This window comes from Trachypithecus francoisi, unplaced genomic scaffold (assembly GCF_009764315.1).
Source record: "Trachypithecus francoisi isolate TF-2019V2 unplaced genomic scaffold, Tfra_2.0 Lachesis_group16, whole genome shotgun sequence".
Lineage (NCBI taxonomy): Eukaryota > Metazoa > Chordata > Mammalia > Primates > Cercopithecidae > Trachypithecus > Trachypithecus francoisi.
Window position 1 is genome coordinate 95,817,408 of NW_022681461.1, and position 67,962 is coordinate 95,885,369.

At 59.3% G+C, this 67,962-nt stretch overlaps 2 protein-coding genes across 8 annotated transcripts; one reads left to right on the top strand and one right to left on the bottom strand.

Moving 5' to 3' along the window:
• Positions 1–3,550: 3,550 nt before the first annotated feature.
• AGPAT2 (1-acylglycerol-3-phosphate O-acyltransferase 2) lies at positions 3,551–19,014 on the top strand. The gene is made up of 6 exons (XM_033238523.1): positions 3,551–3,839; positions 14,082–14,215; positions 14,508–14,683; positions 15,543–15,638; positions 17,299–17,371; positions 18,230–19,014. The coding sequence occupies exons 1-6, from the start codon at positions 3,658–3,660 to the stop codon at positions 18,403–18,405; spliced, it is 837 nt and encodes a 278-aa protein (XP_033094414.1). The 5' UTR covers positions 3,551–3,657; the 3' UTR covers positions 18,406–19,014.
• Positions 19,015–19,469: 455 nt separating this feature from the next.
• EGFL7 (EGF like domain multiple 7) lies at positions 19,470–31,637 on the bottom strand. Of its 7 annotated transcripts, XM_033238518.1 has the most exons (10): positions 28,708–28,901; positions 27,044–27,134; positions 23,464–23,585; positions 23,176–23,292; positions 22,120–22,235; positions 21,828–21,923; positions 21,507–21,668; positions 20,830–20,894; positions 20,064–20,226; positions 19,470–19,891 (listed from the first exon to the last, which is right to left on the bottom strand). In XM_033238518.1, exons 3-10 carry the CDS (start codon positions 23,541–23,543, stop codon positions 19,869–19,871), a joined length of 822 nt encoding a protein of 273 aa, XP_033094409.1. In that variant the 5' UTR covers positions 23,544–23,585; positions 27,044–27,134; positions 28,708–28,901; the 3' UTR covers positions 19,470–19,868. The 7 variants fall into 7 exon arrangements, 4 of the variants coding, with proteins under 4 accessions (XP_033094409.1, XP_033094411.1, XP_033094410.1 ...); XR_004443717.1 differs by lacking the exon at positions 28,708–28,901 and adding an exon at positions 31,421–31,637 and having other exon boundaries at positions 20,830–21,668; XR_004443716.1 differs by having other exon boundaries at positions 20,830–21,668; positions 28,708–28,892.
• Positions 31,638–67,962: the final 36,325 nt, after the last annotated feature.

The following is a 67,962-nucleotide window of genomic DNA, read 5'->3' on the forward strand; positions in this document are numbered from 1 at the left end:
GAGGCCCAGCTGTGCTGTGGCTGCCCCCTGGCCACATGTCCCAGTGTCTCCAGCTGCTAAGAGCCTCTCCCCTTCCCTGGCTCTTGTCCCGGTGTCTCTCCAGAGCAAGTCTTTGGGGAGAGGCCTAGTCAGGGCCACGAGCCCTGGCGGCGCAGAAGCTGCCTCCGGTCACACACTGGGCACAGTGAGCATCGCGTCTCCACTTTACAGATGAGGAAACCGAGGCTCTGGTGCCTTGGCTAACTCAGGGTGTAAAGCCAGATGGACTGGTCTTCAAAGCCTGGCTGCCGTGCTCCGCCAGTCCTTCCTGGGCCACACAGCGCTGGCTTCATCTCCGCTCCCTGGAATTGGAGAGGCTTGGCTGCTCCTTCCGTCCTCACCCGCTCCTGGGCTATGGGCTCCCCAGGAGCCAGCTCAGCTCTCACTGTCACCTGGTGTCATGCGCTGTCTGGCTGGGTCCCAGCAAATGCCCAGGAGGACTCTCAGCTGTCCTTGGGCGGGTACAGCCGCATGGCCACCACCAGCCCAGCACCCCCTGCCCCTGGTAGCTGAGGGCATCTCAAGGGTCAGACAGGGCGCTGGCCATCCCTACACAACAGAACCAGGCTCCCAGTCCCTCACAACACCCTTGGGATAAACCCAGCAGAGCCCATGCCAGCCCTCCCTAGGAGAGAAGCACTCATTTTAGAGAAAATCTCTTTTCTAGGCCAGGCAAGGTGGCTCACATCTGTAATCCCAGCACTTTGGGAGGCCGAAGCTGGTGGATTACTTGAGGTCAGGAGTTTGAGACCAGTCTGCCCAACATGATAAAACCCCATCTCTGGGTGTGGTGTCGGGTGCTTGTAATCCCAGCTACTCAAGAGGTTGAGGTAGGAGAATTGCTTGAACCCAGGGGGTGGAGCTTGCAGTGAACTGAGATCACGCCACTGCACTCCAGCCAGGGTGACAGAGCAAGACTCCATCTGAAAAAAAAAAGAAAAGAAAAGAAAATCTCTTTTCTTGGCATCTTTGCCCGCCCATAAGATTCTCTGGAGCTTTACTTCTAGAAACAAAGACTGTGTTAGCTTCCCAAATGTGGCATTATATTAAAATACAAAATATTTCCTCATCACTCCCTGAGTCCCCAGCCCACCTCCTCTCAGATCTTGTCGGAGGAAAAGTGGACATTTCTCTCAACCCTTCTGCAAGGTGCAGAGAGGAGGGAGAAGGTGAAATTGGGTCACACCCTCTTCAGGAGAGCAGTGGGCAAAACCCCACTTGTCTGGGGAGGCAACAGGGTCACCGTGTGCTGCCCTGGCGCTGCTCCCGCCAGCCGTGGCAGGAGCCTTCGCTCTTTTCCTTTCCACCAGTCAGTCCCGGCTGTCTGGTGTTCACCCTTGAGAGCCTCAGTTTTCCCTCGTAAAATGGGGATGCATTTGCTGCTATGGAAAGTGTGTGCTGCGTACCTGCTATGTGCCAGGCATTGGCCTGAGTGCTGGTCATACATGGTGCACAAAACAGAGGAGGCCCCACGGGCTCCATGCCAGGGGGAGGAGAGGAGGGAGAGGCGTCCAACACACACACAGTCACCCGCGGGTGCGGGAAGATGGCGGCCACCCTGGAAAGGTCAGTGGGCTGGGAGGTAAAGGAGAAGAAGGGGGCTGGCACATAAAGCCCCTGGACAGGCCTGAGGGTTGTGAGGACTGGATTCCACAGCCAGGGTACAACCTGCTCGGGACCTGGGAGGCTCGGGACAGAGCCTCCAGCTGAAGGTGCTGTGAAGCTCCACCCCTCCAGGAAGTCCACTTGGGATCCCAGCCCCCATCCCCACATCGCCCAGCTTCCAGCAGTGGCACTCCTGGCTACAGGGTGCACCCACCACATCTGCCTGGGAGGTGAAAACCCCGCTGCCCTCAGCAGCCACCTCTCAACCTCCCAGGCACAGCAGTGGAGCTCTCAGACCTCCGGGCTGTGGGGTGCGCAGTTCCGGCTCCAAGAGTGGAAATAGGTCAAACCAGGCCCTCCAAGCTGATTCCAGATGAAGCCCAAATGAATCTGGAAGGAGATCGGGCTGGAGAATGCTCTCCTGGGTTTTGCTGTAAGATGCCCACAGGCCTGAGGCAAAAGGATGCATCTCCACTTTCAAGAAAAGCTGGGACCACCTGGGCACCGGCTGCTGAGCCCAGGCAGCGAGACCCCACGTCCTTCAGGACTGCAGTTCCCCATTTGAAGAGCAGTTTCTGTATTTGTCATTGTCTCAGCACAGTTTGGGGGGGGGGTGGTTACAATATTCAGGGAAATGTTTTAATAGCTCAACTCTGCATCTTAAAAAAGAGGGGCTGTAATCCCCTGCTGACCCCTTAGAGCCCGGGCAGCCAGCACTCCAGCAACTGCAGCAAACCCAAGAGTCCCTATGAGGAGCGACCCCAGGAAACTGCTTTTCTATTTTTTATTTATTTTTATTTATTTATTTTTTTGAGACTGAGTCTCACTCTGTCTCCCAGGCTGGCCTGCAGTGGTGCAATCTCCGCCTCCTGGGTTCCCGCCATTCTCTTGGCTCAGCCTCCGGAGTAGCTGGGACTACAGGCGCCGCCACCACGCCCGGCTAATTTTTTGTGGTTTTAGTAGAGACGGGGTTTCACTGTGTTAGCCAGGAGGGTCTCCATCTCCTGACCTCATGATCCGCCCTCCTCGGCTTCCCAAAGTGCTGGAATTACAGGCGTGAGCCACCGCGCCCGGTCAGGAAACTGCTTTTCAATCTCCATTTGCTCCCTGAGGTGGGACGACGGTTCGGGGCTGGGCCAGGTGACTGCTGCCCTTGTCGCAGCCGCACCTTGCCCCGCCACGCTGGCCGTGCTGCCAACCGGATGTGAACGCTGCCACCTGACACCCACCTTGCCTGCCCCGGGAGCGTCCCTGGTGACAAGGCTACTTCTGGTACCCAGTGTGGGGCATCCCAGCCCCGCGCGGAAACACGCCCCAGTTTGCCTGCCCGCCCCCAAGAGTCTCCCTACAGGGGCCCGAGGGCACCCTAAGAGCCAGGCCTTCGGCCAGGTGGCCACTGGTCACTCGGGGGCGGTTCGAGCGGCCCTCTGCGTGGCCACCGGCCTGGCACGGGCGGTCGCGTCCCCGCTGCCTTTCCGCCCTTGGGGAGCTGTGGTTCTGGGCGCAGGAGCCTGTGGCTGCCCCGGCAGCGGGGCGAGGGGGCACCGGGCGGGGCAGGAGGCCCAGACCGTGGGGGTCAGCTCCACAGACCGAGCGACCGGGAAGCCAGGATGGGGGTGGCCCTGGGACCGGGAGGGTGGGAGCAGAGCGCCAGAGCCTCGGTGACCTGGCAGTGGGCTGCAGGAGAGACTGTGGAGGGAGGGGCCGGGTGACCCACGGCGGGAAGGGGGGGCCGTGTCGGGGCGGGGTTGGCGACAGTGTCGGGCGGGGCTGGGGGGCCGTGTCTGGGCGGGGTCTGGTGAGGGGGCCGTGTCGGGGCGTGGTTGGGGACAGTGTCAGGGCGGGGCGCCTCACCTAGCCCTTCCCTGCCGCGCGCTCCTCGCCCCACCCCGCGCCCCGCCCCGCCCCGCCGCGCCGCCCTCGCAATAAGGGGCCTGAGCGCGCCGGGGAGGAGCCGGAGCGGGAGCAGGAGTGAGCAGGGCCGCGCCGTCGGGCGCCGGGCCGGGCCGGGCCATGGAGCTGTGGCCGTGTCTGGCCGCGGCGCTGCTGTTGCTGTTGCTGCTGGTGCAGCTGAGCCGCGCGGCCGAGTTCTACGCCAAGGTCGCCCTGTACTGCGCGCTGTGCTTCGCGATGTCCGTCATGGCCTCGCCCGTCTGCCTGCTGCGCCACGGCGGCCGGACGGTGGAGAACATGAGGCAAGGCCGGGGGCCGCCGGGAGGGGCCGGGGAACCGCCGCGCCGCTTCCGCTTCCCTAACTTTCTTCTGGGTTTCCCCCCTTCCTGCCCCGCCCGGCCCGCCCCGCTCCGCTCCGGGGCTCCGGGGAGAGCTCGCCTGGGCCGGTGGCGGGCACGGGAGGGGGTTCCGGAGGGAGGGGGTCCAGGAGCCAGGGGATCCCGGAGCCGGCGTCACAGTGCCCAGCACCCCACCCGCCGCCCTGGCCCCGGGCGTCTACACCAGTTTCGGCCTCCGCCGCGTCCCTGTAGCCCGGCGTGGGGTTCCGGGGGCGGAGCGGCTTTCGGAGAGAAAGGGGGCCGGGCCGCGCTGGGAGAGGCTCAGCCCTGCTTCCTGAGCGGGGAAACCGAGTCCGGGGCTGCGGGGACTTGCCCCAGGGCCATTCATTGGGGCGCACGGCGGCGTGGGGCGCCCCTCGGCCTCCCTCCGACGCCCTCCTGCCCGTCGGCCTGGTGATGGACGCACCTGTGAGGCGGGTTCCCCTCGCTCCCCTTCCTCTTCGCAGGGAGGTGGGGGACCCGGAGGGGACCTGCTTCAGTGCTGGGGAGCGCGACGCTGGCCTCCAGCTCTGGGGGTCCAGCTTCCACCCGAAGGGAAGGAAGAGTTAGGACTAGGGTGTGGCAGGGCTGAAATGTTCCCCTGGACGCCTTCCAGAAGGTGGGAGCTTGGTTTTGCCAGGCTGGGGTTGGGGGCCAGAGTTCAGACTGGGCTGCCAAGGACGGCGGGGGCTGGCTGCTCCTGGGCGGGGTGGCTGCTGGAGAAGGCTTTTGCCTGCCCCCTCTTCCTGTTAGCCATCCCCAGGCTGTTGCTACATTTCTCTCTGCCCTGTTTGGACTGCCCAGCCAGTGGCTTTTGCAATGGCCTGAGGTGGGGGCATTGTGGCCCCAGAGGCCCCCTTCCCCGTGGTTCCAGGGGCAGTGGGTGAAGGTTTGCTACCTCCCCACATCGCTGTCCTTGCCAGTCCTGGGAGGGCGCTGAGGCTCCTGGAACGGGCCTACATTCATGAACCGCCCCCGCCCCCACCATGGCTTCCCAGGGAGCCCCAGAAGCTCCAGGAATATGAAGAAGGACCCTGGGGCTGATGGTGAGCATGGAGAGTCCGAGAAGGGCCTGGCAGCTGCTCAGCCGGACATGTGTGTGACCGGTGGTGATGTGGGCCGGGTGGCCCAGGCCGGGGTCCCGGGGAGCGCACCCTCCAGGGCTGGCCCAGGTGGTGACTGGCGCGGACTTCCCCAGTGGAGCGCCCTTCAGGGAGGAAGGCAGTTTCCAGCAACAGGGAGTTCCTGGGGGCTGGGCTCTGGGCACCTGTGCTGGAATATCTGAAGGCCTCACCTGTGGTTCTGGCCCTGGGATCCCCTGTGGGCAGGGGTCTCTGTGAAGGGCCCCCCCTCAGCCCCTGGGGGGATTCAGAGTAGGAGCGAGGGTGCAGCTTTCCCAGCTGAGGAGGGGCCAGTCTGTGGGTTCCTTGGGGGGGCGTGTCCCCCACCCCGAGGAAATGGCATGTGTGGTTCTGACGCCAGCAGGGCATCCTGTGCCGGGTGTGTCCTGGGGTCCGGACAGGGGACAGGATCCTGTTCTTTCAGCAGAAGTGACGGTGCACCTGACTTAGGAGACCCTGGAGCAGACCCCACTACTGAGCTAGGCCCCAGGCCATGGGCGTCTTCATCGGCAGCCTCCTCGTGTGAGAGCCTGGCTTGCTCTGCAGGGTCCTCTGCCTGAACTTCATGGATGTTTCCCAGGGGCCAAATCGCAGTTCACCTGCTGCCCTTTCTATGGACCTGGCTGGCTGGGCTGGTTGGCACTGGCCCTGCTGCCCCACTCGCCCACTCGGCCCTGTCCCCATCTCAGCCTGGAGATTCTGACTAACCCGGGTGTCCTCGGGACCTGGGGCCTCTCATGGTGCTTGGATGGGACCCTCCTGCCACCCTTACCTCTTCAGGGCAGCACCCAGGCTCAGGCCTGTGGACTAGTGGCTTCCGGGACACTGGCTGCTAACAGCAGGTGCTTTGTTCTGGCTTTGGTCCCTGAAGAGAAGGGAGGGCCAGAGGGCGGGGCGGTCTGGAGGAGAGGCCTGGGACTCCATGGCTGCCTTCCCCACACCTCTGCAGGGCTCCCCAGGTCCCGGGGTCCCTGATGACTCCCAAGACTCCCAGCAATGGCTAAGAGTGGGGCTGTTGTGAACATGCATTCACTCCGTGGGGGCCGTCGGGAGGGGCGAGAAAGGCAGATGAAGAGGAGGCGCTTTGTCACTCCAGGGAAGGGACCCGGCGGGCTGGAAGGGAGGGAGGGGATACTTGGCCTCTGTTCCTGCTGTGCGCCAGGGGTGTCTCCAGCCTCGGGAACAGGGATTCGCATGTGCTCGGTGTTATAAATAAGGACACTGAGGCTGAGATAAGCAACTTGAAACTGGGGCAGGGTGCCCAAGCCAGGACGGGGTGGAACTGGGGTTCAAACCCACTGACAGTGACTCCAGAGTACCTGCTTTTCCCTTTCCCCGCCGTTCCCAGCCCAGCGCTTGGCGCCATCAGGGCAGCCCTGTGGCAGGCCTGAGCTCTGGGAGGGGCGCTCCGTCTTGCCCCTGAGCAATGGCTGCCCTGGCTGAGGCCCAGCCCCTCCCAACGTGGTTCCAGGCGGCGCCCGAGAGCCCCCTGCTGTCTACACTGTAGTTCTGAGCATGTGAGGGTCGGTGATGGGACTAGAACCGCTGAGGCAGCCTTTGCTCCCACCGGGCTTGGGGCTGAGACCATGGACCCCTTCCAGGCAGGGGTTGTCCCCGAGCCCTTCCCTGTGTGCACAGTTAGGGTGGAGCTGCAGGGCAGGTTTCCTCACCAGGGGCCGATGCCCTGGTACATCCATTCGACAGAGGAAAGCAAAGCCCAGAGCCCCTCTGTGTCCTATAGCTGGGTTCAGCTACAGGATCAGAAAACCCTAAAGACGGCAGCTTAATCCACAGAGAAGTTTACTTCTTTTTTTTTGAGATGGAGTCTCGCTCTGTTGCCCAGGCTGGAGTGCAGTGGCCGGATCTCAGCTCACTGCAAGCTCCGCCTCCCAGGTTCACGCCAGTCTCCTGCCTCAGCCTCCCGAGTAGCTGGGACTACAAGCGTCCGCCACCTTGCCCGGCTAGTTTTTTGTATTTTTTTTTTTTAGTAGAGACGGGGTTTCACTGTGTTAGCCAGGATGGTCTTGATCTCCTGACCTCATGATCCGCCCGTCTCGGCCTCCCAAAGTGCTGGGATTACAGGCTTGAGCCACCGTGCCCAGCCGAAGTTTACTTTTTCATGCAGAAAAGCAGAGCAGATGGGCAGCCTAGGGAAACAGCAGTTAGTTTCCGGCTCCTTTGACCTATGTTCCTACCATTTTCAGTGTCCTAGAGAGAAAAGGGGTACCCTTCCTCTTAAGGATGCTCCCCGAATTGAACCCCATGCTCTGCTGGTGTCCGGAGGCCAGGACCTAGTGGTCGTGACAGCTCCTGGCTGCAGGGCAGGCTCCTGTCCCGTGGAGCAGGTGCCCACGCCACACGCCCAGTGTGGGAAGAACGCACAGGGGACTTGGGATGTTGGGCAAGGTTTGATCCAGATTTGCTGGCCAGTGCACAGTCCTGGGTCCCCTGACAGATGTCCGGTGGGGACACAGTGCCATCGGGGAGACCTGTGTCACTGCAGCACTGGGGTCTTAGTCCCAAGGGAGACTGTGACCTTGGTTCTCCAGAGCTCTCCAGGTGTCTCTCTGCAGGCCCAGAAATTGGAGCTGTCCTGATTGAGGGATGGGAGGGCTTCTCTGGCCCCACCTCCTCCCAGCCCGCCGTACCTGCACTCCCACACATCCCCTTTGAGGAGTTATTGGGGACCCCCCACGTCCAGGTGTTTGTGTGGGCTGGACCCCCCACCCCTATGGACCCGTCCTGCCTTGTGCTGCAGCTCGGATGACACTTATCAGAAAACACCAGATTCCTCGCTGGGGCTCCTGTCCCCAGAGCATCCCTGATGGCTCTGCGTGGCCCCATCGAGCCCCGGGGGTTGGGGGGAGGCTGCCCTGAATGAGCTCACACAGCTGAGGATGGGCAAGTCCTGGCTCAGAGGGCTGCTGGGTCTCCTGGGAGTGTCCCAGCCCAGGGCCAGGGCAAGGGTCAGCGAGTGGCCTTCCATGAGGACAGCCTGGCCAATGGCCTGGGCCCTGACCTAGACCCACCTCCCAGCTGCCTGAACCTGCTGCTGGTGGGACCGGGGACTTAGGCACATTGAGGGGCCTTTCGCTTTGATTTACTTTGGATTTTTTTGTTTTTTTGTTTTTTTTTTGAGACAAGGTCTCGCTCTGTTGCCCAGGTTGGTCTCAAACCCCTGAGCTCAAGTGATCCATCTGCCTCAGCCTCCCAAAGTGCTGGGGTCATAGGCGTGAGCCACCACACCCAGGCCCGCCCATTTTGGATTCTTTCCCTCCTGTGTCATCCTCATCACAGCCACTGTTGGTAGAGGTCCTGTCCTGGCCTGAGGGTGCCCCAGGTGTCGGGCCTTATAGAGTGTAAGCCCGTACACCCTTCCGAATGAGCCTGGGAGGTCAAGTGAATTGCCCGAGGCCATAGCTGGGATGAAGGGGAATGGTATCCAAATCCCCGTCTGGCCCAGAGCCTGGGTGTGGGAGCAGCCCAGGTGTCCGGGGGCTGAGCTCAGATGGTCTGAGGAGGCTGGATTCCTACAGACCGCAGAGGGGTCTCATGGTGCTTCGCTCAAGGCCGGTGGGCTCCAGTCCGAGGGCTCCTGAAAGAGACTGGGGCAGGACCTGGCTTTCAGCAGGAGCCCGCTGCTCCAATGCCACCGGAAGGGCCCAGTCTGGGCTCAGCCTTGCTTGGTTTGGGCACTGGGCTGCTTCCTGGGCCTCCTGCCTTGCTGGGCAAAGCTGGCACAAGTCACCTGCCTGGCAGCGGCCAGCAGGGTTCCCCAAGCTCCAGGCTTCCGGCGACCTTGGCTTTGCCCCTGCTGGGGTACTCTGGGGAGGCAAGGAGTCCAGGACCTGGAGTTGGGGTCCGTGTGACTGTGTCCTGGACCAGCACAGCGACACCTGCCCCAGGCTTTGGGGAAAGGACAGGGCAGCCTCTCGTCCCCCTGTGGTGGGTGGGAGGAGAGTTTGGGTGAGGCGGGGTGTTTGGCACAGGACAGGACCTGGGCTGGGCAAGCTGGTCGGGGAAGCCTGCGGACAGTGGCTGCTCTGACCATTCTGAGCTTCCCGCTGGGGGAGGCCGGAGCAGGCTCCCAGCCTGCTGGGGGGTTGAGGGGGCTGCGGAGCCTGGGGGAGGGAGGGAGCCTCAGGATCAGCTCCTAGAGTCCTAATGGGGGCCCTCGCCACCCCAGCACAACTCTGCCAGCTCAGAAGCAGGGTTCCGAGGGGGCGCTCAGGCTTGTTCTGGCTTCCCTGCTGTGTGGCCTTGGGGAAGTCACTTAACTTTGCTGAACCTTGAACCTCGGCTTTCTCATCTGAAGAGGGGGGTTATGATCGTACCTACCCTAGGGGGTTACCCTCAGAACGAAAGGGTGACTCATGTTGAACCCTTGTCTCGGGGCTTTGCACACAGGAGGTACAGGGGGCCTCTGTGCTTAGAAGGCGATTTTTCTCTGCCTGGTTCCCTGGGGTGTCCTCGGCTGCAGGAGCTTCTGCAGGGCTTACAAGGTTCAGGCCCTTCCTCTCTGAGGAAACACTTTTTTTTTTTTGAGATGAAGTCTCGCTCTGTCACCCAGGCTGGAGTACAGTGGCACCATCTCGACTCACTACAACCTCCACCTCCCTGGTTCAGGTGATTCTCCCGCCTCAGCCTCCTGAGTAGCTGGGATTACAGGCACCTGCCACCAGGCCTGGCTCATTTTTGTTTTAATAGAGACGGGATCTCACCGCGTTGGCCAGACTGGTCTCGAACTCCTGACCTCTGGTGATACGCCTGCCTCGGCCTCCCACAGTCCTGGGATTACAGGCGTGAGCCACCTCGCCCAGCCAGGAACCGCTTTTAAAGTGAGAGTCTATACTTTCCCACCAGCTTTCAGAAAGCTCTGAACTATATATGAGACACTAGGGGAGGAAGTGCGGTGGCTCCACGTGGCTGGTGCAGGTGGCCCTTTGTCCCCTTGAGGACATCAACTTGGACTTTCTTCCGCCTCCAGGGTATACCTTTCTCCCCCAGCCACACCGTGGGCTGCAGAGTTCTGGAGAGCTACAGCCTCCTTCTGGCCTGGGGCAGACTCCATCCGCTCATCTTTCTGGCCTGAGGATCAGGGGCTGGTGATGGGCGTCAGGACAGAGCGTCCGCTCGGCGCTGCCTGCTGGGTGGGGATTTGTAACCTGTGTGTTTCACAGTTGAGAGAAGTATCAGTGCATGATCCATCCCCTGAGCAGCTTAGATATTAAAAAAAAAAAAAAAAAAGGAAAAGTTTTAGAGCTGGAGAGTGGTGCTGACCACACAGCAGGGGATGCGCTGAGTGCCATGGAACCATGCACTGAGAAACAGGTAAAATGATAATGTTTAAGTGATGCATGTTATACCACAATCAAAACAGATGAGGGCCGGGTGCCTGGCTCACTCCTGTCATCCCAGCATTTTGGGAGGCCAAGGCGGGCGGATCACAAGGTCAGGAGTTTGAGACCAGCCTGGCCAACATGGTGAAACCCCATCTCTGCCCAAAATACAGAAATTAGCCCAGCATGGTGGTGGACACCTGTAGTCCCAGCTACTTGCTAGGCTGAGGCAGGAGAATTGCTTGAACCCGGGAGGGGGAAATGGCAGTGAGATGACATCACGCCACTGCACTCCAGCCTGGGTGACAGCAAGACTCTGTCTCAGAAAAATAAAAAACAAATGCACATCTCATTTTTTAATAACTTTAGATTTACAGAGAAGTTGCAGAGATATTACAGGGGGACTCCATATGACCCTCACCAGTCCTCCCTTGTTAATGTCTTACATCGCCAAGATGCAGTTGTCAACACTAAGAAACCAGCTGACCTGCTGTGGTGGCTCATGCCGGTAATCCCAGCACTTTGGGAGGCCGAGGCGGGAGGATCACCTGAGGTCAGGAGTTCGAGACCAGCCTGGCCAACATGGTGAAACCCCGTCTCTACTAAACATACAAAAACTAGCCAGGCATGGTGGCATGTGCTTGTAATCCCAGCTACTCGGAGGCTGAGGCAGGAGAATTGCTTGAATCTGGGAGGCGGAGGTTGCAGTGAGCCGAGATGGTGCCACTGTACTCTAGCCTGGGTGACAGAACGAGACTCTTGTCTCAAAAAAACAAAAAAGAAAAAAAAAGGCTGGGTGTGGTGGCTCACGCTTATAATCTCAGCACTTTGGGAGGCCAAGGCGAGCAGATCACTTGAGGTCAGGAGTTCAAGACCAGCCTGGCCAACATGGTGAGACCCCCCCCCCATCTCTACTAAAAATACAAAAAATTAGCCAGGCGTGGTGGTGCACGCCTGTAATCCCAGCTACTCAGGAGGCTGAGGCATGAGAATTACTTGAGCCTGGGAGGTGGAGGTTGCAGTGAGCCGAGATCACACCACTGCACTTCAGTCTGGGTGACAGTGAGACCCTGTCTCAAAAATAAAAAAGTAGATAAAAGATGGAACTGGCCAGTGTCACTACCAGAGGGAACCACTGTCCCTTTCAGATGTGACCCGAGACTTCTGTAGGTAGCTAGCTTTGGAATTGCAGGTGCGTCTTGGCTGCTGCTAGAAATCTTACGCGTGTCCTTCACAAGATGTGAGTGTGGACCTGCCCTGTTCTTCCTCTCTGTCGCAGCTGGCTGTGAAACGGACCCTAATTTACTTTCGCTCTCCCTACTGGTGGACATTTAAGCATTTTCAGGTTTTCCTAATTCACCACACACTTGAGCACCACAAGCTTCTCCAGGCATTGGGCGAATTCCTGGAAGATTCTGAGAGGAGAGGGGCCAGGTTTCCTCAGGGCTCTGGCCGGGCCTGCCAACCTGCCCTCCGGAAGCATCTGTGTCTGTGCAACTCCCCACTCCTGCCAACTGCTGGGCCCGTTCCCAACGCCCTGGCTGGCGCCTCCTGTTATCAGGCGTTTTAATCTGTGCCGGGGGAAGGATAAGGACGGTCTCTTGTTTCCATTTGCATTTCTTTGATTGGTGACGCGACCGTCTTGCTAGCACAAGACAGTTCCGTGTTTTCTGTTGGTGAACTGCCACCTATTGCCTCCTCATCTTCTTGGAGCGTCACAGGGGTCCGGGAAGCTGGATCGTGCAGATGAGTGTGGAGGCAAAACAGCCCTGCAGTTCCCCTGAGCGTGTGGGTGCTGCCAGCCCAGGCACGCCTTCTGGGTGGGAGGGGGCGGTGGCCGGCGTGGCCTGGAGAGATGTCTCCGGAGCTGGCTGAGGAGGGCAGATCTGAGGAGGCCCCAGGCTTCCAAGTCCAGGGACGGACGGCTGGACTCATCATCAGAATTAACCATTAGGCCCCCCTTGACTCAGTTTCCCCATCTGCAACCGGGGTCATGAGCGTTGCCCCATCCGCCGGAGGTGGTGCTGCCACAGGCCTGGGCTCACACATGGAAGGGCAGAGTGCCAGGGCCAGGGAGGGGACGGGGGTGTTGGTGTCGTATGGGAACAGACATCAGCTGGGGAAGGTGGAGAATTCTGGAGACGAGGGAGGAGATGGCTGCAGGACACCGAATGTGCCCAGCGCCTGTGAACTGTGCACCCAGAAAAGGCCAAGGGGATACATTTTATGTTACGTGTATTTTACCACAATTTTTTTTTTTTAAAGGCCGGGCGAGTTGGCTCAGGTCTGTGATCCCAGCACTTTGGGAGGCCGAGGTGGGCAGATTGCTTGAGCCTAGGAGTTTGAGACCAGCCTGGCCAACACGGTGAAACCCCATCTCTACCAAAAATACAAACACTGGCCAGGTGTGGTGGCACACGTCTGTGGTCCCAAGCTAGTCAGCAGCCTGAGGTGGAGGCTGGAGTGAGCCAAGATTGTGACACTGCACTCCAGCCTGGGTGACAGAGCAAGACCCTATTAAAACAACAAAAATCCCCACCAGTATGGCTTGGAGAGGAGGCCTCGGCTTTGAAACCCTGCTCTGTGGCCTGGAGCAGTTACTCAGACTCATCTGCACAAAGCGGAGGGCCCTTAGGACTGTTGGGGGATCAAATGGTGGGTGGCACTGCTGCATGGAGAGGGGAGCAGCACTGGGAGCCCCCCGGTCAGCGCTGGCACAGCCTTGCCCCTGGTCATCCACCCCTGCTGGAGCTTTGGGGTGAGCTCCGTCCTCCTGGCTCCGTCCCTGCCGGCTGCCCCGTGATGGGCAGGTACACTATCTGGGGTATGCCCAGAGCTTCCTGGCAGCACAGCAGGGCACAGGCTTGGGGCGCTTGGAGCTGGTCAGAGACTTCGGATGTCCCTTGGACATCCCTGGTCCCAACCATGATGGGCTGCTTGGACGAGGCCACCTCACATTCGCAGGTGCTCCAAGGACAGCCGCCAGTGGGCTGGGCCCCTGCCAGAGTGGGGGCTGCTGGGGCCGGTGCTCTGGTGGCCGGGACCCTGGCTCTGTTCCTGCTCCTGATGCGACCTCAGACAAGCCCCGAGCCCCCCGTCGCCTATTCATGGGGAAAAGGAACCCGGCCTGATTCTGTAGGTAGGGGTGAGAGAGGGTCTCGGTCTTGGCTGTTTTCTGGAAGAGCCTTTTGGAGGTCCTTTCAGAGGTGTCCACTGGCACTGACACTTTCTTCCTGATGTGGCCCTGCCTTGAGGGGCCAGTGACCTTCCCCAGGGTGTGTAGGGCCCCATCTCCTCTGCAGGGGTGCAGAGGCTGCTCTCCCTGACGTGGGTCCTTCGTGGCGGACGTGAGAGCCAGTGCCACTTCCTTTCCGGCTGGATCCCCTGTAGGGTGTTTGAGGGCTGGGCAGGCCCCTGGACGTGGATTTGGAAGTGGGCGCCTGCCCATGCTCCTAGCATCCGAGTTCCAGAGGCTCTGGGTTTTCCCCTGTTGCAGGGGAGATGGAGGCAGGGCAGCCGTCCAGGTGGGTGAGCCGGGCCCAGGACTCTGTCCCTTCAGGGGCTCCCTCCCCTGTGTCTCCCGGTCTCCTGCCCTACGCCAGGAGGGCCTCTCCCCGGCCTCCTCCACACCCCACCCCCAGGCCTTCGCGCCCCAGCCTCGGCTGCGGGATCTGCGGGACCCGTGTTCACGGTGGCCTCCCCTGCAGCATCATCAGCTGGTTCTTGCGAAGCTTCAAGTACTTTTACGGGCTCCGCTTCAAGGTGCGGGACCAGCACAGGCTGCAGGAGGCCCGGCCCTGCGTCATCGTCTCCAACCACCAGAGCATCCTGGACATGATGGGTAGGCCGGGCATCCAGGGCGGCTTCTGGGTTCTGAGTGGGGCCCGCTGAGCTGGGGCTGTGTGGGGCTGGGGCGGGGTCCCGAGGACGAAGACACAGGGCTGCCTGTGCCTAGGGGAGGTTGGCCTCAGTACCTCCCTCAGGGCCGGACACAGAGGCTCAGAGGCCACATGACCCGCCCAGGTAGCCAGGGAGAAGGCAGGGCCCCAGGCAGTTCTGTGGGTGCTCAGCGACTGTCTTCCAGCACACGCTCTCTCCTCCTCTCCCTGTCTCTCTCTCTCTCTGTCTCCCAGGCCTCATGGAGGTCCTTCCCAAGCGCTGCGTGCAGATCGCCAAGCGGGAGCTGCTCTTCCTGGGCCCCGTGGGCCTCATCATGTACCTCGGGGGCGTCGTCTTCATCAACCGGCAGCGCTCTAGCACTGCTATGTCGGTGATGGCCGACCTGGGCGAGCGCATGGTCAGGGAGAACGTGAGTGTGCAGGGCCAGGGCTGGGTGGGGTCGGGGTGGGGCCCGGGTGGGGTCAGGCGGGGACCAGCCTGTGACTTGGTTTTGGCAGGAAAAAGACCCCCACATCACCCTGCTCCGCAGATCGGGTCCCACGCCAGCTGCTTCACAAAGTGGGGCTTCTTTTTTTTTTTTTTTTTTGAGACGGAGTCTCGCTCTATCGCCCAGGCTGGAGTGCAGTGGCCGGATCTCAGCTCACTGCAAGCTCCGCCTCCCGGGTTTACGCCATTCTCCTGCCTCAGCCTCCCAAGTAGCTGGGACTACAGGCGCCCGCCACCTTGCCCGGCTAGTTTTTTTTTTTTGTATTTTTTAGTAGAGACGGGGTTTCACCGTGTTAGCCAGGATGGTCTCGATCTCCTGACCTCGTGATCCGCCCGTCTCGGCCTCCCAAAGTGCTGGGATTACAGGCTTGAGCCACCGCGCCCGGCCGCTTTTTTTTTTTTTTTTTTTGAGACGGAGTCTCGCTCTGTTGCCCAGGCTGGAGTGCAGTGGTGGCGCGATCTCAGCTCACTGCAAGCTCCGCCTCCCGGGTTCACGCCATTCTCCTGCCTCAGCCTCCCAAGTAGCTGGGACTACAGGCGCCCGCCACCTCGCCCGGCTAGTTTTTTGTATTTTTTAGTAGAGATGGGGTCTTACCGGGTTAGTCAGAATGGTCTCGATCTCCTGACCTCATGATCCGCCCGCCTCGGCCTCCCAAAGTGCTGGGATTACAGGCTTGAGCCACCGCGCCCAGCCAAAGTGGGGCTTCTTAGGAGGGGAGGGAGCGCGGCCTTTCTGGGGTGGCCTGAGCGTGAGGTCAGCCCAGGCTCTTCTCTCCCTGCAGCTCAAAGTGTGGATCTACCCGGAGGGTACTCGTAATGACAACGGGGACCTGCTGCCTTTTAAGAAAGGCGCCTTCTACCTGGCGGTCCAGGCACAGGTAGACCGAGCCCAGCCCTCCCCGGGTGGGTGAAGGCTGGGGAGGTGGGGTCAGGCTGGCTTAAGGCAGGAGGTGACCACCCAGCCAAGCTGAGGACCCTTGGCAGGCAAGGGACTCCTCCCACTGAGTTGGGGACAGGGCCTCCTTGCCCCTTCCCACACTTGCCCCCTGACCGGCCAGGGAGGGCAGCCCCTTAGGCCTTTCGCCCATACAGAGAGTGACCAGCTGCCCTTGGTGAGCACCCAGGACGTGGCCTGCGAGGCTGGGCAGGTAGAGGGGTGGGAAGCCGGGCCGCTGACCTCTGCCCGCCAGGCTCTCAGGAGGCTCATTCTGGGCCTGTGCCTGGCTGGGGTGGGCTTCAGGGCATGGGCAGTGGGTCTGGACAAGCCAGGCTTTTGGTGCAGCGGCGGGTCGGGCCAGAGCTTGGGGTGGGTGGAGCTCATTGTGAGCAGCACCTGCAGACTCTGGGCTTCCTGGTCCCCAGCCTCCAGGGGTGCAGCGCGTCCTAGGGTGTCTGGGAGAGGCCAGGGTATAGCCAACCCCGCGGCACCTGTCCTGCCCCTGCCGCTGTGCTGGGGAGAGTTGCGTCAGGAGAAGGAGCTTTTACCCTACCTGGATGGGGTCTCACTCAGGGCCGGGGTCTCAGTTCCTTCCCTCACACTGGCCTGTAGTGGCCCCCGGTGCCTGACCCTGTGCAAGGTGGGTGGGAGGGGGCCCTCCTTCCGGAGGCTCCCAGCTAAGGCTGTGAGGCCTGGGGAGCCCCGGAGGCACTGGGCTGGGCGGGCATCCTTGGGTTTGATCCCAGCCCTGCCCAGGTGCAGGACACACCTGCCCAGCCTCGGGCTGATGTCACTTTTCTTTGGGGGCGGAGTGACGGCTGGATCGGCTCTGGGAGAGGAGAGGGGAGATGGGGGGCTGTGATGGGGGAGGCTGGGGGTGGCGGCAGCCAGGAGACTGCTCCCAGTCCCCACCTACCTGCCGGCCCCCTCCCTCCCTGCCTCCAGTCCCCACCTACCTGCCGGCCCCCTCCCTCCCTGCCTCCAGTCCCCACCTACCTGCCGGCCCCCTCCCTCCCTGCCTCCAGTCCCCACCTACCTGCTGGCCCCCTCCCTCCCTGCCTCCAGTCCCCAGCCTACTTGCCAGCCCCCTGGAGGTTCCCTGGCTGCCTCAGGTTAATGATCACCCCCAAGTGCCCTTGGATTTGACCCCAGTGGCTTCCAGGAACACCAGCAGGCTCCACCCCTCCCCCTGGCTAGAGCTGCCTCCCTCGCTAGTTTCCTGGGATGGAGAGAGGACTGGGAGGGAGGCGTGGGCAGGGAAGAGTGCCATAACCTCCTCCTACATCGGACAGGGCCCTGCCCCACTGGCTAGCTACACATCCAGTACAGGGACAGGCGGGAACCAGACAAACAAGTGCTAGCTCAGGAGGGTTTTCTAGAGGAGGTAAGTAAAGATTTGCAGGATGAGCTTTGCAACTCTGGGCCAACCAGAGCAGGACGGGTATCCCAGGTCCCAAGGGCAGGACAGCCACAAGGACCCATGGCAGCAGCGAAGGCAGGGGCAGGTGGGCCACCGGACAGGGCTCCCCAACCATATGCAGCCTGGGGTGTGCCCGGCCTGTCCCCAGGGCTGCCTCAGCCGCGTGTCTCCCTGCCCACAGGTGCCCATCGTCCCCGTGGTATACTCCTCCTTCTCCTCCTTCTACAACACCAAGAAGAAGTTATTCACCTCAGGTACCCCCACATGTGTGCACCCGGGGTGTAGGCCCTGCCTCACCCTATGGTCACGGAGCCCTGGGCCCCTCATCGTTCCCATTTCTGGGTGGCACCCATGGCGTGGCCACATGGTAACCATGTGGCGAATGAGTGACTCAGGCTGGAGTCCCAGCTGTGGGCTTTGTGGTCTCATGGTGGTCACCCTTCCCAGTGGCCCTGTGAGATGGGTGGTGCTGGGCCCATTTTTCAGAGGAGGAAACTGAGGCTCCAAGAGGATAGCCTGGGTGCCTGACTTCACACGGATGGACCCCAGCTGTGCACACAGCTTGGGGGCCTTGAGGCAGCTTCCTGCAGGGCTGAAGGGCAGCCTCTGAGCCCGTGCGTCCAGGCTGATGCCTGCGTGGGGTAGATGGAGCCCAGGCAGCCCAGGGGCACAGGCAGCGAGGCTCACAAACTCTTCCCTTTCCAGCCAGTTCCCAGAACGTGGGTACCTGGTGCCCAGGTGGGACAGTGGGGTCAAAGTTGGAAAGCAGTGGGGGAACCCAGCTCCACCTCTCCCACAGCCCCCCGTATGGAACGCAGAGGCCAGACGGTGGGGTAGGGGCGATCGGGAAGAGGGGCTTTCTGGGGGCAGTAACAGGAGCACAGACTTATCGAAACTGTGGCATGAAGGCCAGGCAGCTATGGGTTTTACTGCACCAACATTACTGCAATTAAAATAACCCACCACAGCTAGGGAGTCCAGGAGAAGAGCCTGGCCTCAGGGGCTTCCCAGGGAGTGGCTATGGGGGGCCAGGGAGAGGTGAGGCTAGGGCAGCAGGCTGAGGTGGGTCCCAGCTCCCCACAGGCTGCTGAGGTCTGTTGCTCCCCCGGCAGGAACAGTCACAGTACAGGTGTTGGAAGCCATCCCCACCAGCGGCCTCACCGTGGCGGATGTCCCTGCACTCGTGGACACCTGCCACCGGGCCATGAGGACCACCTTCCTCCACATCTCCAAGACCCCCCAGGAGAACGGGGCCACTGCGGGGCCTGGCGTGCAGCCGGCCCAGTAGCCGAGACCACGGCAGGGCAGGACCTGGGGAGGGCAGGTGGGAAGCCAATGGCTGGAGGATGGGCAGAGGGGACCCCCACCCAGGCTTCCAAACACCATGTCCGGCTCCCCTGGCTCTCGTTCAGCCCTGGAAGCAGCAAGTCCCTTCTGTCACTGGCCTCAGACATGGGCCCCTGGCGTCCGCTGCAGGGGGATCAGCTGGACCCTCCCCAGGCTCGAGGGCAGGGACTCGCCCCCACGGCACCTCTGGGAGCTGGGATGATGAGGATGAGCCTGAGGCTGTGGCCGGCAGGTGGGCTGAGCCACAAGGCCCCCGGATGGCCCAGGAGCAGACGGGAGGACCCCAAGGCCCGACGTTCACTGCCCGAGCCCTCTGCTCTGGCCACCTGGGACCCACTCGGATGCAGTCGGGCTCCAGGGTCCAGCCCACAAGCTGCATCAGGCTCTCAGGAGAGAAGGCGCCTGGAGGGCCGGGAGTCCCAGACTCACGCACCCTGGGCCACAGGGAGCCGGGAAGCAGGACCTGCTGCTCCTGCCGGCGTGGAGGACTCTGTGGAGTCAGCATTGTACTCCGTTGCTGTTTTTTTATAAACACACTCTTGGAAGTGGCTGGGCAGCTGTGGTCACTCACAGGGCGGGCAGGGTGACCAGGGTGGTAGAGCCGATGCTGTGTCTTCCCAGCTGTTCTCCCTAAGAGCCCAGGGTGGAGGCACCGCCACCCACCCGCATTCCCTTTCCAGGGGTGGGCCCACATCACCCTCTAATACTTCCATCGATGGGCGGGGGGTGTCGCCTAATTGGGGCAGGTGTGCCAGGATCCTCAGGGTACCGCGAAGGAGGCCAGAGATTTGCTTTTTGGCCTCTGGTTGGGGCAAACACATCCCCAGGACAAAGCTCTCTGTGGCCTCAAAGAAACCCCCTCTCCCTTGGAGTGCCCTCCCCACCCCACTGCCTGCTCCACCTGGCCCCCTTTGCCAGCCAGCACCCGGCAGCGGGTCTGGGTAGGGTGGCCAGGAGGTGAGAGCCCTCCCCCCAGGCCCCGAGTCCATCCACTGACACAGCAGCTCACATTTCATTTTTATTCTGCTGGGGGTCAGGTAGCAGCCCCCACTGAAGCCCCACCCAGCCTCCGGGCTGCCTGGCCTGTGCCACGGGTCCCGGTCTCCAGCAGAGTTCGTGAGCTCGTACCTTCCCTCAGCTGAGGGCCCACCTGGCCTTGGGATGCCGTTGGGCTGGCTAAGGGTGGATTGACACACAAGACCCCAGCCCACCCCATGCCAGAGTCCTGGGAGCCTCCTGAGGAAGGGGAGGAGGAAGAGGAAGAGCGCCCTGCCTGGCCTTCCACTGAGTCACCCTGAGGCTCAGTCACCCCGAAGTGGTGTCTGGACCCCCAGCATGTCAGCCAGGGGCATGGGGGCCGCAGGGCAGGGTGAAGGGCTCAGTCCAGCCTGGGGCGCTGGGCAGTCACGAGTCTTTCTTGCAGGAGCCTAGGGTTGGATGAGGCTAAGGTCAGAGGTCACTGCTCCCCATAGCCTCCCCGCCCAGCCAGATCTGACCCCTTGGCCTTTGGTCACCCCCGACCCCCAAGCCTGGGTAGCCCCTCTAAGCCAACTGGTCGCAGACCCAGGAGGAGGGCTCTGGAGGGTGGGGGGCACTCACAGGACCCCAGCTGCTCCTCCAGGAAGGAGATCTGCTCACTCAGGGAGTCGATGCGGCCTAGCTGCTGGAAGGAGTGCACCAGGAGGCTGCTGGGGTCCGGGAGCCCGTGCTCCAGTGCCTGCGAGGCCAGGCTGTGCAGTGGGGCCAGCACCAGCTGCAGCTTCTGCGGGTGCAGAAGGGTGGTGACTCCGGGCCGGCCCCACCCTCTCTGCTCCACCAGGGTCTAGGGAGGACCCCAGGAAGGGCTCCACAAGCCTCCAGCCCCAGCCCCTGCGGCAGGGCTCCAGGTGTCCACTAGAGGGGGCTGCCGTGCCAGAAGAGCCTGCGGCAGAGTGGGTGCCTGGGGCATCAGGCTGGCCGGGGTGGTCCCAGCCTTGGGGTCCCCGGCAGAACTAGGGGGACGGCTGGACCACTGGCCAGTGGGAAAGACTGGCAAGAGCTCTTTGTCCTGGTGGGGACAAAGGTGGTGAGGGGTGGGGACGTCTTGTCTGGGTCCAGGCTGTGTGTATGGTCTGGGGAGGCTGCCACGCTTGGTTCCTCCAGCCCTGGGGGTCCTGGTCAGTGTCTGGCTGCCTCTGTCCGGCATGGATCCAGGCCAGGGCCCCCTCGACAGTCAGCAGCAAGGAAGCTGCCTCCCCAGGGCCAGGACCTTTTCAGACCACCCCCAGCCATCTGTGGGTCGCGACCGTGTCCCAGGAGACCATGGAGCCTATATGCTGGCCTGGGCTTCTGCTGTCACAAGGACCTGCCCCACCCCAGGCCTCACCTCCTCCAGCAGGTCCACCCTGGACTGCAGCCTCTGCACTTCCTCCTTCATCGCACTGTCCACTCCTGGGGGCAGAGCCAGGCGCTGGGTCAGGGTCAGCCGGCTCCCCACCCACACCCCCAGGCTCCCTCCTGTCACCAGGGAGAGGCAGAGCCCGAAGACTCAGATCCAGGCCTCTGCCAGCCCCGACGCCTGCCTGGCGCTGGCCAGAGGTCTCAGGGCTGTGCCACCTAAGTACATCGGGGCGCATGGCTCTGCCCAGCTGCTCAGGGTCCCGGCCACGCTGAGGGAGGTCGGAGCTGCGGTCTCAGCGGCGCTTTCGATGCGGTGCTGTGGACAGCGCATTATTACTCACGGTACGAGTTTGAAGTGTCACAGCGCGTACCAAAAGTAATAATGTCCCATCACCAGCGGAGGCGTGGCGTCTTCCAGAATCCTGCACTGGACGCAGTCAGGCACTTCTGCCTTCTTGGCTGACCATGAGGCTCCAGGCAACCTGCCCCCAGTTCTCAGGAACCCACCTGTCCTCCCGCCCCATCTTCCCTCCCTGGAGAGGGAGCCCCCACCGCCTTCCACCCAGGTTCCAGTGCCCCTCACCATGCCTAACACAGAGCCACATGGCAATGTCCACTGCCTGCCCGCCTCCCCAGGCCAGGCATAGCCAGGGCTGAGTTTACCTGTCAGGTTGGGGGCCACCCTGGGGGGCCCTCCCTTGGGCATGCAGTGTGTACCATCTGCAGACAGGCTGTGCCCCTCCCAACACTGGCACCAGTAACTGCCGGCGGTGTTGACGCAGCGCTGGGGACAGCCGGCCCCCCCAGCACTGCATTCGTCCACATCTGCAGGAAATGGGGAGTCAGGCGGCCATGCCTGCGGGAGGAGTCCTGCCCACATAGCTCCCTTCACAAGCACTCACTCATGGGCCAGCAGTAACCCCAGGACATGCAAAGAGGTGCCCAGGACCCTTCCAGGGTCCCCCAGGGTGGAGCCAGCCTCACCTGACTGGCAGATGTCACCCTGCCATCCTGCAGGGCAGCGGCAGCGGCCAGGCTGGATGCAGCTCCCTCCGTTCCGGCACGGCGGCTGGCATATTGCTGTGGGTGGGGAAGGCTGGTCACCAGCTCAGTTGGGTCCCCAGCGCCCTATGGGGGCAGCTGCTAGGGAGGGGGTGCTCTGCAGCAAGGTGGTGCTTTGCTCCGGGTTCAAGAAAAGCAGCAGGAGCACTGCTGGGAGACTGGGGAGTAGACGCCCTTCTGACTAACACCGGGCACCGAGGGGCGTAGCCCTCACCTGCTCCACAGGCCCCAGGAAGCCCGCTGGTCCTCTTCCAGCCGGGGCAGCATGCGTACCGAGGCCTGGCGGGGGCCAGCCCAGGGCTGCGGCGGTAGGCGATCCTATAGATGGTTCTGTGGGGTGGGCGGGACAGCTCAGAGGGGCATCCTACTCCCCCTTAGCCACCCACTGGGCGGCTAGAGTCCCCTCTCAGACTGGACAGAGTCACCCCAGGGTGTCCCCAGGGGTCTTCTCCCCAAGGGATGGCACTGAGGGGTCATTGCACAGCCGTTTCCCTGCCTGGGCCTTCCGGTGCTGGCCGGGACTCAAGCCACAGCAGGAAGGCCCAGCCACATTCTGCATGGAGCAGAGGCAGTGGCCAGGCCTGTGTGTGCCCCCACCTATCTGGCATCCTACTGTGGGGGCATCCGGGCCCAGAGGAGAGGGCATGCCTGGCCTGCAGCTGGTCATGGCAGAGTGTGGGCCCTGGGCATCGGAACACTTCTTAAACCTCCAGGAGACTGAATTCCCAGGCCCCTCTCCCAGCAGGGGGTGGATCTCCCACACCCAGGAAGGAGGACTCTGCCCGAGGCTGAGACTTGGGGGTGTGAGCCCCTTGTGTGGGCCACAGGACCTCTCAGGGCCTCATCTGTGCCCGTTGGGGGCTGTCACGTGGAGGGGCTGCCCAGTGCAGTGGGGAGTCGGGTACCATTCCGTGGACATCCTTGCAGCCAGGGATACAGGGCAGGGAGGGGTTAGTCCCCCAGAAGTGGAGGGGTGCAGACAGGATGGGTGACCCCTCTAATCATGGGGATGCCCTTAGAGGTGCTGCCCTTTGAGACGTGTTGGGACAAGAGCAAGGATTAGGACGTTGGAGGTGACCATGGAATCCCTGGGCTCCCACCACCCTGGGTCACCCATCTCAGTCAGCCCTCTCGTGGCTCTGGCCTCAATTTCCCATCTTAGGCCCCAGGATTCATCCCGGACAGGCTGATGTGTGGCAGATGGGGGCAACTTGGGGGACTGGCCTTGGGAGGCTGGGGCTGGGTGGGCTCGGTTGGGTGGGGCACTCACCGGTAGGTGCTGCAGGCCCGGTGCCCGTCACAGGTGGTGAGGAAGGGCTGGTATACACGCTGCATGAAGGACTCGGAGACAGGGTCCCCGTGAGCCCCGACGGCACACACCCTACGGCTGTGGGGGTGGACAAGGGGTCAGCCCAGGAGTCCCAGAGCAGGACCCAAGAATGATGGGGACATGCGGCTGGGGCAGGACCTTCTGCAGGAGTCCCCAGGGAGTCCCCCACAGGTGCTGAGGGCTCCTGGTCACCCCACCCCAGCACTCACAGGCCAGGGCTTGGCTCACCCTGGCCGGTAGGCGTGCTCCGTGCCGCCCGCTGCCAACACCAGAAGCCACACCAGTAGCATCTCCTGAGAGCCCCACATGGCCTGTGCCTCCGGGCAGGGTGGCCTTCTCCTCTGGGTGGCCTGGGGCACAAAGCATGACCCTTAAGTCTCCCCGAAGATGCTCTGCCCCCAGGCCACGGGTGCAGTTTGCACTTGCTCCATGAGGCCTGCCCAGCTCATCTCCGCTGGAGCCTCCACCAGTGGGAGAGCCCCACGGTGGTGCCCACTCTCTCCTCCCCAGGCCCCCTCTTCCAGCTATCGAGACCCTCGCCAGCCACAAACAGCTGGGGCCACAGCCTGGGGACCACAGTAGGGCGATGCTGTCCAGAGCTCTTGGTACAGGAATCGAGTGGATCCTGCTGGATGTCTCGGACGCCCGAGGCTCCAGGAAGGATGGCTCCAGGAACGGGGGGCCGTTTCTCCTGTCTTGCCTGGTTCCAGGGCCCTCCTCACAATAGGGCAGGGATAAGTTTGCACCCCAGTCTGTGCAAACGGGGTGTTCCCGGGCAGAGCTGGGATCCAGCCCCACTAGGGACTTGCTGGCCTCAGCTGTTCTGGGCTTTGGTTTCTCATCTTCTGAGTGTGGAACTGGCCCCGGGGGACGGGCCGGCAGCTGCAAGCCAGCAGGAACCGTTCGGGGGTGCACACATTCTAAGACCACCCACCAGAGGGGCAGCCTTCATTTTAGAGGGGGTCCCTCCCAGGCTGGGATATGTGTGCAGTCAGCCTCCAGGGATCCAGGGACAGTGGCTGTGACAGGTGCACACCTGGGGGTGGGCAGCAGCCCCCTACAGTGTCACCAGAGCCAGAATCCAACTCCCTCCTGGCTGTGCCGCAGGAGCCAGGGACCCAGTGAAGCTTCCTGAGAGCATGAGAGCCCAGAATGAATGGTCTGTGACAATGCCGGGGGTGGGGATTCTATCCTATTCACAGCCAGGGGTCTGGAGAGTTGGCGAGCCCCTGCCATGCTCCGGGGTCCCACCCAGGGCCTCTCAAGGGTGCTTCCCAAAGGCTGGGTGGGTTCCTTCCGAGGCACTCCAGGCTCCCGGAAGGGAAAGGCCAGGCTTCAGGGGCAGAGGCTGGGGTAAGGCTGTCCCTTCTCTGGGATTCAGTTTCCTCAGACACGAGAATAGGATCTCTGAGGCCCCTCCTTGGCTCTGACGGACAGTCCTATAAACAGTCACGCTGTCCTCAGTCGCTGCTAGCCAGCCCCACTAGGTGTCTTCCTACCCACACCTGCTTCCCACGGACACTGCCACGGCATCACCCAGTCCCAGCGGGAGGGTAGCTGGGGGTCCTTCCTGGACCTCCTGTCCTCCATGTGCTGGAGAGAAGAGGGCAGGGCAGAGGCTGCCAACTAGGCAGAGGCTATCCTGGGCAGCCAAGGGGCGGGGACTTGGCTGGGGGGCAGGAGGGACATCCCAGCAGTTTTTGGGCAGGAGTTTGTCCAGGGGTCAGAGCTGGCTGGAGATTAACTCTGGGGATGGGCCCTGGGTGAAGGACACTGTTAGGGACTGGGCCTTGTGCGACCCCAAGGCAAGACTCGAAGTGGGGGGACAGGTGACACTGGGGAGGAGGACCCAGGAAGGAAGAGGTAGGGCAGTGGCCGGGTGGCTTGGGGTGGGCAGGGAGATGCCAGGGTGGGCCTGGGGGGAGGCGAATCTCCCAGACCTCATTGCCCCCCACACATATTCGCACAGCACCCCCCACAATTCCTGAGAGTCGTCTGGAAAGGAAGCGGTGTTGAGAAGTGGAGACTCAATTTTTGAAAGTCATGCTTTTCCCGAGGCCAGAAGCAGCCCGTGGCGCTCTGTAAGCTGGCGCTGCAAGCCCCATTTCCCTTGTGGGGGCCACAGCCTCGACCCAGGGGTGCCGGGCGTGGAGGGGGCGGCGGCTCCAGGTGGACCAGCAGTCCGGTCCCCGTGCCCCCAGCGCCCACGGGCTCCCTCCCCACCTGCCCGGCAGCAGCCCCGCAGCCCCCACCCACGAGAGGCCGGGTCCGCAGAGGGAGGGGCCTGGCCGCGCCGCAGGCACTGGCGGACCCCTCGCGGCGGGAGCGGGGCTGGAGACCTTGGGGCCCATGAGGGAGGGCGCAGAGGCGGAGCGAGACGGACCTGCCCGCCGCCCCCTCCCAGCCGCGCGGCCGGCTCCAGGGTTGGCGGGGCGGAGCAGGCAGCAGGGGCTGGGCCCCGGGGCGCTGGGTCGGGCCGGGTAGGACGAGGGGCCGCGGCGCCCCCCGCCCTCTCCGCCGCGCCGCCCGCCAGCCGCCGGCAGGGGGAGCCGGTTCCCGGGGCCGCTGGGCCCATTCTCCCGGCCCGGCCCGACCCAGCCGCGGACGCCCCGGCCCGCTCCCCACTCTGGGCCCCGCGGTCGCGCTGCCTCGTCCCGGAGCCGCCCCCGGCTCCGTGCGGGGCCAGGTCCCCCGCCCCCGGGGGCTCCGCGGGTCCAGCCCTCGCCCTGGCCCGGGCGACGAGCAGACCCCGACCCCGGCGCGCCCCGCTCGCTCCGCACTCACCGCCGGATCCGGGGCGCGCACGCGCCGCCGACACTGCCGCCCGAGCCCGCGCCGTGGGGGCCCCGAGCCCCGCCCCGCCCCGCCCCCGGCCCCGCCCCACCTGGCGGCCCCGCCGGAGCCCCGCCCCGCCCCCATTGCGCAGACGGGGAAACTGAGGCCCCGCGGCGGGCGGGCTGCCCCCGGGCGGGCAGTGACTCCGCTGGAACCCGGGGCTGAAGCAAAAGCGCCTCTGAGCCGCGGCCCCCCAACCCCCCTCCGGGAATCCTAGGGCCCGAGTCCCCATGGCAGGGCGCTCGCTGAGCGGATGCACGACCACCAAGCGCGGCTGCCAGGACCCGGGAGAGGCCGCCCAGGGCGCCCACACTGACGGGGCTGCGGGCTCTTTGGTAGCCCTCAAGCCCCCAGGCTGAAAATCACCCCGGGACGCCCATCTCAGCCGCTGGGGGGCCGCGCGGTAGGCACCCGGTGCTGATTAGCACTGAGCTCGGTCCTGCAGCCTCACAGGCAGTGGGCATCATGACCGTCCCCATCCCAGGCCCAGAGACCCAGGACTCCTCCAAGACCACATGGCAGAACCCAGGCCTCCCTCCTAGCCTTAGCGTGTTAGGTTGCGGGCCCCTGTGCCGGCCCCCACCTAGCCCTCTTTCAGGCATCAGGCACCCTCACTGGGCTCACGGGGTCACTGCTGTGTTCAGGACAGTCAGGGCCATCGCGGAACACTCCTCCCAGAGAATACACAGGCCCCCAGGGAGTCTTCTCACACCAGAGGCCCCTGGGCTGGTCACCTCTCCTCTCCAGGCCTCCATTTCCAAATTTATAAGATGGGGCTAAACAGCCCCGGGATCTAGTGATGGTGAGGTCATGGCCACAACGCAATTGTTACAGCTGTTACTGCGGGTGCGGCAATTCAGCCCAATTCAGCAGCCCCTCAGACCCCCGCAGGAGCCAGCGCCCTGTCTCATAGCCCTCGTGGGCGTCTGTGTGAGATGTGTTCCCTGGGAGCAAGGGGTTTTCCGGGACTCACCTGGCGGAGGAGAATCCGTCATCCCCTGGACAGGGGCGGGAGCTGCTCCTCCGGGTGGTGGGGGCCACCTGTGCCTCCCGGGTCCTGGGGGCTGTGGTTGGAGAGGAGGTGTGGGTTAGTGCCTATGCACAGTCCAGGTCACCCTGATGTCCGGGGGCTGGGATGGCCTGGGTCCAGCCTTTGGTGCTGCTGTGGGACCTCCACCTGCACTAGGCCTACAGGTCTCCATCCTGTACCTACCCCGACCCCATCCTGTCCCGAGCTGATGGTCCTCTCCGATCCACAGCCCCTGGCCTCAGTAAAATGGGGCTGTTGCCTCCAGCCCTGGACTCCCCGGCGTGGGGATAAAAGGCTGCTGTGAGCGGAGCTGGAGGTCCGTTCACGAAACCCAGGGTGCTGGGCGAGAGGCCTGCAGATGGGTCCGGGAGGGCCACCAGCTTGGTCCTACCTTGGTGCATGGGAGTTGGAGGAAGGGAGGGGCCCAGGTCCCTGGAGAGGAGCCCCCAAAATAAGGCCGCCCCACCCTGCAATCCGGTAGCCACTGCTCTGGACCAGGGGCCCTGGAAACCCCTGGCACGTGGTCTGAGGGACGGCCAGAGCAGCTGCTGTCAGGGAGTGTTCCTTATCTGTCTGGGGAGTCCTAGGCCTCCTGGCACCCTGAGCCCACGCAGGGCTCTTACCTAGCCCCTGGCAGTGAAGTGTTCAGAGTGGAGCCTAGGGGGCCTCTGGGGGGAAGAGCCACCCTGCCCTGTCCCCTGCCCCTGGCCTCATCTCTGGAGCTGCGGTCACTTAACCCTTTGACCTGCCTCCCCACGTCTCCTGCCTGAATCTGGAAGAGGCAATGGAGCAGAAAGGGCGGCTCCGGGGCTGCCCGAGCCAGCCCTCGCTACCCCCATCCTGGCTAGTCCCCACCGTTTGGAAAGTGGGGGTTCTCAGACAGGCCTCTTGGTGTGGACGTATGAGACAAAAAGCGAGGCCTTCTGGGACCCACTATGACTTCGGGGGCTTTGGGATGGGGCTTCAGCCACTCTGCATGGGGCTGGGGAGAGGGAGAACAAGGGCTTCTCCAAGGTCCAAGGGGGGCCCACAGAGTCACCTATTTACCCACGACACCCTACCGACACCCTACCATGTCATCCGTAAGCCTGAGCCCCACGTCCCGCACCCTGGGTTCACACCGCTCATCCTGGCTACAGATTTGGCTTTGGGGTTCCTCTCCCTTGGGGCCAATTCCCCTCCCCAGACCCCACAGCTAGGGAGAAGCTGAGGAGACCCCAGCCCTTGGGACACCGCAGGATGTAGCACTAAGCCCCTCACAGCAGGCCCAGCTGAGCTGAACTTTGCTGCTAACCCTAGGAGCTGCTCTGCGGAGGGAGAGAAAGGCCAGAGGGTGGGGTTCAGGCGAAGGGCAGCTGAGGGTGAAGTGTTGGAGTCAGCAGACTGGATTGGGATCTACACTGAGCTACCCGCTAGCAGGCGTTTGGCCCAAGGGCCTCAGTGGCCTCCTCTGTGCAGAAGGGGAGGAGACCGGGACCCCCTTCCCTGTGACCTCGCCGGGAAGCAGATTGCGGAGCAGCCAGCGGGCACCGTGGTCAGCGGGAGTGAGGGGCACGGGGGGCCTGCCCTGTCCGCTCCCTGCCCCTCCAAGGCCACCCCTGCCGTACCTGATGCTGCTGGAGCCCAGGCGTAGCCATGGTGGCCGGCTGCTGTGTCCTTGGACCGGGGATGGACCCTGGCCCTTGCTGGGGCCTTAGGCCCAATGACCGCCTGGAGGCACCTCCCGAGGCCCACCTGCCTGGCCTGTCCACAGGAGCCTCCCTTGCAGCCGTGCTGGGCTGGCTTGGTGCAGGGAGGCTCCCCCCGAGTGAGGAAGGGCGGCTTTTTATGCTCCGTCCCGGGTAATCGGGATTGGGATGGGCCCTTCCCAGCCGGACTTCCTGTGTGTGTTCTCCGCTGATAACGGGGACGTGTCGTCGGACAAACAGGAGCCTAAGGGGGGCGGGGGCCACCGTGTGAGGGGCCTGGACAAACTGCCCGGGGGTGGGGAAGCTGTCCCATGGGCCATCAGAGTCTAGCCCCAAAACAGCCAGAAACCAGGGCTGGACCCTGCTGGAGACTCTGGGGAGAGCGTGGGATGGAGGACACAAGCCCAGGGCCCTCCCGGGACCGTGGGTCCACAGGTCACGCTTGCATGTGGCTGGACAGAAGGGAGATGCTGCATCTTTGGGCCACAGGATGCTGGGCTCTCCCCCAGGACACCCCCAGATGTGTGTGACACAGCATGGGAGCCTGGAGGGGCCCCAGGCTAAGGCAGGGACCAGCCACACTGGAGCCTCGACCAGTGAGGGGTGGCGAGTGGCAAGGCCTGGCCGGAAGGGACTGGAGTGGCAAGACAGGCTGAGTGGTCTGAGAACAGCCTGTTCTGTGGGTCTCTGAGGCCCAAGGTCCGCCATGGTGTGGGGGTGACGGGAGGCGGCAGGCATAGAGTCCAAACTCTTTCCCCTAAGAGAGCTGCCAGTGAGACCATGAGCCCCTGCCCTGGAGACGGGCAAGCAGGCCCAATGCCCTCAGCCCCACTTTACAGGGGTGCTCTAGGCTGGCAGCAGACTGCGGCCGGGGGTGCAGAGAGGGATGCGGGACACTGTGGGTGATCACAGGGTGTGCTCTGTCAGATTCCTGGGGTCCCAGCCCCCAGGTCTGACCCTCAGCTTCCCTGTTCAGGTGGCAATGGGAGCCTCAGGCCAAGCGAGCCGCTGTAGCAACGGTGGGTTGGGTGGGAGGGGACACGGTGCCGAAGGGAGCTGGGTGGCTTTGGAGGGCATGCCTGGAACCCCAGGAGAGCAGGGTCTCTCCTAACCCCGCTGTCCGTGGGGTGTGAGCCCTGCTTTGGGGTCAGCCCCTGTCGGCCTAATGCCCGGGACACCCCCATTTCCCTGGCCCTGGGCGGTCAGCGTGTCCCCACCTCTCCAGCCCCACTCAGCTGGACAACTTGGGCCAAGGGAGGGCGGGGCAGCTGGGGAAATTCCCCATTGGACTTTGGAGGGCAGCTGGGAAGCCTCACCCACACGTGATGCACCTCCCCCTCAAGCAGGGACCAGCTCCCGTCTACCCATGGCCAGGGGAAGGGTCTGCTCTGGGCACCAGGCTGTAGTTAGGGCTCAGGGCCTCAGCCAGGCAGGCCCTCACTCTTCTCCAGGCCTCAGTTTCTGCACCTGCTCCGTGGTCATTAAGATAGTTGAAGGGGGCGCTCCTGGCACCCAGGCACTGCTGGTCTGAGCAAGAGGGGCATCTATCCAGAGGTGGCCCCTGCCCCGAGGTTGGAGCAGATGGGCAGAACCCCATTTCCCCACCTCCTCCACACTAGGTCACCCTGGGATCTGGCCCTTACTTTACTGGCCTCACCCTCAGCCGCCCTGTGCCTCCCTCAGCCCCCTGACTCTCACCTGGCACTGGACTCCTGGTGACAGCCTGGGGGGCTGGGCCCAGCCTGCTGCCAACTTGTTCTTCACTGCAACCCCCTCCTGACAAGCTCTGCCCTGCCCCCAGCCCCTCCCCAGGCCAAGACCAGACCCTCCCCGAGTGGCACTCCCCAGAGTGCCAGCTCTGCCCTATCCCGTCTCCTGGAGCCACCACAGGAGGGGCACTCCACTCTCTCAGGCTCCTGGAGCCTCAGGGGCAGGTACAGGAGGTGGACTGGGGTATTGCCCTAATGCCAGGGGCCCAGCAGGGACAGGAGGGGCGAGGAGTTGGCAGGGGACAGAAGTAGGTTCTGTCTATACCCTCTTGGACTCCAGAGGCTACTGGGGGTGCAGGGGGTTGGGGCTGCCCCCGGATTCTGGTATGGGTGGAGCATACTTTGTGCCCAAGGCCCAGGGGCTCAGCAGAGGGCAGGCGGGCCCCTCCCTCATTCTCCTGTCCTTGGAGTGCCTCCTTCCCTGTCCTTGCTGCTCTCTCTGCTGGCGTGTGTTTGGGATCATGGCACACAGACCTGCAGCAGGGAATCATTTTGGAAGTTGGCAGTGCCTCCTGCCCAGGCTGCAGCCCCACAGAAGCCAAGCCGTCTGGCCTCCTCCTCTCACCTTGGGGGCCCAGCACAGAGGGCGAGACCTGGTGGGAGAGGCGGCCACCCCAAGGCCTGCAGCTGTCCTCATCTGGGCACTGGAAGGTCTGGAGCCCGGGGCCTCACCCTGCCTGGGTGGCATCAGAGGTGGAGGCCTGGCAGGGGCAGGAAGCTGGAGCTGTGGTCCCAGCTTTGTGCCCCACACAGGCCTCAGTTTCCTCATTGGCTCTCCTGTCAGTAGGGCCAGGTTGTCCCAGTGGCCTTCCAGCCACCTGGGAATGTTCTAAGGTTAGTTATAAGGGGAAGGGCTGCCTTACCTTCCCAGAGCGTGCTGGCTGGGCAGAGAGGCGTGGAGGGGCCTGGCAGAGCTCCCCGGGCCCTCCTGGGCCTCCTGAACCCCTCACCAGGGTGCTTTTGGCCTCTGCAGCCCCAGGAGAGGGTGGACTAAGCCCCTGGCGGAGGCCAGCCTGGGCATCTTAGGTGGCGCGAGACAGAGGGGCACCAGGCGCGGCCGTGGGAGCCGGGCTGCAGGAGGTGCAGGAGGAGGGAATGAAGCAGAGTGCAGGAGGGATGGGGCTTCCTGTTTACCCAGAGCGCCCCCCGGCCTTGGACAGGCTGACTCTGTCAGCCACGGATGTGGTGGGACCTTCCCATCAGAGGATGTCCCGGACCCGACGGGGGCTGGAGGGAGCTGCCGGGCAGGGGTGCCTGCGGGCAGAGGAGCTGTCTGCTCCTGAGTGAGGTTGTGGGCAGGGAGAAGTGAGGGTCCTCAGTCTTTTCTCTCTCCTCTCCTTGCCTGCTCCAGCCCCTGACACCCTTTGAGTTGAGGGGCTTCCATTTTCAGAGGAGGCAGCTGGCTCACGGGTAGAAGCCGCTTGTTTGAGGGTGGAAAATGGAGGCCCAGGACTGGAGCCCGGGGGCCTGAGCCCTGAGCCTCGGGAGTCTCCCAGGGGACCCCTCACCCTTGCCCTCACTGCTCCTGTCTCCCTTCCTGCGGCCACCCACTTCTCCAGCTGACAGTGTGGAGGTGTCCATGGCCTTGTGGGCTGGCTTCTTGGCAGGTCCCCACCGGCTTTGCATCTGAGTGTCCCCTTCTCCCGACATTGCCCCCACTCTGGTCTGGTCCACCCCGCTTCCTGCCTGGATGACAGTCGCCCCTCCTCGGCCTTGCTGGGTGCCGCTGCCCTTCACACCCAGTGCTCAGGGAGCTTTGCAGAGGGAGACATTGGGTCGTGTGACCTCCTCCCAAGGCGCCACCACACTCAGCACAAAGTCCAATCCTGCCCATGCTCCATGCCCCTGCCAGGGTGCCCGCTCCACAGGGCAGGGGTCTGGACCTGGGAGAGGGACTCAGAGCAGGTGTGCAGAAGGTGTGGAGTCCCCCACTGCCTTGGGCGTGTCACCCAGTGGTGGCCTGGCAAACTCCAATTGCAGCGAGACATGGGCTTAGAAACGGGAAAGTGAACCTGAGAGGGGCCGGCAGCCCGGGCAGGAGACACAGCCCCTTGGCCATGCCCCAGGGGACCGGCGTGCCCCACTGCTGGCAGCAGGTGCTGGAGGCATCCCTAGGAGAACAGACCCCCCGTTCTTCACACACACTGCTGGCACCTCGGAACTGTTACCAGCCTGGGGGCTTAGCTTTGAACATCCTCATGTTATCTCTTGGCAGATTTGCCGACAAACGCAATCCCCTTATGCTGTCCCTGGGGGGTCCCCAGTCCCAGGAGGGGCAGGAAGCCAGGGAATGCCCAGCAGTTCTCAGGTCCCCTGCCAGCTGCGCCAGAGCATTCGGCCGCCCCACACCCTTGCTAGCACTTGCTGTTGTCTTTTTCATTTTAGCCATTCTGATGATTTTGCAGTGGTATTGCTGTATTGTTATTTTTGTTCATATAGAAAGGTGAAGAAAATCTTATTTTTTAAACAGCAGAATCCATCCCTAGGGAGGGACTTGCTTCACAGGGGAGACACCTGGCTGGGGTGAGAGCACAGCGTGGGCCTCGGGGGGCTGTGTGAGCTGCAGGCTTGGTGGATGTCCCTGGTGGCACCTGGGGAGTCTGGAGGGGAAGAGAGAGAAGAGGGTGCCACTGGGGAGTGAGCTTGGGAGAGGGATCCCCAGATGGACACTGGGTGCTACCTGGCAGCTCACGAGGTGGGCACTGGTGGTTGGGGCTGACTCTCAAGGAAGTCCTGTTGAGCAGGGTGAGCCTCAGATGGAGCCCCTCAGTGGGCGGGGCGCCCCTCCCCTGGGGATGCCTAGGCCTCTGGGGTCTGTGGGCTTCTGGGAAGGGTGTGGGGGGCCCTCCCTGGAGGCTTCATGCTTGTCTCTCTTGCAGGGTTGTCATAGAGCTCCAGTAGGGTCAGGGACCACAGGTGCCTTGAAGGCTTCTCTGCCTCAGTTTCCCCACATGTCAGACCAGGGCATGGAGGGTCTTGGGAGCCCTGAGGAGGGTCCCGGGGTCTCCACTTCCCAGTAACAGGGTGGGCAGTTTGTGCCTGGGCCCTTCCCTGAGGGGAGGAAGGGGGGGTCCGTAGCTTCCAGCAGATTCTTGAAGGAGGGTCGTGTGACCCCCTCGAGTGAGTTCGGAGTCCCCACCCAATGCGGCTGCCAGGGCCTCTCGTGACCCATGAAGGGGGCTGGTCCCCGTGTCCAGCTTCTGGGATCTGGCTCCTGCAGGCCCTGGAGGTTACTTCCCAGCCCTGCTGAGGTTCCCATGGGGCTGAGGAAGGGGGACTTGCCGGCCCCCTGAGGCTGCCCTCACGCCTGGCACTGGTACACGGCACAGAAGCCCCACTCAACGGGCTGTGATTTTCCAGGCCCGACAGATGGGGCAGCCGTTAACATCAAGGGAAAAAACGCTTCATCTCCCGCGACGGAAGGAGAAGTTCCCGAGAGCTCGGGGCCTATGGGGCAGCCAGTGGAGGGGCAGCAGTTCCGCCCTGTCCTCTCCCCGCCCGCCCGCGTGGGGAGAGCTGGGGGCCAGGCGCTCCAAGCCTTTAGGGGAGAAAATAGTGGGAGAGACGGACAGGCCTGTGAGCAGGGTGCTGGGTTCGGGTGTCTCCTCTTGGGGCTGTTGCCCTGGCCCTGAGAGGTGGAGGCAATGATCTGACCCCATCTACAGACGAGGAAACTGAGGCCCCATGGGAGTGGCTCCTCAAGCTCCCAAGGCCTTCCCTGGCAGGGCCAGACAGGAACCCAGAGCCACAGGGACCCCAGTCTCCGCAAGGCACAGTGGCTGGGGGCCCCTCCCCTGGAGAAGCCTGTGCCTCTGGGGTCTGTGGGCTTCTGGGAAGGGTGTGGGGGGCCCTCCCTGGAGGCTTCATGCCCATCTCTCTTGCGGGATTGTCATAGAGCTCCGGTAGGGCCAGGGACCAGAAGTGCCCTGAAGGCTTCTCTGCCTCAGTTTCCCCACATGTCAGATCAGGGCGTGGAGGGTCTTGGGAGTCCTGAGGAGGGTCCCGGGGTCTCCCTGTTCTCAGTCACAATGCAGACAGTTTGTGCCTGGGCCCTTCCCTGGTGGGGAGGGAGGAGGGGTCCATGGCTTCCAGCAGATTCTCAAAGGAGGGTCCACAGAGCCCCACGCAGGTGGCCCTGGGCTTCCTCCAGCCCCCAAGTCCACGCTCCTCAGCACCAAGGCTGCCGTCATGTTATTATTATTATTTAATACCCTTAAAAAATGTAAAGAGAGAAAGGGAAAAAAAGCATCTGCCTGCTCAGGAATCTCTGTTTCCTCTCGGTCAGGAAACAGGAAGTGAGTGTTTGGGGAGATTGGGAACCAGCCCTGGAGAACAATAGGGGCCCCCTAGAGGGGAAGGGGAACTGCGTCAAGGGGTGGGGGCCGCCGGAAGCCTGACCTCTGCCCTGCCAAGCACAGAGGGGGCCTGAGGCATAAATTTAGTCTCCTTTTCCTGATGAAAGGCTGGGATGCCCCGCTGCTGGGGCTGTGGGGGAGGGCAAGGCTGGCCTGGGTCTCTGGGGCATTAGGGACCATCTGACTGTGCCCTCCTTTCACCTATGAGTAAACTGAGGCCCAGAGAGGGGAAGAGCCCTGTCTGGGGGACTGAGGGTGCCGAGCTCCCTTGGCTGTCTTGTTGGGACTGCAGGCTCTGCTCACCTTGTTGCCTGCTGGACCTGGGCACCCCTTCACGTCCTTGAATAAACATAGTGGGTTTTGGTGGAGGCGGGAGGGCCATGCGGGCCCCTGCAGCCCAGCCCTGGCCGTTCCTGCCAGCCGTGTGACCCCAGGCAACGTCTCACCTCTCGAGACTCACTTTCCCAAGTCACCCCTGTAGGGCTGACCCAGGCCTGGAGCAGCCTGAGAGGCAAGGCTGCCACCAGCCTGTGCTCCCTCCACCCTGCCAGGTGTGTGGCGCTGGGGGGCTCTCATTTCCTGCAGGTACACCGGGAGGAGCCAGGCCGAGGCTAAGAGAGAACTGAGGGCTGGCCGGAGGCTTCTTTCTTTCTTTCTTCCTTTCTTTCTCTCTCTCTCTCTCTCTCTCTCTTTCTTTCTTTCTTTCTTTCTTTCCTTTTCTTTCTTTCTTTTCTTTCTTTCTTTCGAGTTTTGCTCTTGTCATCCAGGCTGGAGTGCAGCGGCGTGATCTCAGCTCATTGCAATCTCTGCCTCCCAGGTTCAAGCAATTCTTCAGCCCCAGCCTCCCAAGTAGCTGGGATTACAGGTGTGCGCCACCACACCTGGCTAATTTTTTGTATTTTTAGTAGAGACGGGGTTTCTCCATGTTGGTCAGGCTGGTCTCAAACTCCTGACCTCAAGAGATCTGCCTGCCTCGGCCTCCCAGAGTGTTGGGATTACAGACGTGTGCCACCACGCCTGGCTAATTTTTTGTAGTTTTAGTAGAGACGGGGTTTCTCCATGTTGGCCAGGTTGGTCTCGAACTCCTGACCTTAAGCGATCTGCCCGCCTCGGCCTCCCAGAGTGTCGGGATTATAGGGGTGGGCCACCGCGCCCGGCCTGGGTGCTTCTTTTCAATTTCACAGCTTCACTGAGCTGTAACTGAGACAGTAATCCAGGCATTTAAAGTGCACAGCTCAGTGGGTTTCGTGGAGCCTCAGGGCTGTGTGGCCATTGCCACAGTGGATTTTAGAACATTTTCCCACCTCCTAAAGATCCCGTCCCCTAGCCGTCACCCTCTGTCCCTGTCCTCGGCCCTGACCATCGCTAACCTATTGCCTGTCTCTGGATTCGCCTGGTCGGGACATTTCACGTAGACGGGTCACGCCACGTGTGGACTTTTGTGTCCAGCTTCTCGCACTGAGCATGTGTCTGAGGCCCAGCCGTGTTGTGATGTGTGTTGGGACTTTGAGCCTCTTTGCGGCTGAACAGTTCATGGTGTAGACAGGCGTCCTGTCTCCCCACTCATCTGTCCACGGACACTGGGGATGTGTCTGCCTCTTGGCTGCTGGGAATGGTGTTGCCACGAACATGCGTGTACATGTGTCTGTGAGGACATGCGACCTTCCTCCCGGGTGGACATCTGGTCCCAGGGCTTCTGGGTCTGCCTCTTGGCTGCTGGGAATGGTGCTGCCACGAACATGCATGTACATGTGTCTGTGAGGACGTGCGAACTTCCTCCCGGGTGGACACCTGGTCCCAGGGCTTCTGGGTCTGCCTCTTGGCTGCTGGGAATGGTGCTGCCACGAACATGCATGTACATGTGTCTGTGAGGACATGCGACCTTCCTCCCAGGTGGACACCTGGTCCCGGGGCTTCTGGGTCTTGTGGTCCCCAGGTGCTTCACGCTTCTTCACTGGAGGAGCTGTGGACTGTTTTCTGCAGCAGCTGCCCCGTTTACCTTCTCTGCTCACACGCCTGCTCCAACCCCAGGGAGGCTGGAGGAGCTGGTGGGAAGGGGCAGAGACATCCGGGGTCCTGCCAGGACCCCATGCGCAGGAGGATGGAGTGGTAAACTTGTGGGACCCTCTGTGTCCTGGGTCAGATGCTGCTTCCGCACCCCTAGGCTCTCCTGGACCCTTGCACAGCCTGTGGGCAGGTCCCTTGGCCCTCTGCAGGTAGGGGCACTTTGTGGGGGCTGCCTGAGGCCCCCCAGCGGTGAGAGGCAGAGTGAGGATTGGAGCCCAGGCTGTCTGACCCCAGAACCAGGCCGGTGCCCTCCCCAGATAGGAGGCTGCAGGTGGAGAGAGAGGCAGTTAAGTGCCCAGTGGCCAGGTGGGAGTGCCAGTACTGAGGAGCCAGTGTCCCCGGCTGGGTCAGCAGATGGGGGCAGGGGCCCAGGCTAGAGTCCATCTTCTCCCAGCTCCTGAGACAGCTGTCCCGATTCCTCTCTGAGGGGCCATCAGAGCCAGGACCTGGGGTGCAGGCTTGGCAGGGGTCTAGAGCCGTGTTGGCCTCTGCCCCTCTGTCCAAGGGGCCACAGAAGGCTAGATGCACCTCTCTGCAGACTCCAGCCAGGGGTCGGATTGCAGAGGGGCCTTGTCTCCTCCTCCTGGGGCTGCTGGCCTTGTGGATGGGGCAGGGGGCAGGCAGCTGCCCGCCCGTTGGGACATCCTTGTTTGGCCTCCATGACTGGGAAGCACCTGTAGCCCCAGCCAGGCCTCCTCCTCCTGCCCCAGCCCCCAACTGAACCCAGCCCCCAACTGGACCAGGCCCGGGAAGGCCAGGCCCCGCCCACCAGCCCTGGCCAGCATCGCGGACATCCGCACTCCGGCCTGGGCTGAGTGTCCAGGTTCTCCTTGGGTACAGGAAATGGGTCTCAGCTTTTTGGGTGGTCTCAGACAAGCCTCCATCTTCTCCGGGCCTCTGTCCTCCTTGTTAAACCTTAGGCTGTGCCCAGACTCTATCTAGGACATTCCACTTGGCGGGGTGGGTCCTTCAGGGCATCCGCAACCCACTGGGAGGTGGGTCCATTTGCTCCAGGAGGGAGCTGCAGCTCAGACGGGCCACATGCTGCCCACCCCCACAGTGGCCCATGGCAGAGCAGGAGGGCAATTGGTTCGTTCTGAGGGAGCCTGGCTCCTGCCCTCCCCACCTCCTGTCCCTGGTGCTGGAATTTGAGCAGCCAGAGGAGAGCTGGTGCTGGGTTCCAACCATGGCTTCCAGGCTCCCCAAAGCGCCCTGCACGTCTCCACCCCAACACCCTGCAGTCTCCACCCCAGCACCCCACACCTCTCTACCCCAGCACCTCGCACCTCTCCACACAAGTACCCCACATCTCTCCACATGAGCACTCCACACCTCTCCACCCCAGCACCCTGCATCTCTCCATCCCAGCACCCCGCACCTCTCCACCCCAGCACCCCGCACCTCTCCACTCCAGCACCCCGCATCTCTCCACCCCAGCGCCTCGCACCTCTCCACACAAGCACCCCACATCTCTCCACATGAGCACTCCACACCTCCCCACACCAGCACCCTGCACCTCTGCATCCTAGCGCCCTGTCCTGCACGTCTCCATTCCAGTGCCCTGTCCTGCTCTGCGGAGTGGCTCCTTCACTCCCTACTTGTGCCCTAGGGTGACCGTGTGAAGGTGGTCGGGGCCCTTCCCCAGGCATGGAGGGGACATGGGGCAGGTCCCTCCCCAGGCCCTGGCAGTGACTCTGCATCAGGGGGGATCACCCCCATGCCTGGGGTATCCTTGCTGCTACCATCCTGGCCCAGGTGACACCAGCTGGACTCTCAGCGGGGATGCCGCAAACCCACCCAGCACCATCAGGCCTCTCAGGAGGACTGCAGCTTCCTGAGCCACCCCTGCCTGGACAATGACTGGAAACTCCTTTCTTAGGCTGCCCTACAGGCCACACACTGTCGGGATGGGGAGGGCTGCTCTGCCTGAGGGGCCTGCCCGTCTGTCTGCCTGTGGACCCTACTCCACGCAGGCCTGGGTGGCCAGAGAGTTCAGGAAGCAGGTCAGGGCAGCAGACCATGCTGGCCCCAGCCTCCCTCCCAGTCACCAGCAAAGCCTGAGGGCTCAGGGATGGCAGCTGATGATGGTGATGCTGATGATGGTGACCATGACGGCAGCGGCCACAGTGGCACCACAGTCCACACCCGCAGTCGGCTCCCCCCCACCACTCCAGCAGCTGGGGATTTTTTTTTTTTTTCAACAGAGTCTTGCTCTGTTGCCCAGGTGGGAGTGCAGTGGCACGATCTCAGCTCACTGCAAGCTCTGCCTCCCAGGTTTACATCATGCTCCTGCCTCAGCCTCCTGAGTAGCTGGGACTACAGGTGCCCGCCACCACGTCTGGCTAATTTTTTGTATTTTTAGTAGAGACAGGGTTTCACCATGTTAGCCAGGATGGTCTCGATCTCCTGACCTCGTGATCTGCCCGCCTCGGCCTCCCAAAGTGCTGGGATTACAGGCATGAGCCACTGCGCCAGGCCAGCAGCAGGGATTTTTAAAGGAACAACATGCAGCAGGAAGAGTGAACCCTCCTGGGGCCTTCCCTGGCCCCGGCTTCCCTGGCATGAGGGGTGGCTGGGTGTCCTCCTTGCAGGGCTGCAGGGACCCAGGACGTGGGGGAGGGGGGCTGATTCCAGCCAACCCACAGCAGGCCTCCACCCTGGGAGCCAGAGGGGATGCGTTCTCTGGCCTCTTCCACGGCCCGCCTGGGGGTGGTGGGCTGGGTTTCGGTGGAGGGTGTAGAGGGGGTGTGCAGGTGCTGGGAGGTCGGGGATGGCGGGGGCAGGACAGCAAGGTCACTCTAGCCTGAGGATGATTTCTATTTTATTTTACAATTCCAAAATGAAGAGTGATTTTCTTGTTTGTTGTTTGACCTGGGCTGCGACATGCTTCCTCTCGAAGAGCCAGTGGATTTGATGAGAAGCAGCACCAAGACCATGGCCCAGCGCCCGGCATCTGCGGGGCCTTGTGAAGGTTCTGTTCTCACGGCTGGCGCTGATTAACGCTCTCCACAAACCCCACGAGGGACGAAGGCATCAGCGTCACCTGCCGGCATACGGGGAAAGGCTGGGAGGCTGCAGGGCTGAGTCACCGCCGGGCACCTACTCCCTGCCGGCCCCCGGGAAAGACAGCGACAGACGCTGCGCTTTCGCTCAACCTTGGGGAGGTAGAATCACATTTTTAGAGCCTTTATTTAAAGGAAAAGAGAGCTGCATAAAAATAAATAAAATATAAAAAGACTTTATATTTTTAGGGAAGTTGTAGGCTTACAGCCAAATTGAGAGAAGGTATAGAGGTCCCACGCCACAGCCCCCGCCCCCACGTGCGCCGCCCCCCCGTCGCCGGAGCGGTCCGTCTGTGACGTGGGTGAACCTGCGCTTACATGTCACAGTCACCCGGGGCCCACGGTGTAACTGGGGTCACTCAGTGTAGCACATTCAGGGTCTGGGCAAGCGTATGAGGGCACGTGGCCACCAGGACAGTATCGGGCACAGACGTCTCTGCCCTGAAGTCGTCTGAGAGGCACCCTCTTTACGTGGACAGTTTAATGCATTTGGGCAAACGAGCACCCCCCATGTAATCTTCACTGCAAAGGATGGATACAACGTTTCTCACCCCTCCGAAGCCCCTCATACTCTGCCTGGCCCCTGGCAGCCGCGATGTGCCCTCTGCTGCTCCTGGGACTTTTGTGTTGTGGGAACCAAGTGGCCAGTGCCCTGTGCCCAGCACGATGGCATTTTTTTTTTTTTTTTTTTTAGACAGGGTCTCACTCTGTTGCCCAGGCTGGAGTGCAGCGACACAATCTCGGCTTACCGCAACCTCCACCTCCCTGGTTCAAGTGATTCTCCTGCCTCAGCCTCCTGAGTAGCTGGGATTACAGGTGCGCAACACCATGCCTGGCTAATTTTTGTATTTTTAGTAGAGACAGGGTTTCACCATGTTGGCCAGGAGGGTCTTGATCTCCTGACCTCAGGTGATCAGCTTGCCTTGGCCTCCCAAAGTGCTGGGATTATAGGCGTGAGCCACCACGTGTGGCTGCGATGGATTAGGGATGGTCTGGGCTGTGTGTTATCTGTGACTTGGTCCTGCTGCATAGGAGTCCACAGTCTGGGTGGGCCACAGTTCGTTCATTCACTCATTCATTCATTCATCCATTCATTAATTCATTCATTTACAGACGGAGTCTCGTTCTGTCACCCAGGCTGGTGTGCAGTGGCACAATCTGGGCTCACTGCAAGCTCAGCTTCCCGGGTTCACGCCATTCTCCCTCCTCAGCCTCCTAAGTAGCTGGGAGTACAGGTGCCACCACTACGCCTGGCTAATTTTTTGTATTTTTAGTAGAGACAGGGTTTCACCATGTTGGCCGCGATGGTCTCGATCTCCTGACCTCGTGATCCGCCCACCTCAGCCTCCCAAAGTGCTGGGATTACAGGCGTGAGCCACCGCGCCCGGCCTATTTATTTATATTTTGAGACAGAGTCTCACTCCATCACCCAGGCTGGAGTGCAGGAGCGCAATCTCAGCTCACTGCAACCTCCACTTCTGTGGTTTAAGCAATTCTCGTGCCTCGGCCTCTCGAGTAGCTGGGATTACAGGCACACGCCACCACGCCCGACTTTAGGGCCACAGTTTATATGAACACTTTTTAATTTCAGAGAGAAGAGCTTGGAAAAAAAAAATAAAAACAACAGCAAACAAAGAAAAGGTCTCCCTACTTCTCACAAGACTCAGCATAGGATTACCACACTTTCCGAAACTCCACTGCTGGGTACATTCCCCGAAAGCAGGGATTCAAACAGATGTGCAATGTACACACAGCGGCGTGCTTACAGGAGCCAAGAAGTGGATATGCCCAGATGCTCATCCACGGATGAGTGCATCGACAAGCCAAGGCCCACCAGTACAGTGAAACACTGCTCAGCCGTAAAGAGGAATGAAGCTCTGGCCAGGGGCGGTGGCTCACATCTGTAATCCCAGCACTCTGGGAGGCCGAGAGGGTGGATTGCTTGAGCTCAGGAGTTTAAAACTACCCTGTGCAACTTGGCAAAACCCTGTCTCAATTAAATGTTAAAAAAGGGATAAAAAGTATTAAAAAAAGAAAAAGAAAGGAATGAGGCCCAGGGCAGTGGCTCACGTCTGTAATCCCAGCACATTGGAAGGCCGAGGCAGGTGGATCACCTGAGGTCAGGAGTTTGAGACCAGCCTGGCCAACATGGTGAAACCCCATCTCCACTAAAAATACAAAAATTAGCCACGTGTGGTGGTACGTGCTTTTAGTTCCAGCTACTCAGCAGGCTGAGCCAGGAGAATCACTTGAACTTGGGAGGCGGAGGTTGCAGTGAGTTGAGATTACACTACCGTACTTCAGCCTGAGTGACAGAGCAAGACTCCATCTAAAAAAAAAAAAAAAATTAACACTAGGCCAGGGGCAGTGGCTCACACCTGTAATCCCAGCACTTTGGGAGGCTGAGGCGGGCGGATCACTTGAGGTCAGGAGATCGAGAGCAGCCTGACTAACATGGTGAACCCCCGTCTTTACTAAAAATACAAACATTAGCAGGGCATGGTGACTTGCACCTGTCATCCCAGCTACTTGGGAGGCTGAGACACAAGAATTGCTTGAACCCTGGAGGTGGAGGTTGCAGTGAGCCAAGATCGCACCACTGCACTCCAGCCTGGGCAACAGAGCAAGACTCTGTCTCTAAATAAATAAATAAATAAAAGGAATAACACCGTGGTAGGAGCTGTGGCGTGGATGAGCCCTGAGTGATTCCATTGACAAGAGATGTACACAGTGGGCAGAGCCATAGAGACAGGAAGCAGCTGAGTGGCTACCAGGCCCCGCAGGAGGGGAGAACAGGGATACGCACCTGAGGGGCATGGAGTTTCTTTTTTTTTGAGACGGAGTCTGGCTCTGTCACCCAGGCTGGAGTGCAGTGGCCGGATCTCCACTCACTGCAAGCTCCGCCTCCCGGGTTCACGCCATTCTCCTGCCTCAGCCTCCCGAGTAGCTGGGACTACAGGCGCCAGCCACCTCGCCCGGCTAGTTTTTTGTATTTTTTAGTAGAGACGGGGTTTCACCGTGTTAGCCAGGATGGTCTTGATCTCCTGACCTCGTGATCCACCCGTCTCGGCCTCCCAAAGTGCTGGGATGACAGGCTTGAGCCACTGCGCCCGGCCGGGCCATGGAGTTTCAATTTGGGAGCATGAACAAGTTTTGGACATAGATAGTGGTGGTGATTGCACCCTATTGTGAATAGAATTCCCCTGAGGGACACCTACAAGTGGCTAGAGTGGCACAGCAAACTGTGTGGAGGCCCCTCAAAACATTAAACATTGCATATAACCCAGCCATCCCTCTTCTGGGTATAGACCCAAAGGAAATGAAATCGGTGTGTCTAAGAGATACCTGCAGGCCGCGGGCATCGTGCGCTGTTCATAATAGCCAAGAAACGAAGTTAGTGCATGCATGGATAAATGAGTGTGGCAGATACACACAGCTGGGCACCGTCCACCCTTCAGCAAGGAGACCCTGTCACTTGTGATCACATGTGTGAACTTGGAGGTCACGATTTTTTTTTTTTTTTTTTTTGAGCCAGAGTCACTCTGTCGCCCAGGCTGGAGTACAGTGGTGCAATCTCGGCTCTCTGCAACCTCCGCCTCCCGGTTCATGCCATTCTCCTGCCTAAGCCTCCTGAGCAGCTGGAACCACAGGCGCCCACCACCGCGCCCAGCTAATTTTTTGGTATTTTTTAAGGAGAGACAGGGTTTCCCCACGTTGGCCAGGCTGATCTTGAGCTCCTGACCTCAGGTGATCCTTCTGCCTCGGCCTCCCAAAGTGCTGGGATTAAAGGCGTGAGCCACTGCGCCTGACCTAAGGTCACAATCTTAAGTAAAATTAGCCAGGCACAGAAGACAAATTGCACATGCTCTCACTCATACGTGGAGTGTGAAATAGTGGAACTTAGAAGCAGAAAATGGGGCAGTCGCTCCCATAGGTGGGCAGGACAGGGTGGGCAGATGTTGGCTGAAGGCCACAAAGTTTCAGTTGAGAAGGAGCGGCTGCCCAGATCTCTGGGATACAGAGTTTCAGTTGACGAGTATTTGCCGAGATCTATGGGACACACTGCGACTCTAGTGAATAAAGACACTGTGCTCTTGAAAATTGCTCATCACTACAAAAGCAAGCACGGGAGGTGATGTAGGTGCATGCCTGTAATCCCAGCTACTCGGGAGGCTGAGGCAGGAGAATCTCTTGAACTTGGGAAGCATAGATTGCAGTGAGTTGAGATCGCGCCACTGTATTCCAGCTTGGGAAACAGAGGGAGATTTCATCTCAAATAAATAAAATAAAATAAACAATAATCATAGGCAGGGCACGATGGTTCATACCTGTAATTCCAGCACTTTGGGAGGTCGAGGCAGGCAGATCACCTGAGGTCGGGAGTTCAAGGCCAGCCTGACCGACATGGAGAAACCCTGTCCCTACTGAAATTGAAAATACAAAATTAGCCTGGTGTGGTGGCACATGCCTGTAATCCCAGCTACTCGGGAGGCTGAGGCAGGAGAATCACTTGAACCTGGGAGGTGGAGGTTGTGGTGAGCCGAGATCACGCCACTGCACTACAGCCTGGGCAATAAGAATGAAACTCCATCTCAACAACTACAACAGGAAAAAAAAAAAAGAATAAAGGAAAATAATAACAATAAAATGTACAAGTCAATGGGTTTGAGTAATAATTACATCATTAATTCTTTAAAATTATCAAATTATATGTAATATAATTTGCCATTTTTTCCATTTTTTTCCAGGCAGAAGTAACTTTTTTTTTTTTTTTTTTTGAGACGGAGTCTCGCTCTGCCGCCCAGGCTGGAGTGCAGTGGCCGGATCTCAGCTCACTGCAAGCTCCGCCTCCCGGGTTTACGCCATTCTCCTGCCTCAGCCTCCCGAGTAGCTGGGACTACAGGCGCCCACCACCTCACCCGGCTAGTTTTTTGTAGTTTTTAGTAGAGACGGGGTTTCACCGTGTTAGCCAGGATGGTCTCGATCTCCTGACCTCGTGATCCGCCCGTCTCGGCCTCCCAAAGTGCTGGGATTACAGGTGTGAGCCACCACGCCCGGCCGGCAGAAGTAACTTTTTAAACATTGCTAGGGAAAGGCTCTGACATCATGGGCAGAGGTGAAAAAGCATGGCCTGACTCCGGTAGCCCCGAGTTCAAGTTCAGCCCCCGGCTCTTCACCGAGGTGCTGGCCTTCGCAGGAACCCCTCGCAGGCGGCTGCAGAGAGCAGCGCGATGCACACACAGGGTCTGGCTGGCGTCTGGCCAGAGAGAAGGAACAGTACGTGTGTCCTGGAGGCGCTCGCCATGCACTCACACACCATCTGTGGATCCGGAAGTGACGTCCCCCTCGGCCGATGAGGGTTCTCTGCGTCCTGAGAACACAGGACATCCACAGGGAAGTTCTCCCTCCTGCACTCCCGACTGGCTCTGAAAATTATGAAATAAGTTGAATGCTCTGAGGGCTTAATTCCATCGGCCCAACTTTTATGTAAAACAGGGAAGTTGAGCCCAGTTTGGGGGAAGAATGTACAGAGCACCAGGGGGCAGGGTCTCTTCTGAAGTCTTTTTTGGACCGAATCTCACTCTGTGGCCCAGGCTGGAGTGCAGTGGCGTGATCTCGGCTCACCGCAGCTTCCACGTTCCGAGTTCAAGTGATTCTGGCGCCTCAGCCTCCTGAGTAGGTGGGGCCACAGGCACCTGCTACCACGCCTGGCTAATTTTTGTATTTTTAGTACAGACAGTATTTCACCACGTTGGCCAGGCTGGTCTCAAACTCCTGATCTCAGGTGATCCCCTGCCGGCCTCCCACAGTGCTGGGATGACAAGTGTGAGCCACTGTGTCCGGCCATAAAGGTGTTATTCAAAAAAAAAAAAAAAAAAAGAAGAAATGCCTCAGACCTGAATGCGTCCCACCATCTTGGCTGAGTGCCTGATCACACTGGTGGATGCCCCACTGGGCTGCACTCTAGTCTCTGTCGATGGGCTCTGCGGGAGCTCCTTCCAATCCCTTGAGACGTGGGCCATGTTGTAGGGGGCCCTGGGAGCCAGTGGGAGGTGTGAGCACTGAGGGGCCCCCAGTCCTGCAGGGGAAGCCTTCTGGGCTGCAGTCTGTCTCCTGCCAGGCATCCTGGGCACCGTGCAGCCCCTGCCACCCTGGGCTCAGCCTGCCCTGTGCCCTCTGCAGTCCTTCCTCGGCCAAGGGCAGCTCCTGGAGTTTAGGGGATGGGAGTGGATTCCTTCTGAGGTGGGTGGAACCTCTCCTCAGCCCAGCTCAGCAGAGTGGCTGTGAGGTTGCTGCCTGGGCACCACGGGCAGTCGGGGGTAAGGATGGATGCCCCTCAGTCACTGACGCTGGGCTCACGCTGGGCTGGTACTTCAAGACAGATGCTGGAGGAGCAGCCAGGGGTGTCCGTGGGGCACATGGGCCGGGCCAGGCCAGCGCCTCTCCAGGACCTCAAGCAGGACAGTGGTCGGTCCAGCCCAGGAGGGAGCCTGTGCCTAGGCCTGTGCAGGATTCCGAGGGACCCTGGGTGGGGACCCTCCTGGCAGCCGAAACTGGGGGAGGGAGAGTAGAACGTCTGGCCCTCCTGGGTTGGGGCTGCTGCTTCTTTTTGGCCTCAGCAGCCTCCGGGGGTTGATTTCCCAGAGCTTCCACACCCCCAGTGTGTCCAGGGCCCCAGGCGTTGCTGCTACTGGGGGCCTCAAACTCCCCCAGGGCAGCCAGGACCCCAGGGGCTGTGGAGCCAGGAGCAGAGTGGAGGCGGGGGTGAGGGGAGGGCTGCAGCTGGGCCCACAGTCCCCACCCTGCAGGCCAGAGCAGGAAGGGCTGGCGGGAGCCAGGGACAAAAGGCGGACGTGCAGCCGGCCATGCGTGTCCTTATCAGGGGCTGCACTCCCAGCACAGCAGCCTGCGCGGAAACGCTCCTCTCCGCCGCCTTCCTGCCTGGAAGCCCGGAGGCGCTGGAGGCCCCCACCCAGCAGGACGCCGAGGGGAGCGAGGGGAGCCAGGTGGGGGCAGATGTGCAGGATGGGGCAGGGGCAGCGGGGCGGGGAGGCCTGGCCTCTGGGGTCTGGAGGGTTAGCTGAGCATTTCACGCTGCACTGCCCTGTGGGGCCGCCGTGATGTGGATGCTAACGCTCTCCCCACCTGTCAGATGGGGAAACTGAGGCCCAGGGCGACAGTGACCTCTCAAGGTCAGGTTCTAGCTAGGTGAGGAGCCAGACACAAACTCAGGCCAGAGGCGACCCCTGGGGCTCTGCCATCCACCCGGGCTCTGGCTGACAAGGGGCCCTCCCGCTGTGCTGGCTCCTGAAGGGGATGGCTGGGACTGGGCCCAGCTGCCCTCTGGTGGATGTGGGGCCACCCCAGTTAGGGCGGGGCTGCCGGGGTCCACGCTCCCTCCTGCCCTCGGCCGTGCAGACTTGAAGAATGCTGGCGGGAGGGCTTGGGGGCCTAGCACCAGCCAGGTCACCGACACTACTTTCCTTGGAGTGAATCTGCCAGAGGACTGAGCGGGGGTCTGGGGACGGTTTCCTAGCAGGCCCTGCAGCCTGTTCGACCCCAGGCGTAAGTCACGCTACCTCCCTGCTGCCTCCCTGGGAGGACATGGCTGCTGCTGGGGTGCTGGGGCCACATCTAGTCCTCTTGGCTTGTTGAGGTTGGGGTGATGACTGCCCCCAGCATGTGAAACCCATGGGTAGGTGGTGGGGACTGTGTTCCCACCCTGATGACACCTGCTGTGGGAAGGCACCAGAGCCCCTGAAGGCCCCCACTTCTGCAGAAGCACGGGGGGTGGGGGACGTGGGAGAGGCCCGCAGAGGCTTGTGCCCCTCTAACCCGTTCCGTGGTGATAGGGCTCTCTCTGGCTTCCCGGAGCCCAGTGGCTCGATTCAGGTCCTGGCCCTGCTGTGGGAGGGACATTTGCGTCCTTGACTGAGAGTGGGGGAGCCAGGCCGGGAGAGTCATTTTCTGTTGGCCGTGGCTGGAGCCTGTGACCTGCATGCCGGAGAGCGCAGGGCCACCCGCGGTCACTGACCGGGCCCATTGTCATCTGTGGATCTGGCCGTGCCTCAGTTTCCCATCCATCCGCCGGGGCTGGGGCTGTCGCTGAGAGTTGCTTCCCTGGGGGTTGGGAGAGGAGAGGCTGCCACATCCAGAGCACGTCCACGTAGGCCCTGGCCTGGCTTGGGGCCCTGCCTCCACTAACTTCAGAGGATGGAGGAAGTCCCCTGTGGCCTCTCCCCTTCTCAGCTGACCTCACCCATCTGGGTCTGCACAGGAAATGCCAGGGTGTGGCGGGGCCTGACCCTCCTGCACAGCCGGGGCCCCAGCGCCAGCCGCCCGCCATCTGCTGACCTCTGTGGCTGGGCCCAACACCGCACTCTCCAAGGCCGACTCAGAGCCCTGGGAAAGGGTCAGCGGCTCCCACCTCTGAGCTGAGCTCATCGGGGAGGGCTCAGCACCCGATCACCTCTGCGCCCTCATACCCCAGGCTCCGCCCTGCTGCTGCCTGCCTGGTGGTCAGTGCCTGTCACCCCCACTGTTCCCTCCAGCCTGAAGGAAGAGTCTGGGCAGGGAGAACCCTGGTCTCACGGGCTCCCAGGGCCCTGGCACCAGGGATGTTAGGAGCTTCTCCTGGGACAAAGGCTGAGGGGTTCCGGGGATCCGTGCCCGTTGGCATGGGCCCCACCCCCGCCCCGCTGCAGCCGGCATATGGGGCGGCGACTGCAGTTCCCCCAATGCCCACAGTGCGGCAGTGTTTCCCCGCGGAAGCTGCCCTGGACCGGTGGCCTCTCCCCTGCCGCTGCCAGCCTTGAGCCAGGTACCCTGGGACATGCATCCCTCCAACCCTGACAGTCTGTGCGTCCTGCCCTGCGTGGCTTCTCTCCAAAGGCGCTTAAGATTCGAGGAGAGGGGCGGGGAGAGGACCTAGGCTTGATTGGGAAGTGAGGCCTGGGACCCTGGGATCCTGTGCTCCCTCCCCACTTGCAAGGCTGGGCGCTCCCCAGGGGCTGTCCTGGGGGCCCTGCCTGCGGGGTCACTGCCAGGGTCCTGCAAGCAGCCAGCTGGCGCCGCTGTCACCACATTCCATCTTTTGGGGAGCTCTGGGCACAGCCTCCAGGGAAAGCCCGGCAGCTGACTCTGGCCCCCTGACTCCTGAATCCTTGGAGTCACACAGCGGCACGTCCTGCATGTCGAGGAGGGAGGCAGGCTGGGCTGTCCCAGCCACTCCTGTGTTTCCTGGGCTGCCCTGAGGCGACCAGGGGATGCCAGACACTTTGGGGTGAGGGTTTGCTTGCCGGCTTTGCGGCTGGTGAGGGGATTCCGCAGGGGCAGTAGGACCCCGCGCTCTTCTGGAGATGGACCGGCTCCCTAATCTCTGGGATTCAAAGGTGGAAAACACACAGGGGGCATCCCGTGATGACTGAGAAGAAGTGGCAGAGTCACAGCTGAGGGGAGGCTCTCAGAGTGGCCAGTCCAGAGGAGAGGGGGGTAGGGGCAAAGGTCTCCAGGAGGCCGGTAGACACCTTCAAGAAAAGAAATGGAAAGGAGTGGTGACCTGATGGGTGAGAGAATAAGGGGACGAGCCTTGTGGCTCTGTGGGAGAGCTTGGGGGAGGACCACCCATGCCACGGCGACCTCTGATTGTCACCCAAGCTGTATTCTCCACTTTCACGGTAAAAGGAGTTTCACCGGACTCAAGGCTCTCCAGCTAAAGACCATGTTTCCCAGCCTCCTTGCAGCCTCTGACTTAGCCTGTGACCACGTTCTGGCCAATCAGGCCAGGGCAGGAGTGGGAGGTGTCACTTCCAGATCTTCTCATGAAAAGAAAGGGTCCTTCTCCAGAAGAATGCACCCTGAGGTTTCCTGGTCATAACCACCTTCAAAATGGTCTTTGTGTGTTCGAGAGATACTGTACACTAGAATCTCTGAACACGCCAGAACGCTGAAACGCCCTTCCACCTTTGGATTTACAGCCCCTCCAGATAAATTAAGAAGTTCAATATTTCTCCACTCTTAGCTGGATTCTAAAGTTCTGTATGTTTCGTGATGATGTGTATTTTTACAGCAACTTTTTTTTTTTTTTTGAGACGGAGTCTCGCTCTGTCGCCCAGGCTGGAGTGCAGTGGCCGGATCTCAGCTCACTGCAAGCTCCGCCTCCCGGGTTTACGCCATTCTCCTGCCTCAGCCTCCCAAGTAGCTGGGACTACAGGCGCCCGCCACCTTGCCCAGCTAGTTTTTTGTATTTTTTAGTAGAGACGGGGTTTCACAGTGTTAGCCAGGATGGTCTCGATCTCCTGATCTCGTGATCCGCCCGTCTTGGCCTCCCAAAGTGCTGGGATTACAGGCTTGAGCCACCGCGCCCAGCCTTTACAGCAACTTTTTAACAGAACTAGTTAATTTGGTGTATATGAATTTTTCTTAAAGATCTGGTCCAAACTATATCCAGTTTTCTGCCTAGAATTATCAGATTGAAAGTGGTTGGTTTTTATTTATTTTTTCTTTTATTCCTTTTTTTTTTGAGACGGAGTTTCACTCTTGTTGCCCAGGCTGGAGTGCAAAGGCGCGATCTCAGCTCACTGCAAGCTCTACCTCCCAAGTTCAGGTGATTCTCCTGCCTTAGCCTCCCAAGTAGCTAGGATTACAGGCGGCCACTACCACGCCCAGCTAATTTTTATATTTTTAGTAGAGACGGGGTTTCACCATGTTGGTCAGGCTGGTCTCGAACTCCTGACCTGACTTCAGGTGATCCACCTGCCTTGGCCTCCCAAGTGCTGGGATTACAGGTGTGAGCCTCTGCGTCCAGCCTTGGTTTTTATTATAAATATTGTTTAGTGTGAGTGGTAATATCTAGAATGGCAGGTGGTGCATAAAAGTTAAAGAGGGGAGAAAGATTACTTAGTTGGGTTATCCAGCTATAAACACCATCCAATTTATTTGGTGGACAGGGTTGTTTCTGTATATCCTTTGGGTTTCATTTTTTGTTTGTTTTTGCCTTCACGGTGAGACTGCAATCAACTGTTCTCATAACATACGTTATTAACAAACCTGGTCCCATAACTTTAAAAAAAAAGGAAGAGTCACTCTCTCTCTCTTTTTTTTTTTGAGACAGAGTCTCACTCTGTCGCCCAGGCTAGAGTGTAGTGGCGTGATCTCGGCTCACTGCAACCTCCACCTCCTGGGTTCAAGCGATTCTCTTGCCTCAGCCTCCTGAGTAGCTGGGACTACAGGGGCCCGCCACCATGCTAATTTTTGTATTTTTAGTAGAGTTGGGGGTTTCACCATATTGGCCAGGCTGGTCTCGAACACCTGACCTTGTGATCCACCTGCCTCGGCCTCCCAAAGGGCTGGGATTACAGGCGTGAGCCACTGTGCCTGGCCAGGGTCACTGTCTTGTTGACCCTTCCCTCCCTCCTGCAGGCAGGGAGAGGTGAGAGGTGGAGTAGCCCCTCGGATCCTGAGCCAGAAGCCGTGTGTTGAGAGTGGCAGGAAAGCCCATCAGCCTCAGGACTTTCATGTGAGTGAGAAACCAGCTGTATCATGTTTAGATTCCTGGCGTTTTGGTTCTTTGCCTCAGTAACTTAACCAATATTCTAACTAAGCAAGTGAAAAAGGATGTAGTTACGAATTCCAGGAAAAACAAAAAGTTGTAAAAAGGAAACGCATTTATCATATAGTACTTGGCTCAAGTGTGAACAATTACATAGTTATATTAATGCAAGCGCTGACTACCTGTGTGAAGAATTTGGGATCCGTCATCTGTTTGAAGGTGGGAGGGGAGAAGTGCATGCACTGGTCCGGGAAAGATGGGAAAGTGAGATCCTCATCTTCTGGTAGGAAATCAACAGGAAGCTTCAAGGACCTGCACGATGAGCATATTATTTCAAAATAGGGAGGTAATGCTGGCCAGAAGAGCTAAGTCGGCTAAAAGAATTTTAAGTGATCACTTCCGGAGTTGGAGTTGCTATTTTCTCTCTGTCTTGGGGAAACTTTTAAACTAGGTGCACACATTGCTTTCAAATTAAAAAAAACACAGCCAGGTGTGATGGCTTATGCCTGTAATCCCAGCACTTTGGGAGGCTGAGGGGGGAGACTCGCTTGAACCTAGGAGTTTGAGACCAGACTGGGCAGCAAGCAAGACCCCATCTCTACAAAAACATTGAAACATTGGCCAGTGTGGTGGCACCTGCCTGTAGTCCCAGCTACTTGGGAGGCTGAGGTGGGAGAATCGCTTGAGCCCGGGAGGAGGCTGCAGGGAGCCGTGTTTGTGCCACTGCACTCCAGCCTGGGTGACAGAGTGAGACCTTTTCTTTTTTTTTTTTTTTTTGAGACGGAGTCTTGCTCTGTCGCCGGGGCTGGAGTGCAGTGGCCGGATCTCAGCTCACTGCAAGCTCCGCCTCCCGGGTTCACGCCATTCTCCTGCCTCAGCCTCCCGAGTAGCTGGGACTACAGACGCCCGCCACCTCGCCCGGCTAGTTTTTTGTATTTTTTAGTAGAGACGGGGTTTCACAGTGTTCGCCAGGATGGTCTCGATCTCCTGACCTCGTGATCCGCCCGTCTCGGCCTCCCAAAGTGCTAGGATTACAGGCTTGAGCCACCGCGCCCGGCCGAGACCTTTTCTTAAAATAAAATAAAACAAAATCAGGCCGGGCACGGTGGCTCAAGCCTGTAATCCCAGCACTTTGGGAGGCCAAGACGGAAGGATCACAAGGTCAGGAGATCGAGACCATGGTGAAACCCCCTCTCTACTAAAAATACAAAAACTTAGCGGGGCGAGGTGGTGGGCACCTGTAGTCTCAGCTACTCGGGAGGCTGAGGCAGGAGAATGGCGTGAACCTGGGAGGTGGAGCTTGCAGTGAACTGAGATCCGGCTACTGCACTCCAGCCTGGGTGACAGAGCGAGACTCCGTCTCAAAAAAAAAAAAAATTAAAAAAAAAAGTCATTTAATTTTTTTTAGTTAATAGGCCCTGAACTGAGCCTTGGTGTGCAAATGTCCATGGGAAACGTGGGGAAAAGAGGAGGTCTTGTCTGGTGTGTGGGGTAGGCTTGTGCAGCACAGCAGACAGGGAGGAGCTGAGTGACAGCCCCAGGTCAGGCAGGGACAGATGCTCAAGGGCACCAGGCTGAGGGGCCTGGAGGCTCAATCTTAGGCATGAGGAACCAATCAGGTCACTTCTTTCTTTCTTTCTTTTTTTTTTTTTTTTGAGACGGAGTCTTGCTCTGCCACCCAGGCTGGAGTGCAGTGGCCGGATCTCAGCTCACTGCAAGCTCCGCCTCCCGGGTTTACGCCATTCTCCTGCCTCAGCCTCCCAAGTAGCTGGGACTACAGGCGCCCGCCTCGTCGCCTGGCTAGTTTTTTGTATTTTTAGTAGAGACGGGGTTTCACCGTGTTAGCCAGGATGGTCTCGATCTCCTGACCTCGTGATCCGCCTGTCTTGGCCTCCCAAAGTGCTGGGATTACAGGCTTGAGCCACCGCACCCGGCCCACTTCTTTCTTTTCTACAGAAAATTATTACCAGCTGAGCCCCCTTGGTGCTGCTCTCTGGGCAGCAGTGGCTGAGCCCCTGGCTCCAGGGAAAAATCCGGGGATTGCATCTTATCAGCACTCTGACCTTGGCGTGGCACTCTGACCTTGGCACTCTGACCTTTGCACTCTGACCTTGGCACTCTGACCTTGGTGTGTGTCCTTTCACTAAGCCCTGGTCTCCCATCCAGCCATTGGAGCCACGGAGCCGCTGCAGGGACTTGGCACTCAGCACTTGTCCCACCCCTTCCTGGAGCCCCTTCTCCTACCAAGGAGTCTGGCATGCTAAGTATGCCCTTTATCAACCTCCCTTAAAACCAGAGCTCAAGTCCGGGATAGCTCAGGCAGCCAGATGTACCGCCTTGTGGGAGAATGAGGAGGATGGAGCCATCTTGCCGGCTGCCGTGACACTTGGCGTTTCTGCAGCAGCATCCACTAGGCAGTCGCCGCTTCACAAACCTCAGCAGGCAGCTCTGGCTGCAGTGGAGAGACCTCCTGACCCCCAGATGCAGCTGAGGCCTGGTGTGGTCTCTCCCTAGCCACCCAGCCTCCCAGCCGCAGGACCCAAGGAGTTCCGGTCAATGAGTCTCCCCTCCCTCCCTTCCTTCCTTCCTTCCCTCCTTTCTCTCTCTCTCTCTTTTTTTTTTTTGAAACAGAGTCTTGCTCTGTCACCCAGGCTGGAGTGCAGTGACGCGAACTCAGCTCACTGCAACCTCCCCCTCCCAGGACCAAGCGATTCTCCCGCCTCCGCCTTCTGAGTAGCTGGGATTACAGGCACTCACCACCACGCCTGGCTAATTTTTGTATTTTTAGTAGAGATAAGGTTTCAGCATGTTGGCCAGGGTGGTCTTGAACTCCTGACCTCAGGTGATCCATCTGCCTCGGCCTCCCAAAGTGCTGAGATTCCAGACGTGAGCCAACATGCCCAGCTGGGTGTTTTCTTATTGTGGTAAAATCACGGAAATAACACACATAACTTACGATTTTGACCATGGTTAAGTGCACAGCTCAGTGGCACTAAGCACATTCCCAGTGCTGTGTCACCCAACGCCCATCTGCAGAACGCCTCCATCTTCACAAACGGCAGCCCTGTTCCCGTGAAACGCCAGCTCCCCACACCCCACCCCAGCCCAGCACCTTCCCTCCTACTTTCCGTCCATGGATCTGGCACTCTGGGGACCTTATTGTATTCCTCAGAGCTCTGTAGACAAGCAGAGCCAATAGGATGTGTGTAAGCAGAGAAAGCGGTTTATTACAGGGACTGGCTCCCATGATGGTGGAGGCCACGAGTCCCAGGATCTGCTGCGGAATTGCCGGATCGAATGAGGTCAGGGAGTGTGTCTACTGCAGACCCTGTGGAGCCACCATCCAAAACCACATTAAGAATATTTCCATTCCTCTAGGAAAAACTTCTCGGTCCAGCTGAGGTGGGCTGTCATAGACTTGCCCTCCTACCCGAAACAGCCAAAAAGCAAAACAAAACCAGACAAAACGCAGACACATGGCTTCCAAGACACGGGACACTAGGCATTAGAGGACGGTGACCCTGAGTGACGGGAACAGCCGTGCCCTAGTCACCTGCGCTCACTGCCTTGGAGGGCAGTCCAGGCTGCGGGTGGGGAGGAGGAACCCACACAGGTCCCAGCGGACCCCCGGGGCTGGAGAGACCGAGGCGGCTCCAGTTCATAGACACAGTACCAGAGTGGAGAGCGTCACACAGGGAGGGACCCTGAAGACCTGGACAGGACCCCTGGAGTATCCAGAAGAGGACTGCCCTGCGGATTCCCATAAGGAAATGCCCCAGGGTAGGTAAAAAGCCCCGTGGGGCCGGGCGCGGTGGCTCAAGCCTGTAATCCCAGCACTTTGGGAGGCCGAGACGGGCGGATCACGAGGTCAGGAGATCGAGACCATCCTGGCTAACACGGTGAAACCCCGTCTCTACTAAAAATACAAAAAACTAGCCGGGCGACGAGGCGGGCGCCTGTAGTCCCAGCTACTCGGGAGGCTGAGACAGGAGAATGGCTTGCAGTGAGCTGAGAGCCGGCCACTGAACTCCAGCCTGGGCGGCAGAGCAAGACTCCGTCTCAAAAAAAAAAAAAGTCCCCTGGAAGGATGAGAGGGAACAGGACCTGTCTCATGCAGGGCTGAGGACAGTCTCTCTCCCCATCAGCCAAGCAGGACATTCTCTTAACTCACGGGGCCTTGGGTGAAGCCCTTGAGAAGGGCTTACCTCGGCGGGGGACGATAGCCTGAGCCCGAGTTCTGCTCTGAACCCTCCTACCAAGCCATAAAAGCAAGACTAGAAAGGATCAAACTGCCTCCCGATCACTTAACGGCACATCCAGGACAAAGCTCAAGATTTCCAGGAAGAGAAAAGTCCCCGGCGCCCAGCCAGGTGAAATTCACAAGGGCTGGCGTCCAAAGGGAAGAGGACCTGCCAGGCATGCGGAGAAGCAGGAGAATGGAACCTATGATGAGAAAAATGATGTAATTGAAACCACCCCAGGGCCGGGTGCAGTGGTTCACGCCTGTCATCCCAGCACTTTGGGAGGCTGAGATGGGTGGATCACAAGGTCAGGAGTTCGAGACCAGCCTGACCAATATGATGAAACCCCTTCTCTACTAAAAAATACAAAAAATGAGTTGGGTGTGGTGGCAGGCGCCTGTAATCCCAGCTACTCAGAGGCTGAGACAGGAGAATTGCTTAAACCTGGGAGGTGGAGGTTGCAGTGAACCGAGATGGTGCCATTGCACTCCAGCCTGAGCCACAAGAGCGAAACTCCGTCTCAAAAACAAAAACAAAAACAAAGTAACAAGTGTTGTTCAGGGTGTGGAGAGATGGGAACCCTTGTGTGATGTGGAATGTAAAATGATGTAGCCACTGTGGGAAACAGTACAACAGTTCCTCAAAAAATAAATGGCCCAGGGTGTGTGGCTCACACCTGTAATCCCAGCGCTTTGGGTGGATCACCTGAGGTCAGGAGTTCAAAATCAGCCTGGCCAAGATGGTGAAACCACATCCCTACTAAAAATACAAAAAATTAACCGGCGTGATGATGGGCACCTGTAATCCCAGCTACTCAGGAGGCTGAGACAGGAGAATCGATTAAACCCGGGAGGGAGAGGTTGCAGTGAGTTGAGATGGCGCCATTGCACTCCAGCCTGGGTGACAGAGTGAAACTCCGTCTCAAAAAATAAATAAATCCTTTGGGAGGCCGAGGGGGGCGGATCCTGAGGTCAGGAGATCAAGACCATCCTGGCTAACGCAGTGACCCCCCATCTCTACTAAAAATACAAAAAATTAGCCAGGCGTGGTAGTGGGCGCCTGTAGTCCCAGCTACTCAGGAGGCTGAGGCAGGAGAATGGCATGAACCCGGGAGGTGGAGGTTGCAGTGAGCCGAGATGGCGCCACTGCACTCCAGCCTGGGTGACACAGAGAGATTTCATCTCAATAAACAAACAAACAAGCAAACAAACATTTAAAAAATAAAACAGATGGAAAATCCCGTCCTGAGCACTTGGGGAAGGCAGGACCAGGTGTGCCGCCGTGCTCCGGGCTGGGGTTTGGATACCTGTGCTTTCAGCTCCCAGGAGCGGAGCTGGTCTTCACCCATCTTCCTCCTCTGGCTTCCCCCACGTGACTGCAGGCAAGGTTTTTTTTTTTTTTTTTTTTTTTTGTTGTTGTTGTTTGTTTGTTTTTGAGACGGAGTCTCGCTCTGTGGCCCAGGCTGGAGTGCAGTGGCGCAATCTTGGCTCACTGCAAGCTCCGCCTCCCAGGTTCACATCATTATCCTGCCTCAGCCTCCTGAGTAGCTGGGACTACAGGCGCCCACCACCACGCTCGGCTAGTTTTGTTTTGTATTTTTTAGTAGAGATGGGGTTTCACTGTGTTAGCCAGGATGATCTCGATTTCCTGACCTCGTGATCCGCCTGCCTCGGCCTCCCAAAGTACTGGGGTTAGAGGCTTGAGCCACCGCACCCGGCCTGCAGACTATGTTTTAAAGATTTTTACATCAACTTTTAATTTCAGAATACATTTAGACTTACATAAAGGTTTCTCTTCTTTTTTTTTTTTTTGTTTCTGAGACAGAGTCTTGCTCTGTCGCCCAGGCTGGAGTGCAGTGGCACGATCTCAGCTCACTGTAACCTCCACCTCCTGTGTTCAAGTGATTCTCCTGCCTCAGCCTCTGGAGTAGCTGGGATTATAGTGCTCGGCCTCTCATTTTTGTACTTTTAGTAGAGACAGGGTTTCACCATGTTGGTCAGGCTGGTCTCAAACTCCTGACGTCATGATCCACCTGCCTCGGCCTCCCAAAGTGCTGGGATTATAGGCGTGAGCCACTGCGCCCAGCCAAGACTTACAAAAAGGTTTCAAAATGAACCCTAGAGTCCTGCTAAGTTTTCACCGAGGAGGTCTGGGGCATGAGTCCTTACTGCAAACTGCAGCCTGGCCTGGCCTGAAGGCCACGGAAGGCTGGCCGCTTGTCACAGGGATTGGGTCCAGGTCACCGCAGCTGCCATCCTGTCAGTTGCCAGTGGCCGCTGATTTCAAGGCAAAGCGCCCAGCGGCCACCACCGAAACTGCTTCTGCGCGTCACTTCCTTTTCCATAAACGTGCAGCCTCAGGGTCTTCAAATTTGTCCTGGTTCTCAGCCAATTTTAGAATCATGAATGAAAGCTAATTAAGATTTTTAAGCTTAATTTGTTGCAATGTTGCCTCGTGACAGTTCCAAACAGCCTGCACACAGTTTCCCTGATTATTTAACATCTTACATTTGTGAGATGTGTTTGCTACCATTGACGAACCAGTATGTACTGGCAACTCACTGTCATTTTTCATTTTTTTTTTGAGATGGAGTCTTGCTGTTTTGCCAGGCTGGAGTACAGTGTCGCGATCTCGGCTCACCGCAATCTCTGCCTCCTGGGTTCAAGCGATTCTCCTGCCTCAGCCTTCCGAGTAGCTGGGACTACAAGCACGCGCCATCACGCACAGCTAATTTTTGTATTTTTAGAGATGGGTTTCACCGTGTTGGCCAGGATGGTCTCGATCTCTTGACCTTGTGATCTGTCTGCTTTGGCCTCCCACTGTTCCTGGCCGCATCTCACTATAATTTGAATTTGCATTTCTCTGGTGTCTGCAGATGTTGAGCACTTTTCTATGTTTTTTTATTTTTATTTTTTATTTATTTAGTTTTGAGATGGAGTCTCACTCTGTCACCCAGGGTGGAGTGCAGTGGCAAGATCTCGGCTCACTGCAACCTCCGCCTTCCCGGTTCAAGTGATTCTCCTGCCTCAGTCTCCCAAGTAGCTGGGATTACAGGTACTCACCACCACATCCGGCTAATTTTTGTATTTCCAGTAGAGACAGGGTTTTACCATGTTGGCCAGGCTGGTCTCGAACTCCTGACCCCAGGTGATCCGCCTATCTCGGCCTCCCAAAGTGCTAGGATTACAGGAGTGAGGCACTGCGCCCGGCCATGAATGCAAATCTTTTTTCAGAGATATCTACGATTAATATTTTTTCCCAGTCTCTGGATTGCCTATTCATTTTCTTCGTGATGTCTTTTGATCAGCAAAAAAAAATTTACTTTGCTATCAATTTCTTCTTGTACATCTGGTGATTTGGGACCTGAAAGAAGTCTTTGCCTACTGCAAATTGTGAAGATTTTCTCTCACCTTCTTCCAGAAGGTCTTGGATTTTATGTTTAAGTCTATGTGGCTCATCTTGATTTCATTTTTGTGCAGTGAAATAAAGTTAAGGTTCAATTTTTTTTTTCTTTTTTTTTTGAGACAGAGTCTCTCTCTGTCATCTAGACTGGAGTACAGTGGCACAATCTCAGCTCACTGCAGCCTCCACCTCCCAGGTTCATGTGATCCTCCCACCTCAGCCTCCCACTCCCGAGTAGCAGGGATTACAGGCATGTGCCATCATGCCTGGCTAATTTTTGTATTTTTAGTAGAGACAGGATTTCTCCATGCCGGCCAGGCTAGTCTCCACCTCTCAGGCTCAAGAAATCCTCCTGTCTCAGCCTCCTAAGTAGCTGGGACTATAGGTGCGTGCCACCATGCCCGGCTAATTTTTTTTTTTTTTTTTTTGAGACGGAATGTGGCTCTGTCGCCCAGGCTGGAGTGCAGTGGCTGGATCTCAGCTAACTGCAAGCTCTGCCTCCCGGGTTTACGCCATTCTTCTGGCTTAGCCTCCCGAGTAGCTGGGACTACAGGCACCTGCCACCTCGCCCGGCTAGTTTTTTGTATTTTTTTGTTAGTAGAGACAGGGTTTCACCGTGTTAGCCAGGATGGTCTCGATCTCCTGACCTCGTGATCCGCCCGTCTTGGCCTCCCAAAGTGCTGGGATTACAGGCTTGAGCCACTGTGCCGGGCCATGCCCAGCTAATTTTTAAATTTTTTTTATAGAGACAGGGTCTTGCTATGTGGCCCAGGCTGGTGTCCAAGTCCTGGGCTCAAGAGACCCTCTCACCTCGGCCTCCCGAGGTGCTGGGATTACGTGAGCCATGGTGCCCGGCCTTAAAAGGATTTTCTACATGCCGGATCATGTATGTCTTCCTTTCCCTTTCCTGCCTTATTGCCCTGGGACGTCCTGCTCGGTGCAGAGGGAAGTGGTGAGAGAAGCCCCCTGGCTCTGTTCCCCACCTTGGCGCCGGGCCTTCTGTTTTTCACCATCAGCCATGACTTCAGCGATGGTTTCAGATAGACGGTCTTGCTGGTTTAGTCGGCTCCCTTCCGTTACTGGTTTGCTGAGAGTTTGCACCATGAATGATGACGCATTTGGTTATGGTTTTGCCTGAGGGGATTACATGGATTTTCTTCTTATTCTGTTAACATGAATGTGAAAGTTGTCAGAATAAATAGAGGGTCACTGGTGTTAAAACAACAAAAGGCGACCAGGCGCGGTGGCTCACGCCTGTAATCCCAGCGCTTTGGGAGGCCGAGGCGGGCGGATCACGAGGTCAGGAGATCGAGACCATCCTGGCTAACACGGTGAAACCCCATCTCTACTAAAAATGCAAAAAAAAAATTAGCCGGGTGTGTTGGCGGGCGCCTGTAGTCCCAGCTACACGGGAGGCTGAGGCAGGAGAATGGCGTGAACCCAGGGGGCGGAGCTTGCAGTGAGCCGAGATTGCACCACTGCACTCCAGCCTGGGCGACAGAGCGAGACTCCATCTCAAAAAAAACAAACAAACAACAAAAAAACCCGGCTGGGCACGGTGGCTCACGCCTCAAATCCCAGCACTTTGGGAGGCTGAGGAAGGAGGATCGTCTAACGTCAGGAGTTTAAGACCAGCCTGGCCAACATGGTGAAACCCTGTCTCTACTAAAAATACAAAAATTAACTGGGCGTGGTGGCGCATGCCTGTAATCCCAGCTACTCAGGAGGCTGAGGCAGGAGAATCGCTTGAACTCGGGAGGCAGAGGCTGCAGTGAGCCGAGATCGCGCCACTGCCCTCCAGTGACAGAGTGAGACTCCGTCCAAAAAAAAAGAAAGCTGGATCCCTTGCCTTCCTGGGATAAACTCCCCTTGGTCTTGATGTATTATCCTCTTTATACATTGTGCAATTCGATCTACTAATATTTCGTTACAATTTTTGTGTCTGTCTTTTTAAACATTTTTTTCCTGTTTACTTTTTATTTTTTTTCCCTTTTCTGAGATGAAGTCTCACTTTGTTGCCTGGGCTGGAGTGCAATGGCACGATCTCGGTCACTGCAACCTCTGTCCCCAGGTTCAAGTGATTCTCTTGTCTCAGCCTCCCGAGTAGCTGGGATTACAGGTTCCTGCCACCACCACGCCCGGCTAATTTTTGCATTTTTAGTACAGATGGGGTTTCACCACGTTGGCCAGGCTGGTCTCAAACTCGTGACCTCAATAAATCCGCCTGCCTCGGCCTCCCAAAATGTTGGGTTTACAGGCGTGAGCCATCTCACCTGGCCTCTATTTACTTTTAAGGCAAGTATTCTAGAAACTGTTTTGTGTCTATGTCTATGAGGAAAGTTGGCTTGTAATTTTCTTTTCCCGTGATATCTTTTCTGGTTTTGAGCTTGTGGTAACGGGGACCTAGTAAACTTGTATTTCTGGGAAGAGTCTGTGTAGAATGGATATTATTTCTTCCCTAAATGTTTGGTTGCATCCATCAGGGAAGCCGTGTGGGCCAGGAATTGTCTCCGTGGGATAGTTTTAGTTATAAATAGAATTTCTTTACTAGATCTACAGCCATTCTGGTGATGAGCACTTTTTCTGCCAGATTTGACAATTGGTGTCTTTCAAGGAATTTTTCTATGTCATCTAAGTTGGAAAATTTGTGGTCATAAAGCTGTTAATAAATCTGACACTTTCACCCTCTCAGTGTCGGTGGGAGGTGAGATGGCGCCTCCTCTCGTTCCTGATACATTCACTCTCTCAGTGTCTGTGGGAGGTGACATGGCACCTCCTCTCCTTCCTGATATGTTCACTGTCTCTGTCTGTGGGAGGTGAGATGACACCTCCTCTCGTTCCTGACACATTCACTCTCTTGGTGTCTGTGGGAGGTGAGATGGCGCCTCCTCTCCTTCCTAAACATTCACTCTCTCAGTGTCTGTGGGAGGTGAGATGGTGCCTCGTCTCCTTCCTGACACATTCACTGTCTCAGTGTCTGTGGGAGGTGAGATGGTGCCTCCTCTCGTTCCTGACACATTCACTCTCTTGGTGTCTGTGGGAGGTGAGATGGTGCCTCCTCTCGTTCCTGATACATTCACTCTCTCAGTGTCTGTGGGAGGTGACATGGCACCTCCTCTCCTTCCTGATACGTTCACTGTCTCTGTCTGTGGGAGGTGAGATGACGCCTCCTCTCATTCCTAAACATTCCCTCTCTCAGAGTCTGTGGGAGGTGAGATGGCGCCTCGTCTCCTTCCTGACACGTTCACTGTCTTGGTGTCTGTAGGAGGTGAGATGGCGCCCCCTCTCGTTCCTAAAACGTTCACTCTCTCAGTGTCTGTGGGAGGTGAGATGGCGCCTCCTCTCTTTCCTGAAACGTTCACTGTCTCAGTGTCGGTCGGAGGTGAGACAGCGCCTCCTCTCGTTCCTAAACATTCACTCTCTCGGAGTCTGTGGGAGGTGAGATGGCGCCTCCTCTCCTTCCTGAAACGTTCACTGACTCAGTATCTGTGGGAGGTGAGATGGCGCCTCCTTTCAATTCAAAACACTGACTCTCTCAGTGTCTGTGGGAGGTGTCATGGCACCTCCTTTCATTCCTGAAACGTTCACTCTCTCGGTGTCGGTGGGAGGTGAGATGGCGCCTCCTCTCGTTCCTGATACATTCACTCTCTCTGTGTCTGTGGGAGGTGAGGTGGCGCCTCCTCTCCTTCCTGAAACGTTCACTGTCTCAGTGCTTGTGGGAGGTGAGATGGCGCCTCCTCTCAATTCAAAACGTTGACTCTCTCAGTGTCTGTGGGAGGTGTCATGGTGCCTCCTCTCATTCCTGAAATGTTCACTCTCTCGGTGTCGGTGGGAGGTGAGATGGTGCCTCCTCTCATTCCTTAAACGTTCACTCTCTCAGTGTCTTTGGGAGGTGAGATGGCACCTCCTCTCCTTCCTGACACGTTCACTGTCTCTGTGTCTGTGGGAGGTGAAATGGCGCCTCCTGTCCTTCCTGCCACATTAACTGTCTCAGCGTTTGTGGGCGGTGAGATGGCACCTCCTTTCCTTCCCGAAACGTTCAGTGTCTCAATGTCGGTGGGAGGTGAGATGGCCCCTCTTCTCATTCCTCAACGTTCACTCTCTCAGTGTCTGTGGGAGGTGAGATGATGCCTCTTCTCCTTCCTGACACGTTCACTCTCTCGGTGTCCATGGGAGGTGAGATGGCGCCTCCTCTCGTTCCTGACGCGTTCACTCTCTCAGTGTCTGTGGGAGGTGAGATGGCGCCTCCTCTCCTTCCTGACACGTTCACTCTCTCTGTGTCTGTGGGAGGTGAGATGGCGCCTCCTCTCCTTCCTGACACGTTCACTCTCTCAGTGTCTGTGGGAGGTGAGATGGCGCCTCCTGTCCCTCCTAAATGTTCACTCCCTCGGTGTCTGTGGGAGGTGAGATGGTGCCTCCTCTCGTTCCTTTTTTTTTTTTTTTTTTTTTTTGAGACGGAGTCTCGCTCTGTCGCCCAGGCTGGAGTGCAGTGGCCGGATCTCAGCTCACTGCAAGCTCCGCCTCCCAGGTTCACGCCATTCTCCTGCCTCAGCCTCCCGAGTAGCTGGGACTATAGGCGCCGCCACCTCGCCCGGCTAGTTTTTTGTATTTTTAGTAGAGACGGGGTTTCACCGTGTTAGCCAGGATGGTCTCGATCTCCTGACCTCGTGATCCGCCCGTCTCGGCCTCCCAAAGTGCTGGGATTACAGGCTTGAGCCACCGCGCCCGGCCCTCTCGTTCCTTAAACGTCCACTCTCTCAGTCTCTGTTGGAGGTGAAATGGCGCCTCCTCTCCTTCCTGAAACGTTCACTTTCTCAGCGTTTGTGGGAGGTGAGATGGCGCCTCCTCTTCTTCCTGACATGTTCACTCTCTCGGTGTCTGTGGGAGGTGAGATGGTGCCTCCTCTCGTTCCTTAAACGTCCACTCTCTCAGTCTCTGTTGGAGGTGAAATGGCGCCTCCTCTCCTTCCTGACACGTTCACTTTCTCAGCGTTTGTGGGAGGTGAGATGGCGCCTCCTCTTCTTCCTGACACGTTCACTCTCTCGGTGTCTGTGGGAGGTGAAATGGCGCCTCCACTCCTTCCTGACACATTCACTCTCTCGGTGTCTGTGGGAGATGAGATGGCGCCTCCTCTCCTTCCTGACAGTGCTGATTTCTGGTTTCCTTTCTTCGTTTCCTTTGATTCGTCCAAGTGGAAATCTGTGGGTTCTATGGATCTTTCCAAATCAGCTGCTATTGCTTTCCTTGATTTTCTCTGTTGTTTCTCTGTTTTCTACTTCATTTCTGTCTACTGGTGTCTTCGTTATTTTTTCTTCCTCGTTTATGTTTAATTTTCTTTCTTTAGTTCTTGGTGGGGTCGCGAGCTCTGTCCTAAAGGGGCCTGGGTTCCCTCTGCGGGCAGGTTTGTTGGGGAACCCAGGGCTCCGAGTCCCAGCCCAGACTGTGCTGGGGACTGAGGGGAGGAGTAAACCAGGGGCTCGGCGGCTTCTGACCTTACCCAGACCTTGGTACCCCCGGCCCTGGGTGGCTGAGTGCCCCCTCCACCCCAGGCATCCCTGCTGGCCCTCCTGGGACCAGGCAGCTGAGCGGGCTGGACATGGAGCTGGCAGCAGCCACAGGGGGGCAGCACATCCCCAGGAACAGTCGTATGTGCGAGAGTGAATGAGTGTATATGTGAGCATGAGTGCATGTGTGTGTGTGTGAGCATGTATGTGTGTATGTATGTGTGTGTGAGCATGCGTGTGTGTATGTGTGTGCGAGCATGGGTGCATGTGTATGTGTGTGAGAGCATGCATGTGTATGTGTGTGTGAGCATGCAGGTGTGTGTATGTGTGCATGTGTGAGCATGTGTTCGTGTGTATGTGTGTGAGCATGCGTGCGAACATGGGTGCATGTGTATGTTTGCATGTGTGAGCATGTGTGCATGTGTGTATGTGTGAGCATGCGGGAGTCTAGTGTGTGAGCATGGGTGTGTGTGTGTGCGCGCTAGCATGAGGGCATCTGTGTGTGACCATGTGGGCATCTGTGTGTGACCATGCGTGCATGTGTGTGTGCAAGCATGGATTCATGTGTGCAATCATGTGCATATGTGTGTGTTAGAATGTGTGCGTGTGTATGTGCGTGTGTCTGCCAGTGTGTGCACGCTCATACAAGCATGTGTACGCATGTGAACCAAGCCTCCTCAAGGTACCTGGTCTAACAGGGCTTCTCTGTTTCTCCCCATCTAGGGCCCCTCCCCTTCTCAGCCCCCTCCTCATCTGAGCTCCCCAGGGCATTGAGGGCTACAGCCCTCCCACACCCAGCCTCCACTTGGCCCGGTGGGTGGCAGCAGGTGTCTGGGGAATGGCCGCAGTCCGCAGGCCAGTGTGGGTGGGAGGGAGACGCTTTGCCGGAAGATGCTAGAAGCCGATTCTCCCCAACTAGTCCCTCTCCAGTCTCTCCTCTGCTCGGGGGTCTTTAACCCCTTCCCCCACTCCCAGAGCCCAGGCTGAGCTCCAGGAGCTGGTGGGCGGAAGGCACTGCCCAGCCTCTGCCTTGGACAGCTGAGCTCAGTCTGAGGGGTGATGGGGTGCAGTCTGAGGGGTGATGGGGTGCAGTCTGAGGGGTGATGGGGTGCAGTCTGAGGGGTGATGGGGTGCAGGGAGGAACCACGCAGGCATTTTCATTCCTCCTTGGCCATTTACGAAGCCCCCGCAGGTGCAGGCTGGGAGGGGCTGTGGCCGGCGGGTGGGGGTGCAGGGGTGAGCCAGCGAGTGGTTCTACAGACATAGGGGCAGACATGGGCATGGCAGGACCCAGCCCAGCCTGGCAGGAGTGGGGAAGGGGAAACAGGAATCTGGGGTCTAGGGGGCGAGGGCTGCTGAGGGGCAGCCTGGGGCTGGGCAGAGCAGGCAGGTGGGAGCCAGGTTGGGTGTCCAGCATGGGATTCCCAGCACCAGACCCCAGTCCAGGATGGGTCTTGGGCATCGCAGGAAGGAGACAGGTGGGGGCTGTGAGGAGGAGACGGTGCCTGAGGGAGTGGAGCTGGGGACAGGGCGGTGTCGTCGCCCCCTCCCCTCACCCCTGCAACAGGCAGTCTGGGGGCTTCGCTGTGACCCCCTCGCTTGGGCAGCTGGGGCGATGGTGACCCAGCTGTGGGAAGCACCTCAGTCTGAGGGCTTATGGGGTACAGGGAGGAACTGTGCGGGCTAAGAGGCATTTGTGCTGTGCCAGGGTGGGTGGGGTGGGGCGTGCCAAGTGCCCCAGGTCCCCGCCCAACAAATCAGAGCCGCAGCATATGGCTGGCAGGGCCTTTGTTTGCCAAGAAGGGAGAAGGGGCTGGGAAGCCCTGACTGGGCCCAGCCTCACGGGCCTTGGGCAGCCACCAGGCCTGGGTGTCCCAGCTGGAAATCCCTCGGCTGGCCCCGAGCGATGGGTCCTAATGCCACCAGGAAACCAAAGTGCAGAGTGGTGGGCACAGGGCCCGAGCGAGGACCCCAGTCTCCAGGGACTCCCAGCAGGACACAAGGCTCAGGTGCAGCCCCCTCCACCCTGCCCAGCCCTCTCAAGCCTTGTTCAGTGGCCCCATGGCTGTTCCCATGATCCATCCAGGGGCCCCGCTCCCCTGCTGGACACAGGGCAGAGGCAGGGGAATCCCGGACACACAGGCCACTGGGGAGAGGAGCCGAGGGCCCCAGGGGCAAGCCCAGGGCAGCGAGCCTGTGGAGTTCCCGCTTGCTCACCTGTGCAATCAGCTGCAGCTTCTTCCTCGGGGCACACATGGTTGTGTCCCAAGCCGGGATTCTCAGGGGCTCTCCCAGTGTCCACAGGACAGGCAGGTCCATGACGCGGGGCTGCTACCACCAGGCCCGGGGGGCCTGCCCCGTGTCCTTGAGGAGCTGCTGGGGGCCAGGGAGGGTGGGCAGGCCGTGCCGTGCCCAGGCTGGGGGTCAAGGGCAGAGGACGTGGGAACCTGCAGAGTGACAGGTGCTGCTGGGGCCTGACTGATGGCGGCTTCCCTGAGGGAGCAGGAAGGCAGGGGGAGGTGCTCGCCCACAGGTAGGGGGACAGAGGGCTGGTTGGCAGCTGGCCCAGCGTCTGTCCCTGGGCAGGCAGACCCCAGGAGGAGTCCCTGGAGAGAAGGCTGAGCTCCACAGTGTGTGTGAGGCTGGGGGGAGCTGCCCCACCCCATCGCCTTTCTGGAACGCTAGGTGAAGACCCCTCAACCGAGATGACACTCCCCTTTCCCCCAGCACCACACTTTCTTCCTTTGGCTTTTAGGAACCTCTCTGTAGATTCTCTTATCCAAACCTCCCTTGTACAGGTGGGGAAACTGAGGCCTGGGGGCCTGGACAGCCTCTTGATCTCCCTGGCAGCCAGTTTGGGCCTCAGCACCCCTGCTCACTGAACCCCCAGAAAGCTGAACCCAGGCCCCACCTCAGTTGATCCTGGCAGCAGTATTTTCCCCGGGCTCCAGGCTGCAGCCCCAGCCCCCACCTTCCTCGTGCCCCCTCTGCAGCCTCCACCTTCCACGCGCTCCGTTCACAGCCTCCAGGATGTTGCCGGATCTCATCCAACTGCTGCCACCTCCCACTGCTGTGGCCACAGGCAGAGCTGCTGGGACCACCTGGCCTCCACGACCATCTCTGTGACCCCCCTTTCTTCCTGCCTGTTCCTCCTCTCCCGGCCAAATGGCTCTAAGGCACTTTTCTGACCCCTCTGTCGGTCCCCATCTCTGAGCTCTGGCAT

What these genes read in the sequence shown, in the direction of transcription:
- AGPAT2 (XM_033238523.1), top strand. Translation starts at nt 3,658, where the DNA reads ATGGAGCTGTGGCCGTGTCTGGCCGCGGCGCTGCTGTTGCTGTTGCTG. An exon ending in CGGACGGTGGAGAACATGAG is followed by an intron (nt 3,840 to 14,081) that starts GCAAGGCCGGGG and finishes CCTCCCCTGCAG; the next exon opens with CATCATCAGCTGGTTCTTGC. An exon ending in GAGCATCCTGGACATGATGG is followed by an intron (nt 14,216 to 14,507) that starts GTAGGCCGGGCA and finishes TCTGTCTCCCAG; the next exon opens with GCCTCATGGAGGTCCTTCCC.
- EGFL7 (XM_033238518.1), bottom strand. Translation starts at nt 23,543, where the DNA reads ATGTGGGGCTCTCAGGAGATGCTACTGGTGTGGCTTCTGGTGTTGGCA. An exon ending in GAGCACGCCTACCGGCCAGG is followed by an intron (nt 23,293 to 23,463) that starts GTGAGCCAAGCC and finishes CCACCCCCACAG; the next exon opens with CCGTAGGGTGTGTGCCGTCG. An exon ending in GGTGGCCCCCAACCTGACAG is followed by an intron (nt 20,895 to 21,506) that starts GTAAACTCAGCC and finishes CTCTGCCCCCAG; the next exon opens with GAGTGGACAGTGCGATGAAG.